Genomic DNA, 60,948 nt, shown 5'->3' with positions numbered 1-60,948 from the left:
CTTTAAGTGTAGAGTTTTCGGTCACTTTGCTAATGAGTGTCCAAATCGAAGGAAATACACTGGCTAGTCCATGATGAGTTCCTTCTTTGCATTTTCTTGATACAAAAGTTTTTGAATTTGCTTAGGAAGATCGATAAGTAGAAGGGAAAAGAGTCTGCAAAGAAAATTAGAGTCTCTGTTACTAACCTTGATGTAGTTCTTCAAATGACGCCTTCGTGCGGTCTTCAATCTTCAAAGGTATCTTGAGTGAACTACGTGATTCTACCATGTAACCTAAACTAGTCTGAAACTGACTTTCTAAATAAAAACATCTAAATTTAATAACAAATTTGACATACAACCTCAATTATGGCCAAACCCATTATACATAAGATTTTTTTTTTACTCCACATGTAAAATTCATTTCTCAAAAACAAATAAATTGCATGTTGCCAAAATTCTTCATAATTGAGAATTTTCCATTTGATCCAAAATTTGACATCCTAAACCAAAATCCAGCATTGCGCCTCCCACTTTATCCAGTAACTCGATATTTTTTTTGGTGTCCCTAAAGTTACTTAGTGATCCAAAATTTGTTTGTAGCCATAAATTTAGCTTCCAAAATTTTGTCATGTGATGAAAAGTAACAATGTGTCTCCCTATATTTGACTTGGCATCCAACATGACCCAATATGTGTCTCATGACTCACAATATGCATCTTAACAATATACTTGTCACTGTTACCCAAAAATGAGAACGGATCCGTTGACAGTCTTGTTTTTTACAAGATCTTCCAATGTATCTTAACTGTCTAAACCATTCACATCGACGTTTCAGATTTTATAAACTTTAGGATTCATTTGATGGGTACCCGGGACCCGGACAGAATTTTCAACCATTTTTTTATATTTTTATATTTTTTTTCGTTAAAATTTCATTCTTCCATAGGTGCCTGACTCTTTGACTTATTCTTTTCCTCTCCACGGAAACCTATCCAGTTATTCGTCTCTTTCGCTCCTGTTTCAGAAATATGAACATGGAAAAGAAATAATTGGTGTTCGAAACTCTACTTTCTTTCTAAATCTCGATCATCAAAGGTGTTGCTGAGATTAATATTGGGTTATTTTTCCCTCTTATTCTCTAGGGTTTTTCCCCTCTTCTCATCTTCTTGTACTAGCTGAAATTTCAATTTGAACATTTTTCGCATGAACACTATTTTAATGAGTCGAGCTATTAGTGTTTCCCCTCTGGTGTTTCATTCACTTAATGCTGGTGGTTACTTTATAGAGAATGGAAAAATTACAAGGCATGAACTCGTCATAAGAGACTTTTTTGGAAACCCAATTATTGTCTATTCTTAGTTTACTAAAAAACCCATTTGCCCGCTGTATCATCAGAATAATGGTGTTCTAGAAGATTATTGCCTGTTAACAGTAAGAGTATGGAATTATAACACCAAGAGATTTATCAATTATATAAATTCAAAGCATACATAGCGTACGTAAAGAAAAAACTTAGCAAAAAAATGTCAAAATAACGAAATAAGAAGCAAAATAATAATAATAAGTGCTTAAATCCATACTTACCATAATCGTAGATTCATCAATTAACTAGTAAACTTCACGCAGTACCACTACCACTGTTAGCACTAACAACAACTAACTGATCAGCTTTTTTTTGTTTGCAAGTACGAGAGTCGTGGCCTTCGAACTTGCAGTACTTGCAAGTTCTGGGTCTTTTTCTTGTCTGGGACAGTTCTATACCACTCTGCAAGCGTGAATCTTCTGCAACATTTGTTTTTCCCTTTTCAGGATTCCTACCTTTCATCTGGGAGATGCGTGGATCACCCAAGATCATCTTAGCAGCGGTAGTAACATTCGAAACATCGTCAGGTACGTCTACAGCGGTGGTGCATGCCTGATCAATAGTTATGTCTTCACCATGTTCTTTTTCAAGTTCAACATTGTCTATATCTCTAGCCTTCTCAAATGCTTGGTTAAGAAAATCTATTGCCATCTCGTACGCTTTTTTTGATTTACCCAAAAACATGTACGCTAGCTCAGATGATCGTCGGCAATAATGACTGATCCGCATGGCTTCAATTCCAACCTTATCATCTTTTATTTCCAAGCGATCAGAACCTAAAACCGCACACTTGTTAGCATTTTTTGTCCATCTTTCCATTATAAAATGAGGTGGAATCTCTGTCTCATAAAGGCGAGATACTAAAATATGATGAAAATGTCTGCATGGTATCCCCTTGAATTCAAAATTTTGGCAACCACATGTACCACTTTTGGTTAACTCATTAATCTTTAATGGAAATTCTTCCACTATATCATTGTCTACTTTCCAGAATACTTTATAAGAGTGCTCATAACCATTGACCTCAATTATTGTTGATCGATACTTCAAAGACGCATTAAACTCGGCATGAACTTTGTTAAAAATAACGCGAGTAAAAACCTTAGATGCATGCCTTACCAATAAATCTTGTGAGGCAAATATAAGCTTCATGTGGATAGACTTGTAGTCTTCTTCCCTTTCTCTAACATACATTCTTTCCAGTGACTGATCACAACTTTCGACGAATTTTCGTAGAGATGTCCTGGAATTCACATAGTGATCAAAAAATGAATTAATACTTTCACTTCTCTGTGTTGTATTCATCCCTGCAAAAAAAGTACTTCTATTATAAGTTGGAATCCATTTTTCACGGATATCGTATAGGTCTTTAAGCCATTCATGCTCTGTCAAATTAAACTCTATTAGCATGGAGTTCCATTGATTTTCAAAATCCTCAATTGTATATGTAAACCGAGTAACCGCTTTAACTGTTCGCTTAAACTTCGATTTCTTAAAGAATACGTGACTTAGCTTCTCTCCAAACTTCTTCTTAATATGCCACAAACAAAAACGATGACGGGTATTAGGGAGTACCGTAGCAATCGCAATTGTCATGGCTTGATCCTGATCAGTAAGTATTGAAATTGGAGGAGTACCTCCCATTGCTTCAAGCCACGTCTTAAACAACCATGTAAAAGTCTCTTTTGTCTCATCTCCAATTAATGCAAATCCAAATGTGATAGACTGGTGATGATGGTTCGTACCTGTAAAAGGAGCAAAGGGCATACTATATTTGTTGGTCCTATATGTTGTATCGAACGTTACAACATCTCCAAAACGACTATATGCCATCCGCGAACGTGCATCGACCCAAAATTTTTTTGCTGCCCTCCCTATTTCATCAACTTGTATTGCATAATAGAAACTGGGGTTCTCAATTATTCTTTTTCTGAAGTAGTCATGCAAGGCTTCTGCATCCCCAACATCTAATAAAGATTTCCTAACCGTCCTCAAATGATTGTAAACATCCCTAGGAGTGAATGTAGTATTTTCACTATGCCCGAATAATGATGCAACCTTACCAACTGGGAGCCTATTTTTGTTAAATGCCTCAGCCAAGCTTTTAGCTTCACTCGGCATATACTTGTTTGACCTCATGAGAACTCTCTTTTTAGGAGAGACCATAACATGATTGTGTTCATCCACAAATGCATTTATATACCATATCTTACGTTTTACATCCAAATCTATACGCATCATAGCTTTACAATCTGTTCTCATGGTTGAAGTGTTCTTTTTCCTCTTACCAATCTCATGTTCGACTTCATCATCATCAAAAATATTTGAATCATCATAATTAGAATCTTTACCGTAGACACCTTCACAACCACAAACAAATATAACTCTACTTATACCTCCCCTATGCGCACTGGCATATGATGATCTCTTACGTGTAGAAAATCCCTTGCTTCTCCCATATTCTTTGTAGAATAAATCAGCTGTTTCAATAGAAGAAAATTCCAAACCAACTGCTGGTTTGAGATCTTTGGATGACGTATTATTACAATCAATTTCATTATTTTCAATAGTAGTTCCCATTCCTCTGTTGAGTAAACAAAGAATACTGTAATTAGTACAATCGAAAAACAAAGAAATCAAAGTTCTAATTTTATATTATAGGATGACAAATCATAAAGCTACATATGATAAGAGATCTGTAATACATAATCACGTAAGAGTTCTCATGATTCAGTGAGTTGAAAAGATTTGCATACAATAAGCTAGAAACAACAATTTCCACTATGATAATGAAACATCTAGCGTTGATTTAATAAATCCCCACAAAAAAATCACGTTTTGTATAGAATCCACTAAAATCCTAGGCTAAATATTTACTGAATCAAACCCTAAAGAAGAAAAGAGAATTATTAATATCGTAGGGAAAGAAGAGGGAAAGACGGGGAACACACGTGAATAGAAAACAAAATCACCGAAAAATCTTAGAAAATAAAATAAAAAATTAGCCGGAATTTAATCGGGTCGTTAATATCCATCAACTAGTTTATTTAATCTATGAAATCTCTATCGTTCATGTATTGGAACTGGACAGCTGAGATACACTGTTAGATATTGTAAAAAATGAGCCTGTCAATAGATCCTCCCTCCCCAAAAATTGCTTCAAGGCATATCCTTGATCCAAAATTTGCTCAACCATAATAAAAAATTGTTCTGAGAAATTCTTTTTGATCCAGAATTTGCTCAGTGAACCACGATATATTCGGAGAACCATATTTTACTTTGTGAGCCAAGTTTTTCCCTGCTACCCAAAATCCTCGTCGTGACCGAATACCTATGATATGGAAAAATATTAGTTTGGGTAACCACAAATTTTCCCAAGGTTTTAAGTAGGGGTGAGCATGGGCCGGTATGGACCGGTTTCATTTCATCCATATCCAATCCATTGCACTACGGATTTGAAATTTGGCATCCACGTACAATCCATATTCAACGGATTAGCATCCGATGGATACACGGATGGACGGATTGGATGCGGATAATCCAATGGATTTGTTTTAGTTAAAATTTATAGTAAAGAAAATAAAGCTAGCACAAATGATTCCTTATAAAATCTACATATCCTATATATGTATACAAATATAAAAATGTCATGTACAACACCCTAAGCAAACATCTTAAAAATTTCTAAATGATCCATAACATTTTCTAGAACTATATAAATGCCCTTGATTTAACGGATATGGATGTCCAACGGATTTTCAAGGTTGCATCCGGGCCCGATCCGTTATCTGTTGGATTTCAAAAATTCCATCCGCATCCAATTCATTAACGAACGGTCCGGACATCCATCCACAAATAAACGGTTGGTCCCGATTAAATCCGCCGATTAGGAGCCAAATGCTCACCCCTAGTTTTAAGTTTGCATCGTCTCCCAAAATTTACGTAGTAACATACAATTTGTTTATTTTGCCCAACATGTAACTCAGTGGCCCATAACTTGCCCATATAATTTGGAATTTACTTCCCAATCTAAAAAATAACAGCAACCCAAAATCAACCTCATAACCCAAAATTTATCCCGTAGCCAAAAATCTTACATGTGAATCTGTGACCCAAATTTCTTGCATGGTCCGAAAATCCGCAATTGTAACGGCGGAATTTTCCGGAGGCTCCAGTGCCCAAAAATTCATAAGTCAACCAAAATGTAAGCACCTGCAATTAATCCTTGCATACCACCTTGAAAACTCAACTCTCTGGCATACATCCGTTCAGTCTAACAGGTTTGATCTGCGATGGAATCCATGCTGCATGCCATGCCCCATATTAATCATGGCAGTGTAGGCAAATAAGGTGCAGAGGCTTGTATTGTTTCTAAAAATGCAAAAGCAAGAGATAAATATTCCACTTCATTCGTGAAGAAAAAACAACAATAAACAAGATCTTATCATTCTTTTTTTATGTGATTTTCATCAAATTTTTCCTTAATACCAAACAGCCAAATTTGTCTCATTCAAAGTCCATCTCCAAATTATCTTCGACCCTAACGGGAAAGTAATCAATGCCTCCTCCTCACTGATGGGTCAGTTGATCATTTCTTGTATACCCTCTTCTATAATTCATCTTATCTTCCCAAACTAGATGAATCACTGATATTTCTTTGCAGAATTAAATGTCAGCTTCAATTATTCTTCATTCAAAGACCAAAATGGCAAACTGAAAGGGAAACAATAAGCACAGCAAGAAACACGAGGGGGTAGTTAGAACCAAGAACAACACCAAACTTGTTTCAAAAAAATTTTGGGCTTTCTTTGTTCCTCTGCCCATATTTCAGGAAGATAGAAATACCCAACTCATCCTCATCATCCTTTTTCTCCCTCTCTCAAATGGGTTCATTTTGGTCTTCTCTTCTTCACCTTCTTTTTCTTCTCTTCCTTGTCCTTGTCTCTTCATCTTCTTCTTCAGCTGATAACAATGATCTCTTTGAAATATGGTGCAAACAAAATGGAAAGATCTATTCTTCTCCAGAAGAAAAACTCCAAAGATTTCAAGTGTTTGAAAAAAATCTTGCATTTGTCAACGAACATAACAATATGGAAAATTCCACTTACACCCTTGCTTTGAACTCTTTTGCTGATTTAACCAACCATGAATTCAAAGCTTCAAGATTGGGTCTGTCTGCTTCTAATGGAGTTCCAAGGAACTATTCATCATTTCTTGGAGCAGGGACTGTTGGTGATATTCCAGCTTCTCTTGATTGGAGAGAGAAGGGAGCAGTTACACCTGTGAAAGATCAGGGTAGTTGTGGTATGTTCTTAGATTCTGTTTGTCTTAATTTGTTTTAATTTCTTAGCTGTTGAGATTTCGTTGCTTTATTTGATCTTAATTTATGGATACCCAAATGAGAAGTTCCTGTTTTTGCCCATCTAAGACTTGAATTTATTGCCAAGTGACAAAGTTTAGAAAAAACAAATCTTAATTCTTATGCTTTGTTTGAGACTGAAAAAAATGACATGCATTAAACTTTCATAGAGTTCTAGATTCAAGAAATTATTTCTTGCTTAGCTTCCAGCAATTGCCTTAGTATCGCAACTGTAGCTTTTTCTTTGTGCTCTGAACACTCGATGTGCTACTTGAAAACCATATTAGGAACAACCTAATTGCACCTATTTGAGTAGTTAGTGGATTTTTATGGACCTAATGAAAGGTAATTCGGACACAAGTGATAAACTTATTGAGTTTATTATCTTGACCAAGCCAATACTCTGTCTTTAGATTTTGTGTCTTAGTAGCAGCACCAATTCCTCCACCTGCTGACTCCCTGTTTAAGTTTAATTAAGTTTATTGAGATAACTTGGAGTATTCTGAATATTGTCACAACACTTCTATATTCATCAAACACGAGCTGCGGCTAAAATGGAAAATCTGTGCTAATCTCATGAGATATCTATTGAACTTTGTTGCATGCTTTATCCGAGTCTATCACCATGCTAATTTATTAAGTTTCAGTTTATGTGCATAACACATGCAAATTTCTTAGAAAATTTCTCCGTAGAAGGTAATCGTTGCTGTTATGTGTTCCTCTCCAGGTGCTTGTTGGTCTTTCTCAGCTACTGGTGCAATGGAAGGCATAAACCAGATAGTCACAGGATCTCTTGTTAGTCTATCTGAACAAGAGCTAGTTGATTGCGACAAGTCTTACAATAGTGGGTGCAATGGTGGACTTATGGATTATGCATATAAATGGGTTGTGAAGAATGGAGGGATTGACACCGAGGGAGATTATCCATATCAAATGGGAGACAAAACCTGCAATAAAAACAAGGTATGAAGTAGCTCTTCCAAGCTATCTTGTTGTATTTCTTTTACGCTAATTTTTTGATGGATTTATGCTTTTACAGTTAGAAAGGCGTGTGGTAACTATTGATGGTTATACTGATGTACCAGCAAACGAGAATGAATTACTCAAGGCTGTTGTAACTCAACCCGTGAGTGTGGGTATATGTGGTAGTGATTCGGCATTCCAACTATACTCCAAGGTGAGTGCACTTCAGAAACATTTTATGTGGATACATCAGACTTATAATGCGAAGAGGAAGTACAGCCCCTTTTCAAGGCTTAAAACATTTGTTGCTCATTCAGGGGATCTTCAGTGGACCATGTTCAACGTCTTTGGACCATGCTGTGCTGATCGTTGGGTATGGGTCTGAAAATGGGGTTGATTACTGGATTGTGAAAAATTCATGGGGAACAAGTTGGGGAATTAACGGGTACATGCACATGATACGTAATGGTCCGAGTAAAGAAGGTGTATGTGGGATAAACAAGCTAGCTTCATACCCAACTAAGACAAGTGCAAATCCACCAACGCCTCCTAAACCTCCGGGTCCAACTAAATGCAGTCTTTTCACCAAGTGTGCAGCAGGGGAAACCTGCTGTTGTGGCCACACTTTTCTGGGAGTATGCCTTTCATGGAAATGTTGCCCACTGGATGGTGCTGTGTGCTGCAAGGACGGCAAGCACTGTTGCCCGCAAGATTATCCAATCTGTAAAACAGAAACAAACCAATGCTTCAAGGTTTGTATTGCATATCCAATTAAACTAACTCTGCTTCATAAGTGTTTATATGCATCGTCTTTGTTGTCTAACTACAAAGAGATGAGACAAGTTGTTTAAACCACTTCACTAAGGGTTTGTTGTTTTGTTTACAGGCAACACAAGGTACTGGGAATTCAACGTTTACGAAAGCCCTTGAAAAGAGAAGTTCTTCAGGAAATTTTGGAGATTGGAGTGCCTTTTTAGAGGCATGGAATTTCTAATATCTCATACTTACACTAGTAGCCTAAGCTGGTTGAGTTAACTTCTGCTGTACTAGTAATGTACTGTATTACATTGCACCTGGCTTCGCCAAGGTTGGGACCTGTTATTTATTTAGTCCCAAATGCTTATATGATTGTAGTTTTCAGACAGTTTCCATGTTCATATTTATATACGAACAAATAAGCAGTGTCATGAATGTGTGAATAAGTACACGAAATGCTTCTCTTAAATAAATCGGATCTATGGGGTTATAAATGGTTATGTAAAGTCGTGGGTTACAAACAATAAAGCCAAATTTGTTTCCCATTTATTAAATTACTTCTCGCATTTCAGGATCAAGATAGCTACTGGTCTTCTTGCTTCATTTTTCTCGTCTGTGTATCAGTTGCTTATTGAATTTCGACAGGATTACTTGTTTATGGCCTTGGTCCTCGCTCGTAAATTCAGAAATATTCCCCTAAAACAACAAAAACACAAAGGATCAACGAGTTATAGCTCATATCCTTAACAAAAATGAAACATACAGAAACTTTAAAGGAATAAAAGAACTGAGGAACACCAGGAACAGATTACCAGCAACATGCGACAAAGCTGTGAAAGATAACACGGGAATTGTAGTGGTAGATATTGGTGATTTACCCATCCAACAATCGGCCAAAACTGTTCATCCAAAAATTTAAACAATTCACAGCCATTTTAACATATGTTTATATGCTTCACAATCCCAAACTTGGTTGTACAAGGAAGATTCTTAAATTACCATCCAAGATGTCAATTGCAAGGCCGGATAATCCTTCCTGACTTTTGTCTTAACCTGTGACAACGGTCTTCCTGCACAGCCACAAAGCACCATGTTACTTCTTTATTACAGCAAAAAATAATTTCTTATGGTTCTCCATTCTAATTGAGATTTAATCATAAATTAGACAACTAATAAAGACTTACCCTCAAACGACATATCCATAGTAAAACAGGAAAAGAAGAGTATTCCAAGGAGAAGAAGTCAACTGTTCAAACAGAACCTGGAAAGAACATATGCAGGTGAGTTAGAAGAATACCTAGTAGCATAAAGATACTAGTCAGTACAAAATAAACACCAAGTGTTCATGATGTGGATCAATTTCACCCTCGACTTCGAGAGATATGTCTTCAGCAACAATCCTGTGCTAAAACCTAAGCTACTAGCTAAATGTTCGAACAATGTCATCTTTCAATGTTTTGGAGCCTTCTACATGCACAAAAATGCTTGTTGGGTATTAAACTTGTCTAGCCATGTGTCTTGGCCTCAGTGACTAAATGTAAAAAGAAGAAGTCACAAACAACAAGACGCAGCAGGAAGAAAGTGATCCAATACAGGGTGAATTATAGACAGTCTAAACCTGACCAAACAGAGTTGAAAAGGATGAGGGTGAAGTTGTGGCGTTTGAAGAATTTTAGTGATGAGTCTCACCTAGGTTCAAAATATGTCAATTGGACAAATGAAATGCTACAAGGGTAAGTAAAGTACCTTCTTGGCTACTGTTTTATTGTCCTTTCCCTTGAAAATCTTTTCCATTAGTTTATGCCAGTAGTGCCCAAACGGACCTCCATACGCAAAACCAAAAAGCTGCAAGCAGATTATGTAAGTCTACAACAAAACTATTTTACGCATATCGCATAAACTTGCATACGCAAACTGGCATGCACACTATTATAAGGTAGCATGAAACACACACTTTAATATGCCAAGTTTAACAAGGTCTGGCTTGACATACCTGATTCTATACTTTCTATTGGGCGTCATTTGAAGCAAGCAAGGTTTAACATCATTTATTTCGATTCCAGTATTCCAAGAAACCAAGATAATCGTCTAACACAAGATATATTAAAATGCTAAATTCAAAACCAAACACTAATTCTGAACCATGAGAGTTCAGCTGATCCTCAGAACTTTCTATGTTTCAGGCCTTATGTTCCCCTCCTCAATTTCATCATATTTTAGTCCAACTGGTATGCCTTTCAGATACTCATTCATTGGCAGTCTTGTCCGTGATTGTAATGTCAAGAAGCATCCAAACACACTCATACATATCATTTATCTAGTGATGAAAGAAACAAATATTTAAACTGCATCTTTGAACTCATACACTTAACCACATAGAAATTACAGATTAAGGCTGCTGAAATTGGTTATCTGGTGGACAGAGAGCAATTGTAAACAGTATGATATATTGAAATTAAGAATCAACAGAGCTAATATGCAAATTCAAGATAACAACATCAGATCAGAAGCAAGAGAGCAAATATGCAAATTCAACAACTTAAATTCGAACCCCACTTTCAGTTTTGGACAGCAAAAACAAGAAAGAAAATCAATAGTTGGAAGAGAAAAGAAGAAGAGAAGTTACCACTTTAAAAAGAAGGCGTTTCAGTTGAAGTTTCTGTATACCAGAGAGTTTCTGAGCTGCAGAATCACTTATTCCTGCCAAGACACCTGCTGTAATAGCCTGTGAGCAAAATCCACAAAAACCCACTTTTCAACATCAGAAACCGAGATCAAATAAAACCCATTTTCAATCAAACAAGCTTAATTATAATTCTTACAAAACATTGAAGAAAAAGATCAGATAATCAAAAGGGAGAAGAAACGAAACCTTGGTTCTGAGAGGATGTTGTTTACTGCTGCCATCCTCTCTTTGCTAATTCCCCATAATAATTTTTAATTTTCCCTTTTCTGTTAAACAAAATTCGGTCAATCAGGGAAAACAGTGAATCCTGCAAACTACTCAAATATTCTCCCTTGTACATAAGCACATACCATCACCAACCATCTATTAAATGCAAAAAGTAAGAGCAACCACAGTCATGAGACGGACCAAACACCAAAAGCCAGACTAAAAGCCAAAAAAAATTGGTATTCTGGGTGTTCAAGCGCAATGGGGACGACCAGAATTTGGTGAAGCGTAACTTATACGAACGCTTGATGCGAGACGGAACTTATACTCACGTTTCTTGACCGAGCGTCTTTATAATATGCGTCTGAGTGAAACGGAGTTATTACGTGCGCCTGATTGAGGCGCAGGTATAATTCACGCCGAACATGGGACGGGGATGGAAAGTGCGTCTACTGGGACGGAGATGTTATGTGCGTCTGATACATACGGAGATAGAAAGTGCGTCTCCGTCGGGCGGACATAAAAGGTGCGTCTGGGTAGGGCGGAGATGAAAGGTGCGTCTGGGTCGGGCGTATACGTGAAGTCCGTCTGAGTGGGGCGTTTATGGAAAGTCCGTCTGAGTGGGCACAAAACTGACGCTCATATTACGTGCGCTCATAATGAGGATGTGGATGATTGAAATATACAAGATCCGGTACCTAAGAAGAAATTCAAGAGAATATGTAATTTCCATTAGCTATCATGGAGCCAATTAGAAAATAAAGATTCACAGCTGACAAGTTGTCAGCAAAGAAATTTGTTTAATTAAGAAGCTAAAAACAGGATGAATTAATCTGTATAAGCTTTTAAATATCTTACATGGGTTGGCATTAACAAGCATCGCAGCACCTCCAAAATCACAGCTAGTAGGTACTGGATTCTTCTGATAGTAACTGTTGAGTAACAAACGCTCATATTACGTGCGCTCAAAACAGACGTACATTAAAATTACGTCTCACACAGGCGTACTGGATTCTTTTGGTCCGTCTCATGACTGTGGTTGCTCTAGTTCAGGCGTAGATGCAATGGCAGAACCAGTCAAGTTTGTAACAGAACACTAGTAGCACCCCCAGAAACGTAAATCGCTTTACACCCACGGTTTGTACTAGCAATCAAACAACCTTCAATAGTAGCCATTGGTACTGAATATTCTCTCCCATCAAGTAACAACGGACCAGCAATACCAACAGACGTTAATAATACGTCCGTCTCCCGCATACGGTCATAATACATGCGCCCGGACCAGGCGCTTTTAGTAACTGCGTCCAAACCAGGCGTTTTTAATAACTGCGTCTGCTATGGGGCGTAGGTTTTATCTACGTATGGCCCGGCGGTGTTTATAATGACGCCTAACTCAAACGCTCTATATACATCCGCCCCATTATCATACGTTATTTATACGTACGCCCGATGTGGAGCGTCCACTATACTTCCGTCTGAAATCATACGCCCACTATACTTCCGTCCCACTATTAATCATTTTAGTCTGGGTTGGCGACCACATTTGGTCGCAAACCCTAATTAACTGGACTAAATATGGTTTTAGTCAGTACCACTGCGGCTGAATTTGGGACCAAATTTGGGTATAGTCCCCAAATTTGGTCATGACTGTGGTTGCTCTAAGTATCTTTTCAGGATCACAGTTTTTGTTTTCTTTATTAAATTAAATGAAGAGAATTACTGATATTTAAACACATAATAGATTCGGATGACTTTAACCGTCTACTGTTAGGTGCCGTTCCCAAATCGGCTGGAAAAGGTTTGAACGCCAGCGTTTGCAGGAATGACGCGCGTAACTACAACAGACGCGCGCTCGTTCTTTGGACTCGATGTTCAAATCAATAAATCTGTTGATTTGAACATTCATTTTCCATGTTTGTTCATCCCACAGTAAAAGTAAAATGAACAAACTCTGCGTTTGTTCATTCCATAGGAATTGCTCTTAGTTTTATTCACCTGGATTTTAGCGAGTCTTCAGCAGTAGTGTAGTACCCTTGATCTAGGACCGTTAGCTGCATCCCATAGTTTTATTTATAGCGTTCCACTGACGTCAATCCGCTGTAGTTTAGGTGGTTACGGGTTCAAGATTTTCCCTTGCTCTCACGAGGAAAGAATCGGGTACAATCCTCCCGTTATCTAATGTGAATCTGTGAATGGTTGCCATGCAACACCCTTATATGTTCTAACTTCATTCTTGTTAGTCGGCCACGAGCAACTTTCACTGAATATGATTTACGGAGACCTCTTTATAAGTGAATATTTGAAGTTCTTATTTTGTACCGAAGCAATTTATAAATAGTGGCATTACTACATTAAACTTTTTCATCTCAGTTTTCACAGTGATGCATTTTAGATCTGACATCGCTTACAAATTCTGTACATCAGCAACATTATTTGCTTCCCATTTGATCAAAGTTCGCTAATGGCGTATCCAGAATTCGGTATAAAAGTTTCATGTTTCTTTCCCTTTGTCAATGGCAATTCTCTACAACCAAATCTGAGAATCCAACACAGTCGGACATTGCAAAAGCAGACCAGAATTTGCATTTTAGATCAGACATCAATTCGCATGATATGCTAGTACATCAGCAGCATCATTTGTATAAAAGTTTCATGTTTCTTTCCCTTGTAGGGAATAAAAGGTTCCGTCAATGTACGGGTACTATTTTTACCAACAAGATTAAGCTACCTTACTAATGTTTCCAATGCTTTGAAACTAAACCAATAAACCCGCATCTGACATTCCAACACAATCGGCCATTGCAAAAGCAAACCAAAATTTCAAAAACCAATTTGCATTTACATTCATCATCCTGTAATTTAGCAAAACCATCCCCCAAAAACTTAAGTACATAGAAACAAGCGTTCAGCAAATTAAGTATATAGTAACAACACGAAGCACTGGTGATTATATAGAGAATCAATTTGAGTTTTGAGATGTTAAAAGAGTTTGTTTATATATGCAAATGATGCAAAACATTACACATTTAAGAACACCACAGAAAAAAATACCTGTAAAAGATTTCCTTACATTTTTTAACAGTGTTCAGCTCCAATAAGCTTCATTACATTTCTTTCCTCATCTCTTTCCCAAGTCTCAATTTTCCTTAAATCCTCTTTATGAATATCAATCAAGAAGATGGAAACACATCTTTAACAGCAGAAGCAGCAGTCAAGTAATTAAGTGTATTCCTCAAAGTCTCTTTCTCTCTTTTCAATCTACTCCCAGTTTCTTCTAATTCCAACAAAGCTTGTTGTTCTCTTGGTGCACCTTCAAATGTACTACCAACAAAGAACGAAAACGGAGTTGGAAACAAATTCCTCCTCAAATCCTGAGCTTCCTTCTCCGGTTTACCATTCAATCGATTCGATAACCTAATTACATCTTTCATATACGTTTCAACTTCAACCGCCAATGATTCTAAATCTTCCTCTTCATCACTAGAAGGTTTATCTTCCAACCAAGTAACATTAGCAACTAAATAAGGTTTCGTCCGAACAATATTCGTAACACGAAACCGTTCCTGACCTTTACAAATCAAAAAGAATCGATCATCGACAAGACGTTCGTGTTTAATTACTTCACCAACACAACCAACATCAGCAGTACCAGTAGTTGAATCAGAGTAAATAACACCGAAACGGAGATCGGTTTGGAGCAGCGTGTGCATCATCATACGGTAACGAAACTCAAAGATTTGTAATGGAAGAATCGCACCTGGGAATAGAACTAACGGGAGTGGGAATAGCGGAAGCTCAGTCGTGTCGTCTGATTGCGGTGGCGGTCCTGATGTATGATGTTTTTCAGGAAACGATGATGATGAACATCGAAGGAGATTCGAGTTTCGACGGCGGCGATGCAGAGGAGATATTAGGTTTGTCGATTGGGATTGGTGAGATTGAGATGAAGAAGACGATGATTGTTGTCTATTAGGTTTATTAGGGTTTAGTAAAGTGAGACCAAATGATGATGTTGTTCGCGAATTCAAGATTTGAGGAAGTAACGCCATTGAAATGAATGATGAAGATGAGAGACTAGAGTGGAATCTCAGCGATAATAATGAGGAATAGAGACATTTTTCTTGTTTTTCATTTCTTTTTCTTCTTCTAATTTTAGACTATTGGTTTGAGTTTCTCTCTCCAGAAAATCTGGTGGAGGAGATTGTGGATAAAATGAGAGCGAGTCGAAAAAGACGGGAGGCGAGTACGGGACTCAGACTCAATTAACTCTTCTGGACTGGAGAGATATTCGGGAAGAACAGAAGAAAACAAACAGATTTGGATTAGGGTTTTCGAAGATTTTTATTGACTTATGTGGGTTTTGGAGAGGCTGTCTAATTTGTATTGGAGAATCAGACCAAGGAGGATACAGGAATGATGAGATAACAAGCCTAAACGGCTTTCCATTTGCATCAGAACAAGCCTTTACTAACAGCCAAATCCTACCATTACCATTATGCATCTCAACCCTAAAAGGTCAAGATGAAGCACGCTAAGTGGCTAACTCTGTATCTCAATGTTTTTGAGAATTACTGTATATCAGAAGTTGATTGCCCAGTGAGACTGCAAAGTAAAACCAGTTGAGTACTCTGAGCTTGTAACCCTTCCTGCCTTTCACAGTTGTTGCTGATGAATAAGTCCAGAAAAGACTGAGGAAAATGAAATACGGCATTGCTGTAGTTGGGTTGGAGATTCCGTGAACAATTTAGCAAGGAACGGCCAAGATGTATAACACAACATGTTACAGAAAAAAACTAGAATCACACATTATGTACAGAACAGCAAAAGCCTCCGTCTCCTTCAAAAATGAAAAAGGAGAAATAAAGCAGCTGATCATACACACATGGCACACACTAAACCTAGATAATGTATGTACTATTAAAAACAGTTTTCAAGAATAAAAAAAAGAAAGTGTTAAGCCCACTCTAGCATTTTCCTCTTCCCCGTGCTTTAATAAATTGCAACTCGAGGACATAAACTCCTCTAGGTTTTCTTCATGTTCATAACTGATTTTTGACATGCTTAACAAAAGAGAGAAAAACAGACCACCTTAAATTCCACCAATTGTAAGTATGTTCATTTTTAATGTTTTACGTCTAAGGCCTGTCACCTTCTTCGCCGTTTGTTATCCACCTGTAAAACAACACAATGAGATGATACGATTTTGTCACAACCGAATCAAACTGGAATTGTAAAATAGTCATAAATCAGCACAAAAGAGATATTCGTTAAAGGATTTATCCGTGCATATATGAATGTATAAAGGTCAATGTCAATAAGCCATTCACACAATTGCTCAATCAATGATCTTGCAATGTCATTGGCTAAAACAATAGGCCACAACCAACCAAACCTCCCTGCCTTTAGATGGTATAGGGATCTGGTGATAATGGCGCTATAATAGTTCTTAGGCTCCTAGAACTTGTAAAGTAAAGAAAATCCTACATAAAGAACCGACTGTTATCTGTGGATACAACAATCAAATTTGCTCATACACTTCAACCTCCACTAGTGATTGGAATGAGCATAAAAGATGCTCTTCCATATATTAGCTAGTTTAACAAGGTCGACAATGGTATGAGAGCCTATGCCAAGTCAAATAGACCATATTAAGAGAATCTATTTTCTTTGATGAATCTATTAAGAGATTTAATCTCTTGAAAGAACACTACAGCCAAGTCAGCTTGGAATAGAAACACAAATGATCCTCCACAAGAACTTGCAGACTTGTTTACCACTTAGAATTAGAATAACTACCTTGGTATCAGAGTTTCTAGAAGCGTGATTCCTAGACTTGATTTTGTCATCGGCTGCGCATTGTTGACAGTAGAAGTGCTCCAATTTTTTTGCATCCTCTATAGTCATTTCTATACATGGAGGGTGAAACCTGCAGGAGAAAGATGATTCAAAATCCATCATCAAATAAAATTAAATTACAGGAAGAGCTCTTGTAAAGCACACATTACACTTAATGCATCTCAGTTCAAAATAACATATTATAAATGCGGACTCGCAATTTGCAACTACTTACAGACCCAATTCCGATCAACGAAAAGGTAAGCAACATGCTCATTCTGCAACCGGAACCTTATTTAGAATGGCATGGCAAAGAAACAATATCGATCTACGTTGCTTAGGGCGAGGTGGGCGTCAAGGTGTTGGGTGTCAAATATGACACCAGAAAAATCATAATTACTAGCAGTGCAATATGTTCCTTAGTACAAACCCTAATTTAAATGAAATAGACTCAAAATAGAAGAGATGGCCTTAATATCTCGTGTAAGCTAGCAACTACTTACAGACCCAATTGCTAGCAAAAAAAAAGGTAAGCAACATGCTCATTCTGCAACCGGAACCTTATTTAGAATGGCATAACAAAAAAGCAATAGTAATCTATGTTGTTTAGGGCGAGGTGGGCGGCAAGGTGTTGGGTGTCAAATATGGCGCCGGAGCGGAGCTGCAGCAACAGATGACTATACCCTCAAAAAAATCATAATTTCTAGAGTGCAAAATTTTTCTTAGTACAAACCATATTTCAAATGAAATAGACCCAAAATAGAAGACATGGCCTTAATATCTCGTGAGAAGTGTGGGGTTGAGTGTAAAATTTAGAGTTTTATTACAGAACTCTAGAAAAAAACAGGGCCTAGGCTGGCGAGGCATACCAGACAAAAATCTGCTTGCCACTTAGCTTCCTCGGCGTCGCCTCAGGCAACATAGTCATGGAGTAGGGCTGCCGACTGCAGTCCTCGGCATAAATTACTAGCAGTGCAATATGTTTCTTGGTACAAACCTTAACTTTAATGAAATAGACCCAAAATAGAAGACATGGCCTTTATATCTCGTGAAAGGTGTGGTGTTGACTGTAAAATAGAAGCCTAAATGCTGAATTTAGAGTTTTCTTACAGAACTTTAGAAAAAGTCAGGGCCTAGGCTAGGGAGGCATACCAGGCAAAAATCTGCCACTTAGCCTCCTCGGCGGCACCTCAAGCAACATAGTCATGGAGTAGGCTGCCAACTGCTGTCCTCGACAATTTATTGATTAATTCCGCTTTAAATTTAAGGCTGGGCAGAAGATCAACATTTACAATTGAATAATTTCAAGATTGTAAAATAATTGATGCTAGGCCGATAAGCATATTATTAACCTATTTCGCCAACTTCTCATCTATAAAAGCATGTTCAGGGTAGGAGATTAAAAGGTCTCGCGCAAGTAGACGGAAATGATAAGATCCTTTAAACTCTAGAAGAGGTCAGGCAGAAAGGCACCAAGCTTGTAGACAAATAAATGATGCTTAATATAAATTATGGCTTCACCATGGCCAACAACCAATGCCAATGAAAGGAAATCATCACCAACACATGCAAATAAGTGGGCTGATTCTAAGTATATAATCATTGTAGACTGTTCCTTATCCTTAGCAGATGTGATAATCAAGCCCTTTTGTACTATGTATAATGTACCCTATTAAGTTATTTTCTTAATATTTTCTTTCCCTAAATATAAGACTTGCAGAAGTTGTTCCTAATAAACAGTGTCTTAGAAAAATCCAAATAAAATACACCTCAATCCTCTTCATAACTGGAAACGAGAACCAAAATAAAAAGAATATATTCAACCAAGGAACAAAGACGTACCAATCGTCGCAACCCTCACATTGAACCATCAAATCATCGGGGTTGTAAGGCATCTCGCACTTGCAGTATCTGTAACAAAAGATGCTAATAGTTAACAAACAGATAACGCCAAACAAACTTTATACGAAAACAAATAAGTCAAACACGATTCCAACTTATCCGATAAGGAAAATATTCAATCAACTCAAACAAAACAATCCTCAAAGTGTCCCCGTCAGAGAAAGATTTAAGTATAAGGGTCATTATTCCAATATACAAGTTCTACACGGAAAACTTCTTAACAAAAGGAAAATAAATCTCAACAACACCAATCAAAAGCACCTCCTTTACTCCCTAAATATTCCTACCACTAACCTTTTTTCATTCTGACAGATAACAACCCTAATTTTTAAGTTTCTACGTCAATTCAATTACCCAATATCATCTACGAGAAGAAAACCTAGATTTGCGGCAATGTTATTTGCCACATTTAGAATGAACCAAATGAAAATGAAACCAAATGATAATGATAGATAACATACACAGCAACCCTGTCAGGATTGAACGCTCCAGTGGAAGAATTATACTCGAACCGACAGAAGAAATCCTCATTACCAACATCATCAAGCTTTGTATAGCTTTTAAAGGTATGAACAGTACATTTACCCTCAATTGTATCCGCACTTTGTAGATCGAAATGATCAGATAAAAACACCTCTTTTACTCCATGAAACGGTCTTCTTCCTCCAAGGGATTCTTCTGGTCTATAATACCATCTAACTTGTACCTTAACATGACCTCTAGCATCTGCTTCAATCCTCTCTATTTTAGCTATATAAGACGGTTTCGATGTTTCTACGGGTCTCATCAATACACAATCCCCAACTACAAATTCCAACAAAAAAACAAAAAAGTTAGGTCACAATTTCCAAACAAAAAAAACTAATTTTGAAAAATTCAGAAATGAATTTTTTTTTTTTTTTTACCTTTGACGACCTTATTTGTTCCTCTGATTGTGTAGGAATCTAGGGTTCTTTTTGGTGCCTTGGCTTTTGCCATTAACCATAGAAATGATGATGAACAAAATGAAGAGGGAGAAGGAGAGGAGAAGAGAAGGTGAAGGGCTCTCAAGGGGTTTACGGAGTTTCTGGAAAAATCCTCTTTCTCTCTTGACCTAAGTCCACTAGATGAGCAGGCGTGAATATGTGCTGTCTCCTAAAACCCATCGAGGAATATGTGAATTAATCCAACGGCTGTAAATGAATACAATTTCTGACTTTTAAGTCTACATTTTTAAAGGTATCGTACACTTTACTGGAAAGATCTCAGCCGTTTATTTAACCATCAAAAAACAATTAAATACTTTTATTGGCCTTTCTCCGGCTTATGTTGTTAGTCTTTTGAGATTTTGGGTTTGGAAATTTTGGAGCTCTCACGGCGAAGATCAGGTAAATTGCTAGCTTATAATCCTTTTTTTCCCTCGGTTCTCTTTTCATAAGTTTGATGATTGAATTGAGATTATTTGGTTTTAAACGAAACTAGATTTGATCTATTATTCTATTATTATCATCATAGGAACCTGAATATGAACATTCTGTGAATCCCAAACTAGAAATGTATATAGTGTTACTAGTTCTAGTGTTTTAGAGATCTATTTGTAAGCTGTTGTTGATTTCCTTTGACATAATGAATTTGATTAAGTTAATTGGAGACATCAATTCATGTTTCCTGTTGAGAGAATGCTGAATGGATCCCTAAAAGCATTGCTCTTGAGGAACACTTCGAATCTTAGTGAAAGGGTAGGGAGACCCGTTTGCCCTCACACCTCGTGTGTATTGTTGTGTGGGCAAGTTGAGTGCCATCTAGCAGGATGTGCGGAGTGTTAGGGATCAAAGCTGCCTCCATTGTCTTAAAACAATCTTCTTTTTGCTGAGTGAAGTTATTAGTATCCTCGCCTACTCGCACAAAAGCCGATTAACTTGCTATATCTTCTTATGTATGCTATATAGGATCTGTAGAAATGTATACTTCTGGTTAAGATTAAGTTATTAGCCTCCTCAACCTACTAGCACTAATAAGCCTTCATATATATATATATATATACTTTAAGATCTGTATAAATGTATGCTTTTGATTAAGATTAAGTTGTAAGTATCCTCAACCTACTAGGGAAAATTAACAGCTTAACTTGTTGTATCTTCTTACGCAGGATTTGGTACCTGTGATGGAACATTTGTTTCAAATATGAAATCAACAGTGTCTACAGCTGTAATTTTGATAGAGAAATCAATAATTTCGTAGCACTACCCTGCTTTTGTTGTTACTTGGCCATGGAGTATATGGGTTTTGTCATGCTGTATATTGCTTGTTAAACTTGTTCTTAACCATATCTGGTGCAATATGCTCCATACTCGATGTATAACTTAATGTTAAAAGTTTCCCATTATATGATGAGATTCTAGTTTAGGTGTAGGTTTAAGTTTAGCAGAAACTAGATTGATTCTATCATCATTGGATACCTCAATATCTACATTCTATGAATCCCCAAACCATAGATGTAGTGATCAAGAAATGTATACCTGCAATTCTTAATTTCCTTGAAATTAATGAATTTGATTAAGTTATTTGGAGACATTAATTCATGTTTCCTGTTGAGAGAATGCTAAATGGATCCCTAACACCATCGCCCTTGAGGAACACTTCAAATCTTGGTGAGGAGTAGGGAGACCCATTCGCCTCGCACCTCGTGCGTGTGTATATTGTTGTTTGGTTTCCTCGTGGGCAAGTTACTTGTGTTGCAATCTAGCAGGATGTATTCGACTGTTAGCTATCAAAGCTACCTCCATCGTCTTAAAACAATCTGCATTTTTGCTAAATTAAGCTATAAGTATCCTCAACCTACAAGGAAGTATAAGCCAGTTTAGCTTGGTATATCTTCTTATATATTATACCTTAGGGTATGTATCAATTTGTATACTTTTGGTTAAGATTAAGTTATAAGCATGCTCAACCTACTAGGGAAAATTAGCCAGCTTAACTTGTTGTATCTTCTTAAGTATGATTTGATTTGGTACCTGTGATGGAACATTTGGTTGCATAGATTTTCAAATATGAAATCAACAGTTTCTACTGCTCTAATGTTGATAGAGAAAACACTAATTTCGTATCTAACATGTTCATATCACTACCCTTCTTTTATTGTTAGTTGTCATACTTCTTGCTTGTTAAACTTGTTGTCAGCCATATCTGCTGCAAGATGCTCCGTACTGGATGTATAACTTAACAGTATAATAAGTGCCAACCAATTCTTCTTGCAGGCATACTGTATAAAGAATTAACAAATTGAGGCAAATATCCTTATGGAAACTCATGCAGATGGAGACAGTGCACTAATGATTGGGGAGACTGAGCCATGTATCATGCAGATTGATCCAAAAAGAGCCCGGTTCCCATGTTGCATAGTGTGGTCACCTCTTCCCGTTTTTTCATGGTTTGTCCCTTTCATCGGCCACATTGGTATATGCAGAGAGGATGGGGTCATCTTAGACTTTGCAGGACCCAATTTCGTATGTGTTGATCACTTTGCCTTTGGGGCGGCAACACGGTACATTCAGATAACCAAAGATAAGGTTTTCTCAAAACTTCCTCTAAACCCATTAAAACTTAAATGTAACTAACTGAAATCTGCTCTGGTATTGCCAGTACTTAATTACTTTATTGTTGTCTTGAAGCAGTGTTGCTGCATTTCGCCCAGCATGTCTGAGCACGAAAGTCAGATTAGGTGCAATCGAACAGAGCTGCAAAGTGAGATAATGACATGGGATGATGCCATACGGAAGAGCACGCAAGAATTCCAACACCGGGATTACAGTTTGTTCACATGTAATTGTCACTCATTTGTTGCAAATAATCTGAACAGGTTGGGATATGGTACTGCGACTGGGAGATGGAATGTAGTGAATTTGGCAGTTTTGATCTTCCTCAAAGGTCGTTGGGTAAGTAAAACTGCAATTGTCAAATCATGCTTACCTTTTGTTGTAGTATTCAGTTTAGGGGTAACATTTGGGGGTTGGACATTCTTAACTGTACTGGCATCTTTCACTGCCATTGTTGTTGGTTGGTTTCTTCTCGGCACCTACTGCTTTAAGAGTCTGATCCAGTTGTAGTGGAAGTCGTAGCTTTAGAATTATCGGAGTATTACTGCTAAATTGTAACCTGGCAAACACATTTATATAAGAGAAGATTTTTGTATCTGCCACAATGGTGTGAACATTTTTTTTTTTTCTTTCTGAAGATTTTTTTTCTTTCTTTTTGTATCTGCCACCACAAATGGCACTAGTTGGCCCTCAGAACCTTGCACCTTTATGATTCAGTTATGGATTCAGCCAAGTTCGTGTCATATGGTCCATATGCATACTGTTACTAGTACAATATGCATACTGTAGTGACTCAAACAGAAAATGCGGGCAAGGCTCAAACAAGCGATGATAAACTGGAGTTTATTAAAAAGACAGACGGATAACTCAAACAGAAAATGTGGGCAAGGCTCAAACAAGCAGTAAACTTGAGTTTATTAAAAAGACAGACAGATACCCCGTCTGTTCTTTCGGATTCATGCATAGCAAAGTCACATCCTCAGAGATGGATGGCAATTCAAAACCTAAATATATATATAATCATAAGTCTATTATGATCGGCTTAAGCTTTAACACGAGTGCTTTGCGATCAGTTGCTCCAACTTGGCTTTGTCTGCACCAGCGAACCTCTCAACCTCAACTCCTTCTTTGACAAAGACAAAAGTTGGCATTGCTTCTACTTTCCATTCCTGAGCAACAACCTGCAAAGGTACACCAGTTGAATCAATTTTAGTTTTTATGTCCAAGGTCATATGAAGAATGAGGATACCAAAGGATACCCACTATCCTCTGTGTTGATTCATAAACATGTTGTAAAGAGCTGAATGAAAATATCCAAAACCAAAATTATTTGATAATTCAACTCACCTGCAATTCATCTACATCCACCTTAAGGAACAATACATTGGGCAGCTTCTTGGCGATTTCAGCTAGGATAGGTGCAATCATGCGACAAGGACCACACCACGAAGCAGTAAAATCTATCACAACCTACAAAACACAGGTTATGAGCAACATAATAACCTAGAACCATATGTATAAGCCCCAAAAACAAAACATAAACCACATCACAGTATCATCCTCAGAGAAAAAAGAGGGGAAATCTCTTGAGAAGAAGAATCCCAGGGCTATAATAGCCCTAACTATTTCTAACCAAGATAACTTTACTAGAAAAGTAAACCTAATTGAAGAAAAACTTCATAAGTACAGAACTAGTATAGCATTATCAATAGATCAATCAAATAAGCTTACGTATACAAATTCTAAATCAGTAGATCGAAACCCATACTTTGGAAAGATCGATCAACACACAGATATTATGGAAGAAAAAAAGAAGAAGGGTTTGAAGCAAATTTTCACCAATTTCTTGTGTTCTTTGCCCTTGTCAAGGTTGTCAGTCCAATGCTCCAAAGTATGGCATCCAATAACTTGTCCTTCTTCAACAGCAGCCATGATTCTTTTCTTTTCTCTCTTGAAATCGATAAACTCACAAAAGGATGAATATTCTAGTATTTATCGGATTTTTTTTGTTAGATTTGTTGGTTTTCTCTATGCAAGCTGAACCTCCTTTATATAAAAAAACGCTAATGATACGGCGGTACCTTAGACCGACTCCAACATATCCCTTCGTATTGCCACACCCAAAAAAGGACAAAGATTGCTACAAGGTTCCCAAGATTGATTGGGGGTGTATCTAAGTCCATAAAAAACAAAATACAACTATACATACACCCCCAAAATAAATTGGTAATGATGCCAAAAATCACTTTTTTATTTTTATTTTTTCGGATAAATAAGAAACCTTTTCATTAACGTGATTTTAAGGTTACAATAAATTTAATATCTAAAATAAGAGAATACAAAATAACAAGAACATATCGTAAGAGTACAATAACGAGAAATCCGACAAGAAAAAGAGAAGGATTACCGGAGTAAGACAAATACAAGTATGAATAAGATCCGATTAAATCGGAAGAAGGATGGTTTTTCTCGGAATTAAATTTCAATCATTTAGTTTGGTTTTGTTTTTTAGAAAGAAAAATTCTCCCAAAGTAGGGGTGATTTGCTCAAATCTCTTGTAAATAGTGATGAAACTTCCGTCGTCAAAAAAACCACCGATGAAGATTTCGTCACCGGATACGTTGATGATGAAGATTCCGATGAAGAGTTCGCCGCCGGAGACAATAAAGAGGGAGATTTCGTCGTTGGAGAGCATCATTACTGATCTTATAACCCAACCCAATAACCCAAAATCGCCATTAAAGCGAAATAAACCTCAAAAGAGTAGATAAAACCACCAAAACGGTGTAGTTAAGTAGAAAACATAATAAAAACTAAATTAATCTAGTAACTAACCTAAAAAGCAAAGAATAATGAAAAAATCTGATCAGATCTAGATCTGAGCAGAGAATGGTTGTTTTTTATGGTTTTGTTGGAAAAGAAGGAGCCATAGAGAGGAGAGAGAAGGAGTGGTTTTTTTTTTTTTCTTGTGACAATAACCTGCCAAAAAAATCATCAACAAATGGTAATATGGAGCTCCAAAGGTTTTAGCCAACCACTTTTTGACCTGCTAAACTTCAAGTCATTGAAAAAGAAAAAAAGACTCGGGTAATCATTTTCCTTCATTCGATTTTTGATAAATTTGTGTATATCACGTTTAACTTTGTTTATGCATCGACGTCAACTGTTTTAAATAGTTGGTTATTATGCTGTTGTTAAACTAACTCACAAGTTTTTTGCTGGATCACTTGTCGGATTTTCATCTCTATTTTTCTTGAGTTCTTAGTGCAATCATGCTCAGTCGATGTAATACAAATCACACAGCTACTCATATAATCATGAAAATCACTGAAACAAACATCACCATTGGTATCTCTGAATCCAATTACTCTATTGAATCATATGTTCAGTCAACTATCCCTCCTAAATTACAGATAGCAGAAATCGTCACAACCAATTCCATTGGTAAACATATCTAAAAACTTATCCAAAAATCCTTCGAAGCCAAGACAAACTTAACTAATTCTGACATCACCGAAATCAACAATAATATCATTACCAATACAAAATTATTTGCTATCCTGATTCAACCCAAACAATAGATAGTGATAACTCTAAGTTAATACAACCATCCTACAATAAAACCCTTATTGCTATATATTGCAAAACTGTTTCTGCAATACTAGGAAACCTAGATATATTAACCCCTTTTTTAAATCCCACACTCAAATATCTCTATATCATACCCTCCAACAAAATACCTTTGCTAAACCCTAAAAAAAAAACAAACTATTATGCACATTGCTGTTGAAACTCCTAGAACAACATGTTACATTAATATCTATGGTCAACCTATCAATCTGCACAACAATTCTGGTCGTTGCTCTGCCAACTGCATGACACACATAACGAAGCATGGTATAGGGCATCCCATGAGCGGGTATTGGATAAGCGGCAAGGCGAGCAAGCTATCAGTTGGCAACAGCGGGTAAAGTAACATTGTCAAATCCCAACCTCCCTCCTCTTGCGAAAACACGCCTAAGACCATAGTTCCCATGGATTGGTGAGAAGCAGTCACAACCTAGCCATCTCGCATGCGCCAACCCCTGATGGGTCCTGGTCTGGCAGTAGCTGCACTACGAATACCACCATCAATGAACTCATCATTAACAACATCCTCAAGATTAGAATCTACATCAGATATGACCTCTTCGTTCTTGACTTCTTGCGAATGCACCACTTCTTCCGCCATTACTACTTTCTCCAATTTCAGTTATGTTGTTTTGAAATGGAGGATTTTCTCTCCTCCTAGCGGGCATCGGCTGAATTCGAGAAGTGGAGGCTGCTGTACTCTGAGCATCAAGAACATTCTCCAATTGTCTGGAGTTATTGCATCTTTCTGGTGCTTCAAAAATATTACTCTCAATTGTATTTGGAGAAGTATCCATTGGGTGTTATCTGATTCTCAGTTGAAATTTGTTTGCAGAGGATGGATATCAGTTTTTTCTCTAATTCACAGGATGAAACATTAACTCTTTCTGAATCTCAATTCTGAAACGGGGTCTCTAAAGTGCGCTCTAATGAAAGAATTTGAGATAATAAAGAAAAAGAAAATTCATTAAGTCTTAGTTGGGTTAATTCCCAATGCATTCTCACTGTTTCGTTGAGAAAAACCCTTACTCTACTACCTCCCGTCATTTCGCTTCTCTATAAATAAATCTAATGATATCTTTTGTTTAATCAAATGTCTTGTGTATGCAGGAGGAGTTACGACAAGTGGAGGCCATTCAGAGATCATACCCACTCGTATATCTCACACAAGCCAAAACGATGACCTATTTCGCCAACTGCATCAAACCATCTGTCCCTCAGTCTCTTCAACAATGTCCTCTAATGGTTTATTGACAGATAAAATGTCTGAAGTTTGGACGGAGTCAAACCTGTCCATCATCAGACCCGTCAATCTTGGCAAGCATATTAAAAACGCACGCAATTTCTTGGCCCCAGCAATCAACATATAAAACTTCATCTATCGAAACAAAGAAACAACTAGGTATATACTTTCACTTGGGGTATTTCATCTACTAATCAGGATATGCCTTGTGTTCATCAGGCGATCTATGATCACGACATGTAACCCTGACAGTTCCAAGGTACATAGCACTGTATACTATTATTTGAATATTACTATTTTAAGTCCAAATGCAAGTCCACCAACAAGGTTATGCTAGTAGTTAACTTCCCCAAAGCTCCGGTCTCATGTGATATCCCTAACAAAAAAAACAAGCACACGGGCTTCTGACTCCCCATCCGGTTGTCTCGGAAGCATTGGAGAAGGGCCAAGCATCCCCCAGAATCAGACTGAAGACTGCATAAATCTCAAGATCCCCCAAAGCGTGATGTACCACAATTCTCATAACCAGTCAACCCAACGAAATCAAATTAAAGTTACTCACAAGTCTTGAATAAAACTCTCTATTCCCCCTAATTAAGTTAACAATAAACTCTTTCCAAAAACCTATTATATTCTTCTCAAAGCTTCTACCTCCAACTCCGAACCAAAAGAATCAATAGCCAACCTTCTTAATCAAATGAGATATTATCAGTCTTAACATCAGAAAAGGCTTATTGTCAAAAAGTGTTCATCAACAAGGCGAATATCCTTCCTACAAAATAAATTAGTTGGAAATGGTATTTTGTTGGAAGATTGTGTGGCAGAACTTCTCATGAAACAAACACCATATCACGATTCATCAACTCTAACATTAAACTTCTAAGAGATGCTAAGGTGGAGCTATGGAAAAAAAATTACTGTTCTATCAAGCTATGTAGCGTGGATGACTCCAAAATATTCAGACAAGGAGGCACTAGAGGTATTTTTGGCAATCTTGTTGTTCTTACTGAAGTTCCACCATTAGGACCGGACTTTATCAATGAGCAAATTTATATACTGTCAAGATATGGATATTGTCTAAAGGGTACCAAGACACATTTTGCCAGACATTAGCAGCATGCTGAGACCTGCTGACAGCTATCAAACAGCTAAAAAAGCCTATAACCGAGACTCAGATGAGAAAAACATTGAAGTGTTACTGGATATTGATATTACTAGAGCCCTAAAGTATGAAGTTTATGCCTATGTGAAAAGACGAGGGTACCCAAATATACCTCAATGTAAAACTTTTCCTACCTATAAGTCCTTTCTCCGAAAGTGATTGTCTATGGCCTGAGTCGAGACAATGTAACTAATCGGTTCACACTTCGTGAGATCGTCTATGGATACGAGATCGAGACAATACAACAACGAAGTATGTTTACTTGATAAAAAGGTTTAGACTTAACCAAACACAATAGGATTCACTTATCAAGAAAATAGGAATTAACGTTTGTGTAGTTTACTTTAAATTATAATAAAGATAATTATAATTGCGGAAAATAAAAGTAAATGACACAACAAGATTTTGTTAACTAAGAAACCGCAAATGCAGAAAAACCCCGGGACCTTGTCCATAATTGAATACTCTCAGGATTAAGCCGCTACACAAAATTAAACCTAACTTCGTATACTTGAGACCAAGCAACTAAACCTATAGTTCACCTAGTTCCGTTTGAATTCCCACGCCTCCAACTTATAACTAAGTCACGTACTTGGAACAATTCCTTTGGTTCGTATTCCAAACAGTAAAAGAACAACAAATATGTTTGGTATCAACTCTCTTCAACCAAGTGATATGAGTCGGACAAAGGCTCTTCTGTTTATCTTAACATAAACTCCTTCATCAGGTCCTTAGATCTATCTTATGTTCAATTACCAAAGTAATCGTTAAGATTTTGCGATCAACACTCTTAATCCAAAGAATTGTGTTGATGCCGATCTACTCAATTAATAAATCCAATTCTATCACAAGGATAAAACCGATTATTAATTGGATCCTCTTCTTACCGAGACAAGTATTATGCACACCAAGGATTATGAACCCACAAATCATAAATCTTCAATATCTTCTTTGTCTTAAAATCTTCTTAAATCTTCAGTAAACACCTGCACACAATCACTTGAATCTCTTGTGATCAATCACGCACAGGACGGAGTCTGTTAACAATGGATTATCACAAGATCTTCTTTAGAACTACAAACAGTCCAAAGATCCCTGTCGAAACTCTGAACTAGTTTGAGTGAACCTTATATCAGAAGAGAATATCCTCAAGCATAAACAAACTAGGTGCAATCAAAGTTCAACCACAGTTAGTCAATCAAATCAATAAAAACAAAGATAAACCGCAATTATCTAGTTTCCCACCAACGGTACTAATAGAGCTTCTCAATCCCAAAGAAGAATTTAAACTGAGCGGCCGTAAGAGATTTCGCCTAATTAGGTTATACTCTCCTCTCCGAATAGGTGGCTTCACTAGTAGCAGCACAACAAGAGGTAGTTTGCTGTTACGAAGGATTAGTTTGCTAGAAATGCAAACTTCAAGTATTTATAGACTAGGAAGTTTGGACAACAAGGAATTTCCAAAATCGAAAATATTCTCAAAATATTTATTAAAGAACAAATTCGGTTTCCATGATTCCTGGATATGATCTGTCCAAAAATAATGATCGAAATCTCTGAGAAAATATTTAATTAGTAAATGCACATTACTAATTCTTATTTTCCTAAAAATGAAACTAATAACCTTAATTAAAATATTCTTAACTTATTTATATTTCGATCCTGTGATTCCCTTCCCTTAGCTATTAAGGAATAACTTTGAACAATTAAATAATAAACATTCACAGCACGTGTTCAAAGTATGTCGACATCCTAACTTTGTAAGTTCTCTTTCATATTTACAACCTTGAAACCGATTTGCCACACTACCAAACAAGTTTAGAATTGGTTCATCTGACTTTCAAGAACTATGCGGTTGATCAAATAACATTCAATCACAAATCATGGGTTTAACGGTTCTACCAAAATAAGTTTCGGTTCTACCTCCATGTGAGTACTGTGCATAGTCACACTAGCTTTCAAAAATTCGGTTGACTAGGTACTAGGATCGGTTCCCCACATATATATGGTATCTAACTTATATGTGTTGCACATGTCCATAGGATCGGTACCCCATTGCCTAAAAAAGTGTTTCACATGTCCATAGGATCGGTTCCCCTTTCTGCTATAAACCTGTTGCACCTCATACAAGGATCGGTTCCCCTTTGTGATGTACTGCACCTCTTACTAGGATCGGTTCCCCTTTTCCCAGTTTTGGTCAGACATAAAATCAAAAACCCGATCATACCAATACATAAGTCAGGCCTTTGTGAATAGTTTTACCAAGAGCACAACAAGTCATGAACGATTCTACTAACCACACATATTGGTTGTTCATAAGATATGCAATGAATAACAAACCAATGACACCTGGCGATTTCCTTTTCGATTCACAAACCAAGTTTATGAATTTACTTCCTTATAACACATGAAAACATTGTTCCCTAGGATGAAATCCTCACATCATACCCATACATAATCACAATAGCATTCAAATGATTATGGCGATGTCTTATCTACAAAGTTTAATGGTTAACCAATAAACCTCGTATTGTAATCCTTAATACTATGTCTATCTAGAGTTCAAACATGCTTCGCAGTTTTGTTTTCAATATGCACGACTTGAAAGATACGTTAGGGAATGAAACATTTCAAGTCAAATATCACTAACCTCAAGTGGAAGGATGATTGTTGTCGTTGTAGCTCCTTGCTTCTTCACATCTTCAAGTCTTCGCAATACTTGTACTGTCTCATATCCTAATACTTTCAAGCTAACCTATACGAAGTTGACTCTAGTACATAATCAAGCGACTCTTAACATGAGTTATGATTCACTAAAATATGACAACCAAACTTGACATACCAACGCTTTGTGGGTTCAACCGAGCTATGATCTAACAATCTCCCCCTTTGTCAATTTTAGTGACAAAACTCTTACATCATATGGATAAACAAATTACAAGAATTCATTACACATATGCTTGATTCCCGAATTCAACATCACAGTAAACTGCATAATTCAATCCTCAAAAATGTCGTTGTTGACATTATAATAACAATGATAATACTCCCCCTAAGGAATATAGGTAGATATTCAATCCGCGCTTCTTTGTTATACCACTTAATATGATATGTTACTCCTCCTTAGTTTGTGCTTTCACTCTTTCGTTTAGATTAAACTTTTAAGCACCAATGTTCTTTTCCTTAGCGATATCAATCAATATAAAATCAATGCCAGTATCACTTGTTTACTCCATATATTTCTCCCCCTTTTTGTCACAAAATGACAAAGAAACGAAAAAATAAAGGACAACACGAAAAGAATCTTACAAATCTCAAAATAGACCTGCAACCTGTAGAGTTAGGCACGAGGGTTCCACACACCACTGATAACCAATATCAAAACCGAAACTACAAGTAGTTTGATTTTGATATGTTACCAAGGAAACAATTGTCTGAAACAATTTTTCCATTTTAGTTTAGCAAACCAAAAATCAACTAAGCACCTTAGTCCCTTTGCTAATACGATTGTACAAAAACAATCGCTTATTCGATAAGACCAAAATAAAGATAACTCTATTTTTCTCATCAGGTTCTAATTATCCATAAACTTAGACCTTTCAATTTTAAACAAGACAAGTACTAGGTTAGTTAACTAGCATTTCTTGTTAAGGCATTCGATTAGACTTGAATAACCGAAACCTCACTACGATAAGTCTAACTAAGATCAGAATTAACTTAGTTTTTCTTATCCGGAATCGAATTGGACTAAACAACTCATCCCGTAAACCTTTTATTTCGTTAAGCCATAAATAATTCATACAAACCAAATAAATCAACTTCCATAATTATTCACCTCAACCGAAAGCAATTGAAACAACATAGACATTATAGCACCGCAATTGCACCGAAATTTTGTAAAGATAAACAATTGATACCACACAATAAAGCAAGATAATAATAGTTTTTCTTCACCGGAAACAATTGAATAACACATACATCCATGCACATATAATGGAATAAACATCAATTGTACCGAAATTTAGTTAAGCAAAAGCAATAAATATATATGAAATAAACTCAGGCTTTTCTTAAACATGAAAACAATTAACTAACAAGATTGTTACCTCAATTTTCGCATCCACTTCTCCAATAAGTTTGCGTCTTCGTCCAGGGAGAATTGATATCGAAATATCATTATGTTGTCATCCTTATGCAAAAACAAAAGAATAACAACAACCAAACTTTACCAGAGAAAGGTTGAAAATCGGTTTTAACAATTGCAAGCAAAAGTTGAAAACCGTCGAAACACATATGCTTTTTATGCTAAACCAAAATCGATTCAACATATTGTTTCTACCAGAACCCCTCATGATTCTTTGATAAATCCTACCAACATGGGATAGAACTTAATCATGCTAAATCAAAAAGTCACCCAAACCACAAGGGTTCACAACATATGAGATCGAATATTAAGGTAATAAAACCGAAATCAAACATCCCATAAACATACATAGCAACAATGTAAAAGCATTCAAGCACAGGCTATGTAAACCGAAATCTATAACAAGAAAAATTATAAGTCAAATAATTTTATTCATAATAGTTTTATTCATAATAGACCAATACAATCATTGAAAGAAATCAAAAATTGATGTCTATTTTTCATTTTTGAAACTCTAAATTTGGCATTTTAGAGTTTTCCTCCAAAACAGAAGCCGGATCAACAGATCATCTTCTAAAATCACAAGTCTTGATTCAAGACTAACAACATTATCGTTGACTTCTTTAACTTCCAGTCGCAAATCATTTTCCATGTTCCTTACTTCACATAAAATTAGATCTAACTTTAGTGAGAGATTCTTTAGAAGATTATCATTGAGAGAAGAGATCTCTTCATTAGGAACATCATGTTGAAGCTCTGGAGATGAATCAGAATCGCCATCAGAAGACTCGAGACGAAGTTTCTTATTAGGAAACAATATAGTCCAGACCTTTTCGGTTTTGCGAGAGTTGCAACTAGAGGTAGATATTCTGTCAGAACTCTATGAAATTGAAGTAAGAGATCCTACCTCTTATAAATTCTAGAACTTTGTCTCAAAGATCTTTGAGAATATTATTTTAATTAAATTCATAACCGAAAAATCAATTTTATAAATATTTTTATCCAAATATTTACACCTAAGGATCAATTTTATACTTTCAAGGGTAACAAGTAAGGATCCATGATAACCGGTTAGGCTGTCACAATTTGGTTGTTGAATTTTCTTCCCTTGAAGATTTCAACAATATGTTTGAACATTTAGATTCACATCTTAATCTTGTCGTGACATCTTGATGCTTGAAGTGCTTATTCTCCTATTTCGAATAGACCTTTGATCTAAACTTAGATCTTGATTTTCTGGTTTTATACAGTCTCTCTTTCTGTTTAGTATCTGGACATTCCCTTTGAAAATTCCCACTTTGCTTGCACAAAAAGCAAACACCGGAAATACGTTTTCTGGATTTAGATCCCTCAGATTTGTTCGGCCTTACCTTCTTGTCTCTTGAAACATTCATACACGGTGATGATTTTTCAAAGCAATTGATTCTATCTCTCAGCTTCTGATTCTCTGCTTTTAACTTCCTTATCTCATCTTGACAATATTGAATATCGGAGATGAATTTAGACACTTGCACCTTTTCAGAGCATTGAGTAACCTCGATTTTCTTCAGTCGCTTGTTAAATTTTTCTTTATCATTCAGAAAACTCTGTTTGAGTTGATCAAGCGATGATTTTATTTCAACAATGTCAGTTTTAAGAAGATGAGTTCTTTTATCTTTAGATGGAAATATCTCCTCGAAAATCGAAGGGGTAAACTCTTCTTGAGTATTTATAGTTGGAAGAATATCAGATTCATAGACTTCTGCAATGGTTGCAACATGATCTATCAACTTGATCATTCTCATTAGGACAATAATCAAGTGTGGTAGTGTAAGCTTTTATTTTCCACTGTGTGTCCTTGGTTGGACAATCTGGAGAAATATGGCCACAACCTCTACACTTGTAGCATTGAGGAATAATACCATCATCATCCCAGGTGTCTTCACGCTTATGTGAAGGGACATGTTTTTATTTTGTCATAGATGATTCTCTTTTTCGATGTCTCAACAGTTTCTTGAATCGTTGAGTAATAAGAGACAAATGATGATTTAATTCAGCTTCATCTTCAGTAGATCGATCTTCCTGATCTTCAAAGTTTTCCGGATATTGAGTCGGAACCTTTTTTAAGGCTTTGTAGGCTAGATTGTCCATTATTTTAGACAAATTTTCTTGATCAAATATCTTCAGTTTACCAACTAGTGAACTTCTAGATAGAGATGAAAGATCATTATCTTCAATGATTGCATGTTTTTTGGAATCGTATCTAGATAGGAACGATCTGAGAATTTTGCATTCTATATCCTTTTCAGAAATAGTCTTTCCAAGAGAGAAAGAAGCATTGATTATCTCAGAGAGTCTAAAATGAAACTCTTCAAAGGTATCATTGTCATCCATTCGAAGATTTTCCTAATCAGACATAAGAGTTTGAAGTCTAGCTTCTTTCTCTGATATATTTCCTTCGAATACGATCTGAAGATTATCCCAAGCTTCTTTCGAAGTTTGACATGTTGAAACATGATGTTGTAAATCCCGACTTACAACATGTATAATCGCATTCAAACCATTTGAATTCTGCTTAGCAAAAGCCTTTTCTTCATTTGAAAAATCCACTAAGCGTTTAGGCTCAATTTCCAAACTTTCTACTATTGGGTAATTGTAACCATCGACGACTAATAAACATGTATTAAAATCTCGTGATTGAAGAAAAGATCTCATAGCAGATTTCCACCATATATAGTTTGTTCCATCAAATCTTGGCGGTACGTTAATTGAAGTCGATTCATGAGAACTCGAGTTCATTCTTATAGGTTAGATCGCACAGATTGTTAGATCTTTTCGTGTTTTCCTGCACTGATACGAATTGAAAATACGATGGTACCCAAATATACCTCAATCTAAAACTTTTTCTACCTATAAGTCATTTCTCTGAAAGTGATTGTTTATGGACTGAGTCGAGACAATGCAACTAATCGGTTCACACTTCGTGTGATCATCTATGGATACGAGATCGAGACAATACAACAACGAAGTATGTTTACTTGATAAAAAGGTTCAGACTTAACCAAACACAATAAGATTCACTTATCAAGTAAATATGAATTAACGTTTGTGCAATTTACTTTAAATTATAATAAAGACAATTATAATTGCGGAAAATAAAAGTAAATGATATAGCAAGATTTTGTTAACGAGGAAACCGCAAATGCAGAAAAACCACGGGACCTTGTCCAGAATTGAATACTCTCAGGATTAAGCCGCTACACAAAATTAAACCTAACTTCGTATAGTTGAGACCAAGCAACTAAACCTATAGTTCACCTAGTTCCCTTTGTATTCCCACGCCTCCAACTTATAAATAAGTCGCGTACTTGGAACAATTCCTTTGGTTCTTATTCCAAACAGTAAAGGAAAAACAAATCTGTTTGGTATCAACTCTGTTCAACCAAGTGATATGAGTCGGACAAAGGCTCTTCTGTTTATCTTAACATAAACTCCTTCGTCAGGTCCTTAGATCTATCTTATGTTCAATTACCAAAATAATCGTTAAGATTTTGCGATCAACACTCTTAATCCAAATAATTGTGTTGATGCCGATCTACTCAATTAATCAATCAAATTCTATCACAAGGATAAAACCGATTATTAATTGGATCCTCTTTTTACCGAAACAAGTATTTTGCACACCAAAGATTATGAACCCACAAATCAAAAATCTTCAATATCTTCTTCGTCTTCAAATTTTCTTAAATCTTCAATAAACACCTGCACACAATCACTTGAATCTCTTGTGATCAATCACGCACAGATCGAAGTCTGTTAACAATGGATTATCACAAAATCGTCTTTAGAACTACAAACAGTCTAAAGATCCCTGTCGAAACTCTGAACTAGTTTGAGTGAATCTTATATCAGAAGATAAGATCCTCAAGCATAAACAAACTAGGTGCAATCAAAGTTCAACCACCGTTAGTCAATCAAATCAATGAAAACAAAAGATAAACCGCAATTATCTAGTTTCCCACCAACGGGACTAATAGAGCTTCTCAATCCCAAAGAAGACTTTAAACTGAGCGGCCGTAAGAGATTTCGCCTAATTAGGTTATACTCTCCTCTCCGAATAGGCGGCTTCACCAGTAGAAACACAACAAGAGGTAGTTTGTTGTTACGAAGGATTAGTTTGCTAGAAATGCAAACTTCAAATATTTATAGACTAGGAAGTTTGGACACCAAGGAATTTCCAAAACCGAAAATATTCTCAAGATATTCATTAAAGCACAAATTCGGTTTCCATAATTCCTGGAAATGCTCTGTCCAAAAATAATGATCGAAATCTCTCAGAAAATATTTAATTAGTAAATGCACATTACCAATTCTTATTTTCCTAAAAATGAAATTAATAACCTTAATTAAAATATTCTTAACTTATTTATGTTTTGATCATGGGATTCTCTTCCCTTAACTATTAAGGAATAACTTTGAACAATTAAATAATAAACATTCACAGCACGTGTTCAAAGTATGTCGACATCCTAACTTTGTAAGTTCTCTTTGATACTTACAACCTTGAATCGATTTTCCACACTTCCAAACAAGTTTAGAATTGGTTCATCTGACTTTCAAGAACTATGCGATTGATCAAATAACATTCAATCACAAATCATGGGTTTAACGGTTCTACCAAAACAAGTCTCGGTTTTACCTCCATGCGAGTACTGTGCATAGTCACACTAGCTTTCCACAATTCGGTTGACTAGGTACTAAGATCGTTTCCCCACATATATATGGTATCTAACTTATATGTATTGCAGATGTCCATAGGATCGGTTCCCCTTTGCCTAAAAACGTGTTGCACATGTCCATAGGATCGGTTCCCCTTTCTGCTATAAACCTGCTGCACCTCATTCAAGGACCGGTTCCTCTTTATGATGTAATGCACCTCTTACTAGGATCAGTTCCTCTTTTCCCATTTTTGGTCATACATAAAATCACAAACCCGATCATACCATCTCAGGTGATTACTTAAACCTCGGTTTCACTAATAAAAGTCATACCAATACATAAGTCAGGCCTTTGTGAATAGTTTTACCAAGAACACAACAATTCATGAACGGTTCTACTAATCACACATATTGGTTGTTCATGAGATATGTAATGAATAACAAAACCAATAACACATGGAGAATTCCTTTTCGATGCACAAACCAAGTTCATGAATTTACTTCCTTAGAACACATGAAAACATTGTTCCCTAGGATGAAATCCTCACCTCATACCCATACATAATCACAATAACATTCAAATGATTATGGCGATGTCTTATCTACAAAGTTTAATAGTCAAGCAATAAATCTCGTATTGTAATCCTTAATACTATGTCTATATAGAGTTTAAACATTCTTCACAGTTTTGTTTTCAATATGCACGACTTTAAAGATACGTTAGGGAATGAAACAGTTCAAGTCAGATATCACTAACCTCAAGTGGAAGGATGATTGTTGTCGTTGTAGCTCCTTGCTTCTTCACATTTTCAAGTCTTTGCAATACTTGTAATGTCTCATATCCTAATACTTTCAAGCTAACCTATACGAAGTTGACTCTAGTACATAATCAAGCGATTCTTAACATGATTTTTGATTCACTAAAATATGACAACCAAACTTGACATACCAGCGCTTGGTGGGTTCAACCAAGCTATGATCTAATACTATGAAGATCATGTGACCCCCCATTGGCTTGAAATCGCCTATGCTCTGGATGGATTACAATACTATAAAGCGTGCAGGATCCTTGATCATCCTGCTCCGCTCTGGAGGAAATAATATACTTTAATCCTGGCAGTCAAACCCCTACCACGCCATTCATACCCTCTATACCAACCAAACCTCAAAACCCATTCACCGCACTACCAACTTCAATACTTATAATCAATAAAAGAAGAGGATATACTGATAAGGAAACCGTTGAATTTGCAATCAAACTCCACGATGCTCAAAGACATATCGTTCTGTCCAATAACACGCCTGATCTTGGTGGCTCAAATGACTTCATTATCTTCAAAGCTGGATTACATGGATCTCCTCAAGAAAACATTCTCACCCTCAACCCTGAAGTTATAGCTTGCCAGAAGAAACATTAAAAAAACCACATCTGCTAGTAAAAATCAAGGAGCACATTGGAAGGAAAAAAAGGAATTCATATCAAGGAGGATACCAGATACAACAACAACAATCTTGAACCTCTAACAGACTTGAGCAGAATTTTCTCCTAAAGACTACCATTAAAATTCCAAACCCATTTCTGAGATCCCAACTTTGTCTGATATTCAAGCCGTTTAAATGTTTAATACAAGATTCACAAGAAACAAATTTGACAGAAGAGAAGATTAGGAAAGAAAGTCTCAACAAACAAGCTCCATGAATTCTCCCAAACCCCTAAAATTAAAAAAAAAACTCAGGCTCTTGATATCATGGAAATTTCTCCAACCCAAGGCAAAAAAGCTAAGGACTACCTAACAGGTCTCAACCAAAGGATAATGAGGTTGTTAGAGCATTTCTCGGTTGAACCTATAAGTTTTGGTATCTTAAGATTATTGTCAATATTAGATGATCAAAACTATATCTTAATTTCTAATCTACTAAGTCAAGTCCCGGACTAGGTTAGAATTTGGTAGTTGAGTATCAGACATCACCCTTGAAGACTGAAGATCGGTGAAGACAATTGGAAAACTTTTGTATCAGGTATGTGAAGACTGAACCATTCTATTTTACTTACTATCTTACCATTATATATTTTTGAAATGATGTCGTATGACTTCTAACATATTTACAAAGAATAAATTTCGAGTCAAGCTTGTCTTATTAAAAATATTGAAATATGATTCTAAGCAAAGATGTTCAATGATCCTTAACAATATTTTTTTAAACAATTTATTGTGTGAATTAATTTGTGGATTAATTGAAAATTTCCACACAAATGATTTTATCATGCGGGAATATTTCAAACGTTATAAGAGAGAAATATTGAACTTTCTGATATTTCTACTCAGGGTAGGTTGGTGAAACAGTTTGCAAACCATACATATATGAGTTTCAGAAATACAGGAGGGGTGACGAACAAACCACAACTTCAGTTGGGGACTGTTCACGAACCGGTGTGAACTGAAATTTAAAAGTTGGTATTAGAGGCTAGCAGTTGACGAACCCAATTCATGAACCGTGGTCTATTGATTTTGGTAGTCTTGTAGGGTTGGCAAAACGAACCGTTGCACCATGACTCGTGAATAAGCCACAAACCCTTGTACCAACTCTCCCAGTTTAAGATTTTTAGTATATGCTTAAAGACTTATTTTTTTTTAAATATGTTTAGGATTACTAGAACTCGATCAAACATTTAACTCTTGGTGATCCAATCCATCTTAAGTTTACAGTCTTCAAGATTTGTTTTAATGTTACCATAAAATTCTTTATTCCATATTTTAACTTTGATCTTGACATCTTTTAGCTTTTTGGAAATTATATAAGAAGATGAATCAAAGTGACTTTGGTTACAGCACTCAGTGATGATATCCTTGCAATGAGACCAAAGAGTTTGAAGGGTATATGACCAGGTTTCCAGTTAGGGTTGGTGTTGATGAGGATGGGATTATGATGTGACCCAATAGCCAGCAGGTTTGAAATAATACTATTGGGAAGCATAGTGGGACAGTTATCAGTAGCTAGACCTATGTCAAGTCTTTGCTCCGTAAGATGCTCATCAGATCTTCTATTATCCCAAGTGAATGGACAAGTACTGTAACCCAGATCACAGAGAGATAAATCATCAATTTTATTATTGAACATGTTAGCTTCAGTAACATCAATAGGGTGGTTAATAACTTTTCATGTTCATGTAATACTAAATTTGAAATCACCCATAATTATCCAAGGCATACTATTGTTGACAACATGTTTTTCATGCATTTTCCATGAGTTAATTTTATCATTAGTAGTATATGGGCTACCGTAGTATCCCGTGAACATCCAATGGGTGCCATTAATAGGATTGGTTTGAGCACTTATATAGTTGTTGGAGAAATCTAGAATGTGTAAGGATATATTGGATTTCCAAGATAAAGCAAGGCACCAACGGTACCAATGACACCGTTTGGTTCAACAAACCAACAATTGGTCACCCCAATATCACCAAAGACAATACTTAGGTTCGGAGATTTTTGCTTAGTTTCAGATAAAAACTAAACGTCAGGGTTTATTTTGTTTAGCATATCATTCAAATATCTACTTGTGGTATTTTTTCCTATTCCTTGAGAGTTCCAAGCCATAGTTGTGAATAATTTCCAGAAGTATGAGATTTTAGCCATGCATGGTGAAGTTATAATTAATACTACTGATTATGCTATGAACTTCTAGGATTAATAAGTTGGATAGGTATACCTCATGGGTGTTGATGTGAGTTTGTCCTTCAAGGTTGCTAGTATCTATGTCGATGACAATCTTCCTTTGTTCCTCCAAGACTCTGAAACCGCAGGGGAACCAAGTACACACCCAAATTTTTCGTCCGGCAATCTGTATGGAAAAACTTAATACAATCACAAATAGACCAACTTTATGTATATATATATATATATAAAGTTTATATCTCTAACCTCTACTCAATCAGTATATATATATATATATATATATATATATATATATATATATATAAAGTTTATATCTCTAACCTCTACTCAATCAGTATGTATATATAGACTCAGAGTCCCTGAACCCGGTTGTTAAGCAAAGTACTTGGACGATCTCAAAAATCAATTTCCAAGATTAATCTAGTCGTATCCAAATAATTCAATCAGAATTCTTCCAAGTAATTAAACTTGTTATCTATCTTTCAAGATACGAATTCTATAAGAAAATAGTCTTGTAATAAATTACAATTAAGCGGACGTATCTACTTAGATTAAATTTGTAAAAACCAGTGTAAATCCAATTATAAAGATAAACAATATTGAAAAGATGAGGGTGCCCAAACACATCACAATATTTTATTTATTAACCTATAAGTCTTCTTCCGAATGTGATCGTCTATGGACAGAGTCGAGAAAATACGACAACAAGGTCACTTGTGTGATTGACTATGGATACAATATAGAGATGATACGACAACCAAACTCGACATACCAACGCTTGATGAGTTCAACCAATCTATGATCTAACAAATATAATGCAAAAAGGAAAAACACAAGATACCAGAAGTTTTATTAACGAGGAAACCAAAATAACAGAAAAACTCCGGGACCTTGTCCAGATTTGACCACCAAATTGTATTAAGCAGCTACAGATACTACATATTATCAAATTTCGGACTTGAATGTAGTTGAGACTGAATCCACCCTCCAATCGACTCAGTTACAGTCGTGCTCCTTCCGTCTCTTGAACCTCGCAAGGGTCTAAGCAATTGATTCCCATAGATGACTTCCTTTGCAGACTAAGAGTTGTTTCAACCTAAGTGAAGACTTTTGATACCGATATGCCTCTAACAGATAATCCTATTTGATTTCTGTTTATATCAAATATCAAGGTGAGGAAATCTGTTTGCAGTAAATAAAGCTAGCAAACCTCACAAATCTGTAACTTACGATCGAATACCGAAGAGCAGCATAGATTATTAACGACCTCTCAAAAAAAAAATTCACTAATGCATCACCTCCACCAATATGGATGTCCTGGTTAATGGAGCTCCTGGTAAATTTTTCAAACCCTCTAGAGGTCTCATACAAGGGAATCCCTTATCCCCTTACCTTTTTTTATTTTTTTGCACGAAAGCTCTCTCTAGAAATCTTGTTAATGCTAAACAGCTTGGTCTAATTCATGGAACCCAAATATGCCATGGAGATCCACTTATCAGGCACCTCCTCTTTGCAGATGATTGCATGGTCTTCTGCAAAGCCAACATGCAGGAATGCAAGAATCTGGTAGAAATCTTCAACAATTTCAGCAACTCTTCTGGTCAAATGATAAACTTTTCCAAATCTGGAATTTTCTTATGCAAAAATACTGATCCTGACATAGCCAATATAAGCAACTTCATGCGGGTTCAAAATATTGATACCAAAGATAAGTACCTAAGATCTCCGCTATGCACCAATACAAGTAAGATTCAGGCCATCAAACCCTGCTTAGACAAGATGAATTCCAAGATTGCTGGCTAGACAAGTGAAAACCTCTCCCAAAATGACAGAGCCACTATGATTATTAGTGTGACTTCCACTTCAAGCATCTATCAGATAAATTTCTTCGAACTTCCTAAAAAGACATGTCAGGAAATGGATAAACTTCAAAAAGACTTTTTTTTTCTTTTTGGAAAAAGACCCTGAGAAACCCAAAGGATTATACTTCATTGCCTAAGAATCAGTCTGTAAACCAGAAGAGATAGGGGATCTTAGCTTCATAAACGTGGAATTTTAACAGTGATATGAATACTATAATAGCTTGGAGACTAATAGTTGAACCAGATTCTATGTGGTCCACCACCATGAAATCCAATTACATCAGGAAAAAAAGATGTTATCGGAATGGATACCAAACCTAAAAGACCTGATTCTTGGATCTGGAAATGAATTCTGAAAGGGGTGGAAAATATTCAGAAATACTACAAATGGGAAGTTGGTAATGGCCAGAACATCAGAATTTGGGGGGAAAAATGGATTCACAATAAATAAAAAATTAAAGCAAAACCTCAACACTGTCCCAATGACCTTCGACTTGTCAGTTAGCTAATTACTACTTCAAGGGGAATAGAATATGGATCTTATATCTCGATGGTTTAATGAAGAAGACCAAATTAAAATTATTTGGGGCCTCATTGATAATAGAATATTTGTTGTCAAATCCCTTTATGATAGGAAGATTAATGATAAGTACAAAGATGGCATCTACGATCCAGCTTGGAAGAATATTTTGAAGTTGGATACCTCCCAGAAACCAGAGTCCTTATCCAATAACAAGTACCAGGTCGGACAGAGATAAACCGCGTAACGATCTTATCTCCAGAAATGCGGCGAAGTTTTTACACCGGTTGCCAGCCCACCTAGACGCAACTTACCCGAAGGCAAGACTAATCCCTAACACATCCCATGTCTTGTTCGTTTTCCGTACAGAGGGTGCATTTTCCATCACTTCAATGGGATTACGCGTTTGCGACCATTTAGATGATGTGTCCACATATTCCATGTCCCAGCTGCAGGGGCTTCGGGGGGAAGGTCCCCCTTTCACGATCCTGCGATCTGCAGAGCTACTGGGGGGTCCCCCCATTCACAATTCTGACATGGTTGTTTACAAGTTCGCGGTTTTGGCAATCCTACTAATAAAAGAGACAAAAATTCAAAGGTAATTCAAAGGTAGTAGGGTCATCTCACGTACCTCCTTCACGTGGATGGCTGCTTTCCACGCACTTCTGTTGAGTGCCAGCTCTCTCTCCAAGCCTCGGTCAATCAGGTCTCGTTTAATCATTTCATCCCATGACAGTTTCGGTTGTCCCGGACGCTTCATTCTACCTTGCGGCCGTGTGATGCGTCCTACCCGAACTGGGACATCCGGTGGTCTTCGCTGGAGATGCCCGAACCAGCGTAACCGATGTTGTGACAGTGTATCCTTCATAGGTGTTACCCCAAGTTTCCCACAGACACACTCATTTCTGATTTTATCACGCCTTGTGTGTCCACATGCCCACCTTAACATCCTCATTTCTGTCACATGGAGCGCCATGAGGTGCAAGCTTCTAGTTGCCCGGCATTCCTCTCCATTCAATGTTTATCCACACAAATGTTCATCTGGAAGTGTGCTCATGGAATCCTGCCTACAAATGCCAAGATTGCAAGTATCCTCAATTATATTGATCAAATCTACAATATCTGCAAAAATGCTAAAGAAAACATAATTCCATGTTTCTTCCTCACTTTCAGTTGGTCTGCAACACCAATGCTCTGGTGATACCACCAACTTCAATAATTGGCTCAATTCTTGATTTCTTCCTCACTTTCAGTTGAAGGACTGGATTTCAACCTCTGCTACTATCTACTGGTTCATCTAGAAAGACAGATGTGATCTTGTTTTCTAGAAGATCAATCCATCTGCTTTGACTACTTCCAACAAGATTAAGCAACACATGTGCTCCTATAATAGAGTGATGCATAACCAATTTCATATTATGAAAATTTTGTATTATCAGAGTACACCTATTTGGGTTGCAATACCAATGCTCTGGTGATACAACCAACTTCAATGATTGGCTCAATTCTTGGTTTCTTCCTCACTTTTAGTTGAAGGACTGGATTCCAACCTCTGCTGGGCTGGTTCATCTGGAAAGACAAATGTGGTCTTGTTTTCCAGAATATCAAACCCTCTGCTTTGAATATTTGACAACAAGATTAAGAAACACATGTGCTCTTATAATAGAGTGATGCAGAAACCAAATCCATATTCTAAACAATCTGTATTATCAGAGATCTGAACATGATAATATAGACAAAATTACTACTTAACATAGGCTGAAATTTGGTATCACCATCAACATAAGTTGTATGAGCTATCCTAACAAGGAAGGACCTGCTGGTCCTACATTTTATACTAACTTTTATTTCATTACATGTCTTATACAGGAATCTATGTGGGAGCAAGAAGAATCAAGGAATGCATCTCTGGAGACAACAGAGCTAATTAAGAGATAAGATAAACTATCAGTCAGCTTGTCCAAAGAGTTGCAAATAACAAACATAGACTTCCAAGCAGAGGATGATGCAACTCTAAAGGAGTTGGAGGATGAGTACAAGTCAGAAGTACAAGGAAGATTCAACCTGGGATACCAAAAAATGAAAGATGGAAATTTTGAAGCAGTTTCTTTTGTCCTGGGAAAGCTGATCAGGATCATGAAAGGCGAGAACACTACGACAGTTAAATTATCTAGCTTAAATATGCATTACAGTTACTTAAATAACTTTAATTGGAAAGTTCCAAACCTAAGGATTTTATTTAACTTTCTTCAGTCTGTAAGAGTCAATGGTAATAACATTGCTTGCGATTGATCCCAAAGATCTCTGCATGATGCTGGGCATCTTTGCATGCCTTACTTGTATTGGTTGAGTTTCTACCTTCTGGTAGTGAACTCTTTTCTTATTAAAAAAAAGAAAAAGAAAAAATACTAACTCAAAAGTTGTAAAACAAGTATAACAATATGCTTCTTTGAAAAACTATGAACTTTTTCAAAAATTCCTCTGTAAATATTTTTTTCGTGGATAATGTAAGTTTGACAAATTTTATATATTCAAGACATCGTAAAAAATACGCATCGGATTCGGTATATATTATCTGCCTACATAATTGGTTACACATTTCGAATGAACTTTTATGTGTGTGAACTCATTTGATTAATGCCTTCTCTAGGAAGAAATGAAAATGGAAGGAAAACACCACCCCGTTTAGCATATGTCATTTGTAAATGACTAATTATCATTCGTTGAAGTTGAGAAAGAAGAGGTATTTTCTTTTCGCAAGACCTTGGCTGATCTAGAATGTTCCATTCAGATTGCGAAGGAGAACATCACTTTGACCACATAGTGTAAACAATGTTGGCTGATCCAAATTTGAATATCGAGAGTTATTAGTGAAAAAGAGGTTATGTTGGAAATTTTCATAAATGTTTGCTGCTATCCGGGGGGTTCAAGGAGCGTAGACCGTTTTGCATGTGTTCGACCTGTAGGTTATTCACTTAACAATATTGTTTGTACCCTAATATTTTACACTAGAAATGAGCTTACTTGGGCCTAATATGCTCCTCTTATTACTCAAGTGTGGCTAACTAGACCTCACAAGCACTATACATAGAAGCCCATGTGCAAAGATGAAATTCAAGGCAAGGAGGGGCCACGTCATCATTGACACATCAACACGCTACGTCAGCAGCAAGTTTCCATGTCATCAAGGCACATCAGCAAAGAGGTACTACGTCAGCAGCGAGATGCCATGTCATCAAACCACATCTGCACAAAGGTGCCACATCAGCATGTTATGTCATCAATAAGTTCTATGTCATTGTTCCACGTCAGCAGTGAACCAGACGATGATATCAGCGTGACATCAACACGTCATGACGTCGTTAACCAACTGTTTGAGGGTGAAAACGGTTTCTGCTGATTTCGGTAATTTCGCGTGTGTGGGTGAGAAAAGAGTCTAAAACTTAAACAATGTACTGCAAGGGAGTACTTTGATTCGAGATATCAATCTGTACAAATCCGGCCTAAACCAAGAAATGGTCGTTCCAGACTTGCTTCGGTCACAAAGTGAAGGAGAAGGGTTGGTCTTAGGGAGGGAAGCGAAGAGAGTGTTGAGACCAAAATAGTTGATTCTGGAAGAGTAGTTGTTTGACGACTTGTATCAGAAAGTGAAACGCTAGCATATTGGAAAGCTAACAAGTGATTTATGAGTTTTGTATTCTCCTGACCAAAACTTGTCCTTTTGGTGGAAATAGGTGAGACCTATTTATACAAGTCGCAACGAAACGTACCCTGGTCTCGTAAGAAGTGGAAACGGTTGAGTAAATGGAAGGAAGCGGTAATGGGTAACACCTGGAATTGATATTTCCATAACGAAGGAAACGTTTCACCATTACTCCTTGTATTTACTAACCTCCTCACTCTTATGACACTTTCTTGTAACGGGCGTAGTGTACGCCGCACGCTGTAAACCGCCATACCAATACCCTGATGAGCATCCCCCAGTTTGTGACATGTTTTGATATCTCGAGTGTTTTCGTGGAAAACGTGTAGCATGTTGCTATTTCTTGGCAAGTTAAGATTGAGAGGCTTGCCAGTTCGGTGGTGACCTTCGACGGACGAGATATCTTGAGAGGAACATATTGAAGGGCTCAATAATTGCGCTTAGTGGAGACATTATTACTCAAGTTATGTTTCTTTTCAGAGTGACGTTACTGTTTGACTAAGGTTTTACGATTTTAACCCTAAGATAAAAACCACCATCAACACCAGCCAACGAATATGGTCTGTCCCTCATAGCGCCTGCATGATGCTTTTAAACGCAGTTAACTGCATCAGCATGACGTCGCTGGCACCTCCTCCAGATCAGTCGTCTTTACCGGCACCGTCACCGTTTCCGTTATCTTCTCCGGCAACGGCTACACCAGCAGCATACTCGGCGACCAACGCCGATGGTCTTTGTTGGCGTCCATTGTCGGCTGACCTTCCCGGCATGACGGCGTCCTGCCAGCATCCTTAACCGGCGGCCCTGTCCAGCGTTCATTTCCGGAGAACTAGCCGGCGGCCATTGATGGTGTCCCTTTCCAGCGGTTGACATTTCCGTCGGGCCACTATTGGTCGTGATTCCATGCATCGCAGCTTACTCAGTTAGCATACTCCTTGGTTGTTTCCATCCCGCGCATTTACAGCTGAAGGATGTTTACGACCCACCTGGCTGTATCAATCGGGCTCACTGAGTCGCCAGCTGAGTCGTTCACTCACTGGATGTTTGAGCCCGTCTTCATTTGGCTTGCGGATTTTGATGGGCACCTAATTTGCATACATTCTTATCATTTTGTAGGTGTTTATGGCATTTTGTTGCACTAATTACTTGTATTTATGCCAAATTATGTATTTTGTAGTTATAGTTCCTTTCAAGTAAAATGTGTGGCAATTGTCCTGATTTTTGTTTTGTAACGATATGGGAATGGAAAGAATGGCCTGAACATGGGATATACACAAAGTGGAGCTGATATGCCTTGTCGAACTAGATGTCAAGTTGGATTTAAGGAGATGCGTGCAACGGAGAAGGCAGTTGGGGTGCGAGCAGATTTATGAAGTGAATGAAACCAGTAGTGAACAAGAAATGCAAGAAGAAGAAATCAATGGGCCGAAATTCAGAACTCAAATTGCATAGAGAGCAAACTAAGCCAAAAAGCCACTCTTGTAGGCCAACAGGTATTCATGATTTACACCCAAACGAACCCCAAACCCCGATTTCATTTCTCTATCATTAGAAACGACCCCCATTCTCTCCTTCACCTCGACAACACCCAGTCAAATGTCAAAACCTAACTCTGCCAATCTCATCAACAACCATCTCCCTGTCAATTTCAGTACTCATCGCCCATACCTCTATCACCATCTTTCCCCTGTCAGACTAGTTGCTTATTTTCTATACTTATCTCTATACTCAATTCAACCTAGCCCTAGACTATGGAGTGCAAGATTAGGTCGGCTGATTTCTCTTCAAAAGTGACAGGATAAAAAGCTAATGGTCTGAATTTGTTGGTCCTTGCGAACTCCAACAACTGCAGCAGGAAATTGACAACAAGAAGGAGGGTGTGGTGGACACAAGCAAATGGCGTAGTCAAATTAGGGCTAAATTTGACCTCTCTGCAACACCGACAACATCAGCCACAATTGGTGAAGATAGTGTAGTGGTTTTACATGAATGAAGAGATTACGTAGTGGTGAGTTTCGAGAACAAAATCCCTAAATTTTATATTATTTTTGTTGGCAACATGGATTGGGAAAAAAGGGAGAAATTTATGTATAAAAGGAGGGGTTATGTTGTGTAATGGTTTGCAGGAGTGAGGAGGAGTAGAAACTAGTTCCCATTTCTTGTTTCCATCTCTTGCTTGTGTTTGTGAGTGACTTAGTAAAAATCAGTTGAATGATTTCATCAATTACACAACTTCATATGCTCTCTGGTTTCACAATAATTATGTTCTAACTTTCCTAGCTAGGGCATAGATGAAGCCCTTAATTTATTGCTAGATTATTCATGTTTTAGACATTGTTATGATTGTGTTTCATTGAGTAAGGGTGGTTTTAACCTAGAGATGCCGTTTATAACTTTCACTTAGTATGTCAGGCATCCTAAGTTGTTAGAGTAATTATACATTTTAGCTTCAACCTGTATTTGAATGATCTATTCTAATCTGTGAATAGTTGTGCTGTCGAAAGACAACTAATGCTAGATATTGATACTTCTAGTTGATGTTAAGCCATACGTATTGTGACTGATTCCTTATTGAATAAGCGAGATACTTGTATCTTTATCGTTGTTCTCCATAAGGGAAAAATAAACTTTTTCGATAACTGGATTTTCTAGTAGAGGTTAAGTGGTGGATTCAATTGTCCTAGTGCAGTTTACTTGTGTGTTCAAATCTTTTCTTTCCGTATTCATGTTTGTATTTTTGTATTCCCATTTGTATTTCAATCGCTGCCAACATATTGTCGTTTCGACACACAAACCCCCTTGTTACTTCTTATTTGAATCAGTATTAGTTAGGCTTAGAAATTCAACTTCACACTGCCCTACTCTCTGTGGGTTCGACCCGTATTTTCCATGTTTACATTGTTGACACCGTGCACTTGCGTTTTATTACAATTGTACGCTAACTTCTAGTCCTACCAATTTTTTGGCGCCGCTGCCGGGGACTCGGTAGCGGTGTATTTGATCTATAGTTTACTTTACTGTTATTTAGTGTAGTCTTGTATATATTTGTTTGAATTATTTTTGTCTTCAGTCGCTGTTAGTATAACTAAGTTGATTAGTTTTTGTATTTTGTAGTTTTTTTTTTAGCCTTCTGTAAAGTAAAGCTTTTGGTTTAGTTATTGCTCTAGTCCTCTCATATCATGTTAGCTAGTAATAGTCTCCTACGTAGTCAGTCTCATCTGTAATATATTGCCATCAGTAAGTCGACCATTACTTGTTTCTGTCATTAGCACACCTTAGAGTTTTTAGTTTCATTTAGTTATCTTTACTATAGTAATCATTCTAATATTAAGCTTTTGATTTTCAATTTCATCGCATATCTGCACCTTGTTTCAGTTAGCTGCATCATTGCCAAAACTAGTTTTAGTTATTTGCATCTATAGTTCATAATATCCTGTAGTTTCAGTCATCATACATTAGTCAAGTTATACCTGCATCCCTACAACACACTGTTTTGGTTTCTGAGTAACAATATGTGTTGTGTAACTGTTGTTCTTTGTTCTGTGTTAGCATAAAGTTTTATTTAGGATAGTCTGCAATTTAGTGTTAATTATTAGCCGTAACTTTTGATTTTCAGTTACTTCATTCCCAGTCACATAGTTCCTTTGCGGTTAGGTTGAGCCTGTGTAAATACCTGTATCATTGTCTTGTATTGTAGTCAAGTCACATAATTTGCGCATCTGTAGAAGCAACTGTAGTGTAGATTCCTTCAGTTAACTACTAGTGCAAAAGTTCTCATCTCCCTGTAACTATTCCCATTAGATATTTTATTTGTTAAATGTGCATCATTAGCCTGTAATATAGCAGTTAAACATTCCTGCATTACATTTCCAGCTTGTCTGTATTTACGTTGTATGAGCAACTCCATTATGTCATGTTCAGCAAAAAATTAATCTTCAGTATTTGTTTGCTTCGAATACATAAAACTGATTACTGAAATACTCTCTCTGAGCTCAACAGGTACCTTGGATACTGCATTACAAACCAAAGGTTAGGAGAAAGAGGAGCGAAAAAACCTGTTGGTTGTGCCTAAACCCGATTTTATACCGGCGGTATCGTTCCTCAACTTTAATATTCTTGTCTTGAACGATATACCTGATTGCATGCAAACTGAATTAGTGATATCCATTGTCAAACCCCTGCAACATACAACATCTTTGTGTATGATCCTGTGACATTTGGGTAACTTATTTGCGACTTGAATTGTTATTTCACTGTGCTTATCTCAATCTCCGCAAAATCCTGTGTTTTTGTGCTTGCATAATCTTGATACTCATTCACATAACCCTGAGTTTTTGAATTATGTTGTGTTTGGTTGACTGGGTGTAATAATATGTTAAATAGTATGTCTGTTAGGCTATGATTGTGACTTTTCGAGACCAGACCAATCGTCTAGTTAGAATTCAGCGAGAGAACGTAGTTGAAATTCCTGTGTCTGTCGAAGAAAGACCTGACCAACCCGAGACAATGGGTGAAGAGTTAATCCCACCCCGCAGTCTCAAGGACTATATGTACCCCACGAGGACAACCCATCCCTCTTGTATTGTTCTACCAGAAACTGCTGGTCATTTTGAGTTAAAGGCGAGCACAATACATATGTTCCCTGTGTTTCGAGGGGTTGATGCTGAAAACCCTTACCGCCACATGAGAGATTTTGAGGAGATCTGTGGGAATTTGCAATTCAATCAGTTGACAGAAGAGTCCCTAAAATTGCGTTTTTTTCCTTTTTCTTTGAAGGAAAAAGCCAAATCTTGGATATATGCTTTGCGGCCTCGGTCCATTAGAACTTGGGATGAACTTACGAAAGAATTTTTCAAAAAGTTCTTCCCAAATCACAAAACATCCACCATTCTTCAGGATATTAATAGTTTTGTTCAACTAGATGGTGAGACATTGTCCAAGTATCTAGAGCGATTTAATGATCTGTTACTCCAATGTCCTCACCATGGTTTCGAACAGTGGAGACTCTCAAAAATTCTATACGAAGGGTTGGATTTTTCTACTCGAACCTTGGTTGAATCTATGTGCAATGGTGAGTTCACAAATAAAAGTGTCGACGAGTCGTGAGCCTTCTTGCATGAAGTTGCCGAGAAAACTCATCAATGGGAGTCTGATAGAGCACCTAGGAAATCGACCATCAGGGGTAGTGTTCATAAGATAGAGCCTAACTTTGAGGGTAATTCTAAAATAACATCATTGGATAGGAGAGTTGAGGCTTTAAAACTAGAGAAAAACATAAAATCTGTTGCAACTACTTCTTGTAACCAAGTTGAAGTTTCTATTTGTGTTGTGTGTAATAGTTCTGATCATCTTGTTGATAACTGCCCATAATTGCATGAATTTCAAGAGTCCAGACATGAACAAGCTAATGTTCTTTATCAAAAGCATGAGAATAATCCCTATTCTCAGACGTATAACCCAGGGTGGAGGAACCACCCTAACTTTTCATGGTCCAAAGGCCCTGTACAAGTGGGTGCATTAGGAAACGCACAAGGATATTCATATCCTAGAAACCCCCAGGTACAATCGTACAGACACTACCCTTCTGAGAAAAAAATTGTCTAGCACTGAAGAAAGTGTCGGTCTGTTGACCCAAAATCTTTTGCAAATTCAGAAGTTCACTGACCAACGTTTCACAAGTCTAGAACTTAAGATGGGTCAGATTTTTGATGCGCTTAATGAAAGGGAAAAAGGTAAGTTCCCAAGTCAACCTCAACAAAATCCAAAAGGTACATTTCAGGAAAGTACCTCTACTGGTAATGAGTCATCACATGTGAATGTTGTTACTACTCTTCGTAATGGTAAAGTAATTGATAACAATGTAAGCATGCCTGGAAAGAGTGAGTCTGTGTCTAAGTCACAACTGCATACAACATCGCATGATACACCAGTTGTTGAAAATGAATCTGAGCATGTCCCTAGATCTAAAAAATCTGCTGATGTTAATGTTGATGTGCCATCAAATGTGCCTGTAGCTCCTATTCCTAAAAGGTTAGAGCAACAAAAGAAAGGAACACAATATAACGAAATATTGGAATTGTTCAGGCGATTCAATATTAACATTCCATTTCTCGAAGAAATCAAGCAGATCCCTTCTTATGCTAAGTTCCTGAAATATCTGTGCACACAAACGTGTGAACAAGCGTGCCTTTCTGGCTGAACAGGTAAGTTCTATTATTCAAAAAAAGACTCTACCTAAGTTTAGATACCCGGGTTGTCCCACAATAACATGCATAATAGGTGACCATACGGTCAATAAGGCGTTACTGAACTTAGGGGCAAGTGTTAACCTACTTCCATATTCGGTGTATGTGCAGTTGGGTATTGGATAGTTAAAACCAACACCTATAACTCTACAATTGGCGGACAGGTCCTTCAAAGTTCCTCGTGTTGTGGTGGAAGAGTTTTGATTAAGGTTGATAAGTTCTATTTTCTTTTGGACTTCATTGTATTAGATACTCAGCCTATGCAAAACCCAGACTGTCACATTCCTGTCATTTTAGGACGTCCTTTCTTGGCGACGTCCAATGCAACTATTAATTTTCGTAATGGAGTGTTGAAGTTGTCATTTGGTAACATGACTGTGGAGTTGAATGTTTTTAATGTTATCCAACAACATTTATATCTTGATGATGATGATTATGTGCATGAAATCAACATGATTGAAAGTTTGATTCAGGAATCGTTGTCTAGTAACATTTCTATTGATCCTTTACATGCTTGTTTGAAAATTTTTAACTTGGATCTGTTTGATGATGAATACATAAGTGAAGTGAATTATTTGCTTGAATTTGCACCTCTCATAGAACTACTAAATGGAAATCTAGAGTGGAGCCACTTCCACTCTCTGAATCCAAGTCTGTCCCGTCTCTTGTTAAGCCACCAAAGATTGAACTGAAACCATTGCCTGATACTCTTAAATATGCATTTTTGGGATCTTCTAATACTTTTCCTATAATCATCTCATCTTCCTTAGATATATAACAGGAAAGTAAGATTTTAGAAGTACTTAAGGAGCATAAAGAAGCACTAGGATGGACAATCTCAGATATTAAGGGTATTAGTCCCACAGTTTGTATGCATCACATAAATCTTGAAGATAATGCTAAAACATATAGGGACATGAAGAGGAGACTTAATCCCAACATGAAAGAAGTTGTTAGGGGTGAGATCCTTAAGCTTCTGGACGCGGGTATCATATACCCGATTTCAGATAGCAAATGGGTTAATCCCATTTAGGTTGTGCCGAAAAAGTCAGGAGTTACTGTAGTTCAAAATGATAAAGATGAGTTAGTTCCTACTCGAGTAACCACAGGGTGGCGAGTTTGCATTGATTATAGGAAGTTGAATGCAGTTACAAGGAAAGATCACTTCCCTCTCCCTTTCATAGATCAAATGTTAGAAAAGTTATCTGGATATAGTCATTACTGTTTCTTAGAGGGATATTTTGGTTACAACCAGATTCACATAGCACCCGAGGACAAGGAAAAGATTACATTTACATGTCCTTATGGTACATTTTCTTATCGTCGCATGCCCTTTGGGTTGTGCAATGCACCTGCCACATTTCAATGTTGTATGATGAGCATTTTTTCTGACATGATAGATAATTTCCTTGAGATCTTTATGAATGATTTCTCTATGTTTGGATCTTATTTTGATGAATGTTTGAACCATGTCACTCTTGTGCTGATTAGATGTAAAGAAAAAAATCTGGTTCTGAACCGGGAAAAGTGCCATTTCATGGGTCAGTCAGGCATTGTTTTAGGACATATCATCTCTTAAAAAGGTATAGAAGTTGATAGAGCAAAAATTGACCTTATCCAACACTTGCCGCAACCTCGCTCTGCGAGGGAGGTTAGATCATTTGTAGGCCATGATGGTTTCTACCGTAGATTCATTAAATATTTCAGTAAGATCTCAAGGCCACTGTGTAATCTAATTGGTAAAGATGTTGCTTTTGTATTTGATGATGCTTGTGTGCTTGCATGAGAAGAACTCAAAACTCTTATAATTTCAGCCCTTATAGTCCGACCACCTGACTGGAAATCGCCATTTGAAATCATGTGTGACGCGTCTGATTTTGCTGTTGGTGTTGTTTTAGGACAGTGCATTGATAGCCTTCCATATGTGATATACTATGATAGAAAGACTCTTAATGATGCTCAACTTAACTACTCAACTACTGAGGAGGAATTGCTTGCTGTTGTTTTTGCATTGGACAAGTTTACGTCATACTTGATAGGGTCTAAGGTCATCATATACACTGATCATGATGCTCTGAAATTCCTTATTTCTAAGAAGGATGATAAAGCTCGTCTTATCCGATGGATATTGTTGTTACAGGAATTCGATTTCGAAATTCGAGATAAGAAAGGTTCTAAAAATGTGGTTGCTGATCACTTGTCTAGATTAAATGTTGAGTCTTTTGATGATTCCTTGCTTATTAGAGAGTCTTTTCCTGATGAACAGTTGATGCTTGTGTCTGAGTTTCCTTGGTTTGCTGACATCGTGAACTATCTTGCCACAGGAAGAAGGCCTTTGCATTGGTCTAGACAAGACCGTTCTAAGTTCTTGGCTGAAGTTAAATACTTCTTTTGGGATGACCAGTACCTGTTTAAGTACTGTCGAACCAAATTATTAAGAAATGTGTCCCCAACAGTGAACAAAAAGATGTGATATATTTTTGTCATGACCAAGCATGTGGAGGCCATTTTAGTGCCAAGAAACCTGCTGCAAAAGTCTTGCAGAGTGGGTTTTATTGGCCATCGTTGTTCAGAGACTGCCATGTTTATTGTATTGCTTGTGAACGTTGTCAAAAACTATGAAGTATTTCCAAGAGAAACATGATGCCATTGCACCCTATTCTGATTGTTGAACTGTTTGATGTTTGTGGAATTGACTTCATGGGACCATTTCCTAATTCTGAAGCAAAATTGTATATCCTTGTCACAGTTGATTATGTTTCTAAGTGGGTAGAAGCAATTGCAACCAAAAAAAAAATGACCATAAGGTGGTACTTTCATTCTTAAAAGAAAACATATTTTCTCGTTTTGGCACCCCTAGAGCTATAATCAGTGATGGTGGTTCACACTTTTGCAATAGGTATTTTGAGTCATTAGTTCGCAAGTATGGCATAACTCATAAAGTCGCAACCCCGTACCATCCACAGACCAGCGTCCAAGTAGAGGTTTCTAATAGGGAGATTAAGCATATTTTAGAAAATACTTTTAACCTGTCTAGAAAAGATTGGTCCTTAAGATTGAATGATGCTTTATGGGACTGTCGAACAACATATAAAAATCCTATTGGCATGTACCCTTACAAACTTGTGTAGAGAAAGCCTTGTCATTTACTTGTTGAATTAGAACATCGTGCATATTCGACTATAAAGAAACTTAACTTTTCTCTTGATAAGGCAGGTACTCAACGGAAACTCCAACTCAATGAGTTGGAAGAGCTGAGAAATGATGCTTATGACAGTGCTAAGGTGTACAAAAACAGAACAAAAGTGTTCTATAACAAGCACATTTTGCGCAAGTCATTCACTCCGGGCCAAAAAGTTCTATTGTACAACTCTTGATTGCATCTTTTCCCAGGTAAACTGCGTTCTAGATGGACATGCCCGTTCATGGTGCGAACAATATTCCCTCATGGAGCTGTAGAACTCGAAGATGTAGAAACTAAGAACGTCTTCAAGGTCAATGGGAAGAGACTAAAGCCGTTCCTTGAACTAATCCCAACTGAAATTGAAACAACTGATCTGGCAGATCCCACCTATGTGGACTGAACTGGTTCACCCCTTGTACATATCAGGTTTAGAATTCTTTTTTTCTTTCTCTTGCTTTCTTCTCGCATGAGTTTGCTAGATTAGCTTTTGCTGTATATAATCTTTGTTTTTGTATATCCACCTTGCTGCTCAACTATCTGGTTTGGAAACACTTTTTAGATCTGGTACTCTCTAACCTCTTCTTTATCTTCATAAACTTTATGAAATGTTATCACTTTGAGAATCCTTAGAAACATTGAGGACACTGTTTAACATAGGTTTGGGGGTACAAGTAGATATCACATGAACTTTGTAGAAATTTGGTATATTTGAATCTTGTGAATATATAACTTCTAAAAAAATGAAAAAAATGAAAAATGGAGCTCATTTACCTTGAATTGTGATACCTTTGTATGTACGATATCTTAGGGGTTCTTAGTCTAGATGATGAGGCACCCCTGATTCTAGCAAAATTCACATGTTGATAAGAAATTTGCACATGCACGATCGACCAAGCATATATAACGTCGGTGTTTCATAGGTTAAGTAGGTTTCCAATCATCTAGATACTGAATGAGGCTTGACTGGCTTGTTCTTTGGTTTACTGGGATAAAGTTAGAGGATACATAAAGAAAAGCAACCATTGAATTTGACCGGGTGCATCGAAAATGGATGCCTCTTGATAAAAGTGTCATGTAATGTATTTCTCTGTTTTCGTGTAAAGTTTGTTGCTTCAGTTTGTGTATGTATTTATCATCAGTGAAAAATCAGTTGAGAAAGAAATTTAAATGGTTATCTTAAAGAAAAGAAAAAGTACTCATTGTCTGTTATTATGTTCTATTTCAGTAAACATGTTAAAGTGTCTTTCTTGCCTCAAAATGAGAGTAGTCAATATTGCAGTCAATGTTCCTTTTTGTTTTGTGTTGTAAATAGTCTTGTAATATGCAAGGAGGGTGTATCCATCGATGTACAATGCGGGTAAGCTGAAATATCACCAACTCTTAGGTGAACATTCACAATTCTCGTATATCCAGACAACTAACTTGGCTTTGAATTCAGTTGTTATCCTAAAAACTATCTCTTAGAAATTGGCAGTCATAACTTCCTAGAGTAAATCATTCTCTATGCATGTCTAAGGCAGATACACTTTACACTCTTATCACATGTCCTTAGTTGTTTCAGTGCTAGAATTGTGCCTCTGAAATCTAGATTGACATATCCAATTGTTGTGAGCTAAAACTGAATGCAGGTATCACTTTCATGGAATCTGAGCTTCTATTTTGGCATAGAACTTTGTGGGTATATTTTGACCAACGTTAATGATGTAGGTAGAACTTTTCTTTTGGTTTTGTGTTTTACTCGAGAACGAGCAAAATGCAGGTTTGGGGGTATTTGATGGGCACCTAATATTTCATATATTCTTATCATTTTGTAGGTGTTTTTGGCATTTTATTGCACTAATTACTTGTATTTATGCCAAATTATGTATTTTTTAGTTCTTGTTCGCATCAAGTAAAATGTGTGGCAATTGTCCTGATTTTTGTTTTCTAACGATAGGGGAATTGAAAGAATGGCATGAACATGGGATATCCACAAAGTGGAGATGCTATGCATTGTAGAACTAGATGTCAAGTCGTCTTTAAGGAGATGCGTGCATAGAGAAGGAAGTTGGGGTGCGAGCAGATTTATGAAGTGAATGGAACCAGTAGTGAACAAGAAATGCAAGAAGAAGAAATCAATGGGCCGAAATTCAGAACTCAAATTGCATAGAGAGCAAACTAAGCCAAAAAGACATTCATGTAGGCCAAAATAAGGTATTCATGATTTACACCCAAACGGACCCCAAACCCTCTTTCATTTCTCTATTATTAGAAACATCCCCCATTCTCTCCTTCACCCCCGACAACACCCCGTCAAATGTCAAACCCTAACTCTGTCAATCTCATCGACAACCAGCTCCTTATTAATTTCAGTACTCATCGCTCATACCTCTATCACCATCTTTCCCCTATCAGACTAGTTTCTTATTTTAATACTTATCTCTATACTCAATTCAACCTAGCCCTAGACTATGGAGTGCAAGATTAGGTCGGATGATTTCTCTTCAAAAGTGACAGGATAATAAGCTAATGATCTGAATTTGTTTCTCCTTGCGAACTCCAACAAATGCATCAGGAAATTGACAGCAAGAAAGAGGGGGTGGTGGACACAATCAACTGGCGTACTTCTCTGAAACACCGACAACATCAGTCACAATTGGTGAAGATAGTGCAGTGGATATACATGAATGAAGAGATTACGTAGTGGTGAGTTTCGAGAATAAAATCCCTAAATTTTATATTGTTTTTGTTGACAACAGGTATTGGGAAAAAGGGGAGAAATCTATGTATAAAAGGAGGGGTTATGTTGTGTAATGGTTATACATGAGTGAGAAGGAGTAGAAATTAGTTCTCATTTCTTGTTTCCATCTCTTTCTTGTGTTTGCGAGTGACTTAGTAGAAATCAGTTGAATGAGTTTATCAATTACACAACTTCATATGCTCTCTAGTTTCACAATAATTATGTTCTAACTTTCTTAGCTAGGGCATAGATGGAGCCCTTAATTTATTGCTAGATTATTCATGTTTTAGACATTGTTCTGATTGTGTTTCATTGAGTAGGGATGGTTTTAACCTAAAGATGCCATTTATAACTTTCACATAGTATGTCAGGCATCCTAAGTTGTTAGAGTATTTATACATTGTAGATTCAACATGTGTTTAAATGATCTATTCTAATCTGTGATTAGTTGTGCTGTCGAAAGACAACTAATGCTAGAGATTGATACTTCTAGTTGATGCTAAACCATACGTATTGTGATTGATTCCTTATTGAATAAGCGAGAGACTTGTATCTTTATCGCTGTTCTCCATAAGGGAAAAATGAACTTTGTCGATAACTGGATTTTCTAGTAGAGGTGAAGTGGTGGATTCAATTGTCCTAGTGCATTTTACTTGTGTGTTTAAATATTTTATTTCCGTATTCCTGTTTGTATTTCTGCATTCCTATTTGTATTTCAAACGCTGCCAACATCTTGTCGTTTCGACACACAAACCCCCTTTGTTACTTCTTATTTGAATCAATATTAGTGAGGCTTAGAAATTCAACTTCACGCTGCCTTAGTCTCCGAGGGTTCGACCCATATTTTCCCTGTTTACATTGTTGACACCGTGCACTTGCAGTTTATTACAATTGTAGGCTAACTTCAAGTCCTGCCAGATTTCTCCAACCCTCTTCGTGGGTTTAGCCAATTACATCTATTTGCTTGGGCTTGACCATTTACTCACTTTTGGTTACCCAATCCCATAATCCTAGAGGAATGTTTCGGAAGAGCCTACAGTACTTGACGGCCAAGTCACATATGGAAGGTTCTGGAATGTTCCAGAAGGCTTGTAGGGCAAGATAACACAATTCATGCTCATCTCGAAATTAGGGTTAAACCCTAATTTGATACATATATATATACATGAGTTCACAACCCTAAAGGTACACAATCTTATCTACACAAACTCCTGTGAAAAACTCTAGCTAACTTGAGCGTCGGAGGGTTTTTTGCAGGTACCCCCCAACACTGTTCACGTGGAGAGAAAGGTAGCAGTTTGATCAATATCAACATCATCACCATATTCGTGTTTGGAGGTGAAAATATTTTACCATCCAAACATTAGCTCCGACTAAGGGGATTCGAGAAAAGAGATCGTGTTTTTCCCGGATCGAGATTATGGCAAAAGTAAAGCTAACTGCACGAAGAATCGTTTCAGCCAGCACCCGCTGTTCCTACTGGAAACAGAACAGATCGAGATCGAGTTCGTGACAGGGCCCCGGATCCGAATAA

General features: G+C 36.9%; 6 protein-coding genes and 1 pseudogene across 8 annotated transcripts; 2 read left to right on the top strand and 5 right to left on the bottom strand.

The window, feature by feature from the left end:
- Positions 1-1,600: 1,600 nt before the first annotated feature.
- LOC113291250 (protein FAR1-RELATED SEQUENCE 5-like) lies at positions 1,601-3,925 on the bottom strand. Its single transcript, XM_026540805.1, has one exon. It carries the CDS (start codon positions 3,923-3,925, stop codon positions 1,601-1,603), a length of 2,325 nt encoding a protein of 774 aa, XP_026396590.1.
- A 1,603-nt stretch (positions 3,926-5,528) lies between these two features.
- LOC113288728 (low-temperature-induced cysteine proteinase-like) lies at positions 5,529-8,968 on the top strand. The gene is made up of 5 exons (XM_026537851.1): positions 5,529-6,649; positions 7,432-7,667; positions 7,744-7,881; positions 7,985-8,419; positions 8,554-8,968. Exons 1-5 carry the CDS (start codon positions 6,229-6,231, stop codon positions 8,659-8,661), a joined length of 1,338 nt encoding a protein of 445 aa, XP_026393636.1. The 5' UTR covers positions 5,529-6,228; the 3' UTR covers positions 8,662-8,968.
- LOC113291249 lies at positions 8,871-12,588 on the bottom strand (annotated as a pseudogene).
- A 1,669-nt stretch (positions 12,589-14,257) lies between these two features.
- On the bottom strand, positions 14,258-15,586 carry LOC113288724 (lon protease 2-like). The gene has a single exon (XM_026537844.1). The coding sequence runs from the start codon at positions 15,363-15,365 to the stop codon at positions 14,487-14,489; it is 879 nt and encodes a 292-aa protein (XP_026393629.1). The 5' UTR covers positions 15,366-15,586; the 3' UTR covers positions 14,258-14,486.
- A 461-nt stretch (positions 15,587-16,047) lies between these two features.
- On the bottom strand, positions 16,048-20,127 carry LOC113288726 (chromatin remodeling protein EBS-like). Its single transcript, XM_026537849.1, has 5 exons — positions 19,959-20,127; positions 19,515-19,857; positions 18,994-19,062; positions 17,113-17,242; positions 16,048-16,488 (listed from the first exon to the last, which is right to left on the bottom strand). Exons 1-5 carry the CDS (start codon positions 20,029-20,031, stop codon positions 16,462-16,464), a joined length of 642 nt encoding a protein of 213 aa, XP_026393634.1. The 5' UTR covers positions 20,032-20,127; the 3' UTR covers positions 16,048-16,461.
- A 142-nt stretch (positions 20,128-20,269) lies between these two features.
- Positions 20,270-23,226, top strand: LOC113288725 (protein RTE1-HOMOLOG-like). 3 transcript variants are annotated; one of them, XM_026537846.1, is made up of 4 exons: positions 20,274-20,420; positions 21,182-21,240; positions 22,290-22,601; positions 22,704-23,226. In XM_026537846.1, the coding sequence occupies exons 3-4, from the start codon at positions 22,332-22,334 to the stop codon at positions 23,136-23,138; spliced, it is 705 nt and encodes a 234-aa protein (XP_026393631.1). In that variant the 5' UTR covers positions 20,274-20,420; positions 21,182-21,240; positions 22,290-22,331; the 3' UTR covers positions 23,139-23,226. The 3 variants fall into 3 exon arrangements, with proteins under 3 accessions (XP_026393630.1, XP_026393631.1, XP_026393633.1); XM_026537845.1 differs by lacking the exon at positions 21,182-21,240 and having other exon boundaries at positions 20,270-20,420; XM_026537848.1 differs by lacking the exon at positions 21,182-21,240 and having other exon boundaries at positions 22,707-23,226.
- Positions 23,227-23,454: 228 nt separating this feature from the next.
- LOC113288727 (thioredoxin H-type 1-like) lies at positions 23,455-24,707 on the bottom strand. Its single transcript, XM_026537850.1, has 3 exons — positions 24,468-24,707; positions 23,976-24,098; positions 23,455-23,809 (listed from the first exon to the last, which is right to left on the bottom strand). The coding sequence occupies exons 1-3, from the start codon at positions 24,558-24,560 to the stop codon at positions 23,678-23,680; spliced, it is 348 nt and encodes a 115-aa protein (XP_026393635.1). The 5' UTR covers positions 24,561-24,707; the 3' UTR covers positions 23,455-23,677.
- Between the last annotated feature and the right edge of the window lie 36,241 nt (positions 24,708-60,948).

This window comes from Papaver somniferum, chromosome 6 (assembly GCF_003573695.1).
Source record: "Papaver somniferum cultivar HN1 chromosome 6, ASM357369v1, whole genome shotgun sequence".
NCBI classification, from domain to species: domain Eukaryota; kingdom Viridiplantae; phylum Streptophyta; class Magnoliopsida; order Ranunculales; family Papaveraceae; genus Papaver; species Papaver somniferum.
The sequence above is the reverse complement of the archived record's forward strand: the minus strand, read 5'-3'. Positions and strand labels throughout refer to the sequence as shown.

Bases quoted from the DNA above. Each gene is read 5' to 3' on its own strand.
- LOC113288728 (XM_026537851.1), top strand. From the start codon at position 6,229: ATGGGTTCATTTTGGTCTTCTCTTCTTCACCTTCTTTTTCTTCTCTTC. The intron at 7,882-7,984 runs GTGAGTGCACTT...TTGCTCATTCAG, and splicing joins CATTCCAACTATACTCCAAG to GGGATCTTCAGTGGACCATG. The intron at 8,420-8,553 runs GTTTGTATTGCA...TTTTGTTTACAG, and splicing joins AAACAAACCAATGCTTCAAG to GCAACACAAGGTACTGGGAA.
- LOC113288726 (XM_026537849.1), bottom strand. From the start codon at position 20,031: ATGGCAAAAGCCAAGGCACCAAAAAGAACCCTAGATTCCTACACAATC. The intron at 17,243-18,993 runs GTACGTCTTTGT...TTTCTCCTGCAG, and splicing joins TGTGAGGGTTGCGACGATTG to GTTTCACCCTCCATGTATAG. The intron at 16,489-17,112 runs GTAGTTATTCTA...GTTGTTTTACAG, and splicing joins CTAGAAACTCTGATACCAAG to GTGGATAACAAACGGCGAAG.
- LOC113288725 (XM_026537845.1), top strand. From the start codon at position 22,332: ATGGAAACTCATGCAGATGGAGACAGTGCACTAATGATTGGGGAGACT. The intron at 22,602-22,703 runs GTTTTCTCAAAA...GTTGTCTTGAAG, and splicing joins TTCAGATAACCAAAGATAAG to CAGTGTTGCTGCATTTCGCC.
- LOC113288727 (XM_026537850.1), bottom strand. From the start codon at position 24,560: ATGGCTGCTGTTGAAGAAGGACAAGTTATTGGATGCCATACTTTGGAG. The intron at 24,099-24,467 runs GTGAAAATTTGC...TGTGTTTTGTAG, and splicing joins GCAAAGAACACAAGAAATTG to GTTGTGATAGATTTTACTGC. The intron at 23,810-23,975 runs GTGAGTTGAATT...GTACCTTTGCAG, and splicing joins TGGATGTAGATGAATTGCAG to GTTGTTGCTCAGGAATGGAA.
- LOC113291250 (XM_026540805.1), bottom strand. From the start codon at position 3,925: ATGGGAACTACTATTGAAAATAATGAAATTGATTGTAATAATACGTCA.
- LOC113288724 (XM_026537844.1), bottom strand. From the start codon at position 15,365: ATGGCGTTACTTCCTCAAATCTTGAATTCGCGAACAACATCATCATTT.